This window comes from Scyliorhinus torazame, chromosome 5, assembly GCF_047496885.1.
Source record: "Scyliorhinus torazame isolate Kashiwa2021f chromosome 5, sScyTor2.1, whole genome shotgun sequence".
In the NCBI taxonomy this organism is placed as follows: domain Eukaryota; kingdom Metazoa; phylum Chordata; class Chondrichthyes; order Carcharhiniformes; family Scyliorhinidae; genus Scyliorhinus; species Scyliorhinus torazame.
Genome location: NC_092711.1, coordinates 119,540,225 through 119,601,172, shown reverse-complemented (window position 1 = coordinate 119,601,172; position 60,948 = coordinate 119,540,225). Strand labels below are relative to the sequence as shown.

Below are 60,948 nucleotides of genomic sequence, written 5' to 3'. Positions count from 1 at the left end.
TCAGACTTTTGTATCTCCTGCCCGATGGAAGAAGTTGGAAGAGTGAGTAAGCTGTGTGGGAGGGGTCTTTGATTATGCTGCCCAGTTTCCCAAGGCAGCAGGAGTTGTGGATTGAGTCAATGGATGGTGTTGTTGAAAACTCACCACTATTCTTAGAATTCCCCCTATACCAAAAAGGGTCGATATTCTAAATGGTGAACAGGGATTCTCACTCCCTGACTCCGATGCAGGCTTCAGTCGGTGCTATTCAGGTCAAACTATGTTTTCAAGTTATCCCCCGGTATAACCCATACCTCACAGAAGATTTCATCTACTTACTACTTAGTAGCATCGATCCTGGGTCCTGCATTGCTAAGTAAGTACAGTAGACTTTGGAATAACAACTGTTTCAGGTTAAAACCTTTAAGTTATTTTATTATTATATTTATTTATTTTAAAAGCTGAAATGACTGTCTTTACAGAAAGGTAAAAAGATCTTGCTTCTGGATCCTTCTGGTTGTTTGAAGGGACCTTCAGGCCCACCTTGACAATCAGTCTTTTAAAATTCTTTTGGTCTTCTTCAGATGTATTCGCTGTTCTGCTTGGTTGCTATGTCCTATCTTTCCCATGTACCGAGCTGTGAGAGCTGGCTCTGCTGGCTGTGTCTGAGCTGACTCTGCCTCCTCTTTAAATTCTGGTCTTCCTTAGATGTATTAGCTGTTTTAGCTCGGCTACTTTGCTTTGTCCCTTTCCCATGACCGAGCTGACTGTAAGCTGACTCTGAGCTGCTTGTTCCTTCTCTGCTTCTCTCCTGGACTTCCTAATCTCCTGTCCCCTTTCTCAGGGTTTATATACATTTCTAACAGTTATCAAGTTTTTATGACTTTATTGTAAAGTAACTTTTATTTCACTTGGATTGTAAAAGGTACCTTTAATCTGAATTTTTCTAACACGACTAAGTATTCATTTTGGGCATGACCTCAGCTCATAGATCTGATTACATTCTTCTTTTGTGATGTTCAAAATGCTTTGATTTCAGGAGGTGTTACTTTTAATTCCTGTCATTTCTATAGTTTTATTTTCCAATTGTGTCCCCAGCTCATAATTTTGACTTTGATTTTGGCTCTAAATTATGTTTCTCGTAGACTGATAGTCTCCAATTTTCTTTAATTTACCTGGTGTTAGCAGAATTTCATACCTATATATTTTTCTATCTGCTGATTTTACTTCAATGAAGGTGTGAATCATTGCTTTTAGCTCTATGCTAAAATCCACTTGGTTATGACTTGAAAGGTTTATATTTATCACCTAACTCAATTGAAACCCTCATCCATGCTTTTCCAGATGCTTACTAAGATGGTTAATTTCAATGAAGGTGTGAGCCATTGTTTTTAGCTTCATACAAAAATCTTGTTTGTTTGCTAAGTCTGTTTGGAAGAAGGAATCTGCATTTTATAATCCTGCTCTTTGCAGCTGTTGTTAACCCTTTGTGGGATCTTTCCCTGTATCCTCTCATGTTTCTCTCAGACCAGATATTGCCAGACTTCCATGTTTCAAATGACACATCTTTCCATATTTTCAATTACAATGCGAGGCAGGTTTGTGTGATGGACTGGGCTGTGTTCACTACTCTCTGACGTTTCCTGCGGTCTTGGGCCGAGCAGTTGCCATACCAGGCTGTGATGCAGCCAGATAGGATGCTTTCTATGGTACATCTGTAAAAGTTGTAAAGAGTCAGCGTGGACATGATAAATTTCCTTAGTTTCTTGAAGAGGTATAGGCATTGTTGTGCTTTCTTGGTGGTAGCGTCGATGTGCATGGACCAGGACAGATTTTTGGTGATGGAAACCCTGTGGCCCAGTGCAGGAGAGGCTGGTTGTTGGGCAGTGTGAGCTGAACATACAGGGCTGGATAAAAACTAAGGCAGATGTCAAGACCCTTGGAGTGAAAACAGGTCTGGAGGGAGTGGGTCACTGAACCTGGAGAGTTGCATTTTGCATGAATCGTGAGTGTGACCCAGTCACGATTATGAAAAGTAAACAAACCTATCACTGGTTTGATGAGATGATTTACCGTGTCCCAGGTGTTGTAAATACTGTACATACTGTAGATCAGCCTGCTTGCTGCCCATGTCGAAGTGATATCAGAATAATGTGCTTCTGTATTAAATAAAGTATCCAAACCTCTCATTGTGCTTCATGCCCAGCATCTTGCCTAACTGTGGATCTACTGTTTTGCTAACTGGGAAATAGAATCTTCCTGCTTACTAATTGCTGTATGGCGGCTGCATTACCCAGAAACCCCCACGCTGCAGAAAGTTCCCGATCAGTGAGTGTACGAGGCCAGTGCGCAGGTGCAGTGTGGGTGTGTGCTCTGAGCATGCTCAGTGTCAGTCATGGTGAGAGAGTGAGGAGGAGCTGGGTTGAACACAACAGTGAGCTGTAACCTTGTGAGAAGGGCATCTCCCAGTCTCTGACTCTCCTGCAGCTTCCTGTCATGGTTGAGTTGGACAAGGAACTCTCATCATTTGAGCTGGAAAAGGCCATTGATTGCTGAGCTAGCAGAAAGGTGCCCGGCAAGGATGGAATTCCAGCTGAACTGCTCACACACAGAAAGTCCCATCCACTGTCACACCTTCCTGCCCGCCCCTTTTGGGCTGTGAGACTGGTTCACGGAACATGTGTGATGCAATAAAAACAGCAGTGACAGAGGAGACAGCATCAACTACAGGGACATCTCACTCCTTAGAGTCAGGGGAAGACCTTCACTTGGGTGATGTTTAAAAGATTCATCTACTTGCAAACTGAGTGTATCCAGAAGCACAGTGCGGTCTCTGTGCTGACAGATCTACAGTGAACATGATCTTCTCCACACACCAGCTAACAGAGAAGTGAACAATTGGGATTTGATCTAAAGTGTCAGTGCTGAGAAAGTGAAATGTTCTAATGACTGAGTGAAAGTAAACCTTTCAGTGCGAATCACAATTTACTGGTACTATTGGAAAAGGCACCAAAATGTTTCAATCTGTGAAGATAAATTTCAGCCTTGAAGTTATGTTTCGGAGCTCACAAGCTGTGGGAAGCTTTGCGAATGTTTCCTCTTCCCTTTTGTAAACAAGCAGAGAAGTTAGCCCTTGCCCTGACAGCACGGCAACAATTTGAAATAAAGACTTTGACTTTTAAAGATTTGGCTTCATCCCATTTGTCGGGGTCATATTCCCGCGCAAATCATCGCGGGCGGGATGGAAATCTGCCGAAATATTGTTTTTTACAATCCTAATCTTTGTCACAGGTAGTCTTACATTAACGCTGCAATGAAGTTACCGTGAAAAGCCCCCAGTCAGCACATTCCGGAGCCTGTTCAGGTACACAGAGGGAGAATTCAGAATTGTTATGTGAGAGTACCTTTAAGAACTGGGTGTTTATCAAATAGCTGCAGTGAAGACAGACAGCCCAGCTCCACCCACACACTGATATCACTGCAGCTATTTGATAAACACTAATTTCTTAAAGGTCGAGCTGGTCTTCCAACCAATCGGAGTGAATGAGGGGCGGGGCTGATCCCGGATCTCCCTCATTGGCTGAGACTATGTATCATTTTGAGTTCTTCCCATTGGCCACATGGGCGCGGGTTCCAAAACCTCATTTCCTGCCTGAGCGATGTCGACCAATGGGAGGATTTGGAAGACCGGATGGACTCTGGTCCTCCAGCCAATCAGACTGCGGGCTTTGTGTAAGTGAAGATTGAGCTTCACACAGACTAAAAGTTCTTCCTGTGTCAAACCTCTGAGTAAAACACTTTCCACTTCAATGGACTTTAAATTAGAGTCCATTCACCCTTCTACAGAACTGTTACAACAAGGAACAACAAACGTTAACTCTGTTTCTCTCGCAACAGATGTGGCACAGTGGTTAGCACTGCTGCCTCATAGCGCCAGCGACCTGGGTTCAATTCCGGCCTTGGGTGACTGTGTGGAGTTTGCACATTTCCCCGTGTCTGTGTGGGTTCCCTCCGGGTGCTCCAGTTTTCTCACACTGTCCAAAGATGTGCAGGTTTGGTGGATTGGCTTTGCTAAATTGTTCCTTAAGAGTCTAATAGTGAAGTGGGGTTATGGGGAGGTTGGGGGAAGTGCGCCTGGGTGTGGAGCTCTTGTGTAGCGTTGGTGCAAACACGATAGGCCGAATGGCCTCCTTCTGCACTAGGGATTCTATGATGCTGCCAGACCTGTTGAGTTAATCTAGCATATTCTGTTTTTACTCTACATTGCACACCTTTTCAATCCACAAATTATATTTATTGAACCACTGTACCATTAACTACCAGGTGCAGTGTGTTGATGTTTCAGCTATCCCGGCCTTGGGTGACTGTGTGGAGTTTGCACATTCTCCCCGTGTCTGTGTGGGTTCCCTCCGGGTGCTCCAGTTTTCTCCCACTGTCCAGAGATGTGCAGGTTAGGTGGATTGGCCTCGCTAAATTGCCCCTTAGTGTCCAAAGAAAGGTTAGGTGACGTTACTGGGTTACGGGGATAAACAAAGAACAAAGAATAGCTAAACGTACAGCACAGGAAAAGGCCCTTCGGCCCTCCAAGCCTGCGTCGATCATGCTGCCCATCTAAACTAAAATATTCTATGCTTCCGGGGTCCGTATCCCTCTATTCCCATCCTATTCATGTATTTTGTCAAGATGCCCCTTAATAGGGTGGAGGAATGCGCTTAAGTAGGATTATCTTTCCAAGGGCCAGTGCAGGCTGGATGGGCCGAATAGCCTCCTTCTGCACTGTAAATTGAATGATTCTGCAGGATTTTCTCTCTCACGGTCTGATCCAATGGGTCTATCTGGTGGTATTTCCCTGATGGTGGCACAGTGGTTAGCACTGTGCTTCACAGTGCCAGGGTTCCGAGATCAATTCTCGCTTGGGTCACTGTGCGGAGTCTGCACTTTCTCCCAGTGTCTGCGTGGGTTTCCTCCGGGTGCTCCGGTTTCCTCCCACAAGTCCCGAAAGATGTGCTTGTTAGGTGAATTGGACATTGTGAATTCTCCCTCTGTGTATCCAAACAGGCGCCGGAGTATGTTGACTCGGGGCTTTTCACAGTAACTTCACGTAGTGTTAATATAAGCCTACTTGTGACAGTAATAAAAATTATTATTCTGTGTTTGGATATTTTAAGGAGCAGGTAGAACCTCCTTGGTCCTATCTGTTGTCCCCTCAGATATTCCCATCTGTTTTTGGTTAATGTGTCTGGAGTCTGAGTTCTTCCAGTCGGTCTCCAATTCTCCTTCCTGTCTCGGGTATATGGGTCTAGGTAGCTTGGTGTTGTGATTTGTGTTGTTTAGTTGCCTGTCTGTCTCCAGCAGGTATTGTTGTCTCTCGATAATGACTGTGCTGCTATCCTTGTCTTCTGGTTATGAACATATCCGTGTTGGAGCCAAGTTCCCGGACTGTCTGTCTTTCTCTCCGGGTGAGATTCTGATTGTCTCTTGTATTTCACGACTTTGACTGGGCAGAGACCAGATTGAAGGGATTCGGACATGGGAGTTCTGGGAAAGATAGGCAAGGACTTGGGAGGTGACAACATGTTCAAAGAGTTTGGAGAGAGGTTGAAGATGGGGCAGTAATTTGTAAGGATGGCAGGGTCAAGGGTTTGTTTTATTGAGGAGGGGGTGATGATGGCAGATTTGAAGACAGAGGAACAGTACCTGAAGAGAGGGAAATGTGGACAATATCCACGGACACAGGGTAATTGGCTGATCAGTAGTTCAATGGGAATAGGGTCGATGGAGCAGGAGCTGGGTCTCATGGACAAGATGAGCTCTGAGAGGGCATGAGGGGAGATGGGAGAGAAACTAGAGAAAGATGTGGGTTCAGGGCTCGGGAAAGGATGAAATTTAGAGACAGTTTGGTCCGGTGGGCTCGTGGAAGGGAGGGAAGCAGCAGAGGCAGCTGATCGGATTTACTCAATCTCAGTCACAAAGAAGCTCCACAAGCTCCTCACACTTCTTGTTGGAGGTGAGGATGGAAGAGACAGGGGAGAGCGAGAGTACTTCAAAAGGTACTAACCTGTGTCAGAGATATTAAAAAGTTTCAACACGCTGCGTATTTCACACAAATCCTATTTGACTTTTAGCCAGAATATTAGCCCCTGTAAATGGGCTGGAGTTTGTCATCAGCAGAAAGAGACCCAAATGAACATGGTTCAGTCCTGAATGTGACTAACAGCAAAATCCAATCACTGTGGTTACTTGTGGCCTCGTTGGTGTCTCAGCAGGTGGGATAACTGAGTGAATCCCTTCCCACACTTGGAGCAGGTGAATGGTCTCTCCCCAGTATGAATTCGATAATGGTTCTGCAGGGTGGATGGCTGAGTGAATCCCTTCCCACACTTGGAGCAGGCGAATGGTCTCTCCCCAGTGTGAAGTCGCTGTTGTGTGGAGAGAGCGGATGACTGAGTGAATCCCTTCCCACACTAGGCGCAGGTGAATGGCCTCTCCTCAGTGTGAATTTGCTGATGTGCAGTGAGGTGAAATGATCGTCTGAACCCAGTCCCGCAGTGAGAGCACCGAAACGGTCTCTCGTCAGTGTGAACACGTTGATGGCTTGTCAGATTCCCAGAACTTTTATAGCACTTCCCACAGTCTGGACATTGAAACGGTCTCTCATCAGTGTGAACTCGCTGGTGATTCAGCAGGTGGGCTGAAATAGTAAATCCCTTCCCACACTTGGAGCAGGTGAACGGTCTCTCCCCAGTGTGAACTCGCTGGTGTCCGGACAGAGTGGGTGACTGAGTGAATCCCTTCCTACACTCAGAGCAGGTGAACGGTCTCTCCCCAGTGTGACTTCGCTGATGTACAGTGAGGTCAGATGATCGTCTGAACCCAGTCCCGCAGTGAGAGCACCTGAACGGTCTCTCGTCAGTGTGAACACGTTGATGGCGCATCAGTTCCGCAGAACCTTTATAGCACTTCCCACAGTCTGAACATTGAAACGGTCTCTCATCCGTGTGAATTCGCTGGTGACTCAGCAGGTGGGATGACTTAGTAAATCCCCAACACTTGGAGCAGGCGAATGGTCTCTCCCCAGTGTGACCGCGTCGATGAATTTCCAGCTTGGATGGGACAGTGAATCCTTTCCCACAGTCCGCACATTTCCACGGTTTCTCTTCAGTGCGACTGCATTTGTTGCTTGTGAGGCCTGATGATCGACTGAATCCTCGTCCACACACACAACACGTGTACGGTTTCCCCGCACTGTGAACAATGCTTTTTCCTTCCATGTTCAATGATATTCCGATGATGTTCAGGGTATGATCAATTGAGAACTCTGTCAGATCTTGATGTGAGCTTGGTTTGATTCTCCAGACTTTGAAGCCTCCCCTTCGACCACCCTGAGAAATGGATTGAAAACAGAAAATAGGGAGTGAGAGGTTGGTGAGGTTGTGAAATTTAGCTGAATGAACCTGGTCATTTGTGGGGCCGACGCTAGGAAAAAGTGACCATGAAAACTGCTGAATTGACTCAAAAACCCAACTGACCTCTTTGGGAGGAGAGAGAAAGAGGTGAAGAGGGATTTTGTGTATCTACAAGACATATTAAGAGAGTAGTTGGCAAAGCAAATTCGATCTTGAGCTTCATAAACAGTAATATTGACACCAAAACTATGCTTCTGGTGGTGATTAGCACTATTGCCTCACAGCGCCAAAGACCAGGGTTCAAATCCTGCCTTGGCGACTGTCTGTGTGGAGTTTGCACTTTCTCCTCGTGTCTGCGTGGGTTTCCACCTGGTGCTCAGGTTTCCTCCCATAGTTCAAAGAAGGGCAAGTTAGGTGGAGTGGCCTTGATAAATTGCCCCTTAGTGTCCAGGGATGTGCAGGTTCGGTGGGGCAATGGGGTTACAGGGACAGGGTAGGAGTGTGGGCCTAGGCAGGGTGTCCTTTCAGAGAATAGGTGTAGCCCCGATGGGCCGAATGGCCCCTTCTGCACTGTAGGAATTCTATGGTTCTAATTCTATTCTATGAATCTTTATAAAGCTCAGGTCACCACTCTTCAGGAAGGATGTGAAGGTTCTTGGAGAAGGTGCAGAGGAGATTTACCAGAATGGTTCCAGCAAAGGAGGTTGAGGGGAGATTTTATTCAGGTACACAAGATTATGCCAGATTTCCATCGGGTGGACAAATAAACTGTTTTCATTCCCTGATCGTACAAGCAGTCGGGACACAGATTTAAAGTTTTGGGAAAAACCTGGATTGAACTATATAAGATCCTGAGGGGTCTTGACAGGGTGGATGTGGAGAGGATGTTTCCTCTTGTGGGAGAATCTGGAACAAGGGGGTCACTGTTGCAAAATAAGGGGTCACCCATTTCAGATGGGGATAAGGATTTGTTTTACTCTTGAGGGTTGCAAGACAGAGGGTGGCATAGTGCTTAGCACTGCTGCCTCACAGCACCAGGGACCCAGTTTCAATTCCCGCCCTGACTGTGTGGAGTTTGTACTTTCTCCCTGTGTCTGTGTGGGTTTCCTCCGGGTGTCCCGGTTTCCTCCCACAGTTCAAAGATGTGCAGGTTAGGTTGAATCGGTTAGGATTGTATTCGCTGGAGTTCAGAAGAATGAGAGGGGATCTCACAGAAACGTATAAAAAGTGGGTCGCGCAGTGGTTAGCGCCGAGGTCCCGGGTTCGATCCCGGCCCCGGGTCACTGTCTATGCGGAGTTTGCACATTCTCCCTGTGTTTGCATGGGTCTCACATCCACAAATCGAAAGATGTTCTATAGTGTAGGTTAGATGGCTTTTGTTTCGGTGCAACATCGTGGGCCGAAGGGCCTGTACTGCGCTGTATTGTTCTATGTTCTATGTTCTATGTGCAGTGTAGGTGGATTGGCCACGCTAAAATTGCCCCTTAATTGCAAAAAAAGAATTGGGCATTCTAAATTTATGTTAAAAAAAAACATGGCGAGACAGAGTAGATTCAGGAATTATGTTCCCTGCGGTCATCTCCCTGCAAAACAGATATACCGCTTTGGATACTGTTGAGGGAGATGGCTCACCAGGAGAAGGCGGCAGCAGCCAGGTTCATGGCACCGTGGCTGGCTCTGCTGCGCAGCTGGGCAGGAAGAAGAATGGCAGGACTATAGTGATAGGGGACTCAATTGTAAGGGGAATAGTCAGGCGGTTCTGCGGACGAAATCGAGACTCCAGGATGGTATGTTGCCTCCCTGGTGCAAGGGTCAAGGATGTCTCGGAGCGGCTGCAGGACATTCTGGCGGGGGGGGGGGGGGGTGAACAGCCAGCTGTCGTGGTGCACATAGGCACCAACGATATAGGTAAAAAAACGGGACGAGGTCCTACAAGCTGAATTTAGGGAGCTAGGAGTTAAACTAAAAAGTAGGACCTCAAAGGTAGTAATCTCAGGATTGCTACCAGTGCCACGAGCTAGTCAGAGTAGGAATGTCAGGATAGAGAGTATGAATACGTGGCTCGAGAGATGGTGCAAGAGGGAGGGATTCAAATTCCTGGGACATTGGAACCGATTCTGGGGGAGGTGGGACCAGTACAAACCGGACGGTCTCACCTGGGCAGGACTGGAACCAATGTCCTAGGGGGGGGTGTTTGCTAGAGCTGTTGGGGAGAGTTTAAACTAATGTGGCAGGGGGATGGGAACCGATGCAGGAAGTTGGAAGGTAGTAAAACAGGGACAGAAATAAAAGGCAGTAAGGGGAAAGTGTAAGGCAGAGAAGCCATAGTCAAAAATCAAAAAGGGCGACAGTACAAGGTACAGTGACTGAGGGGAGCTCAGTGAATAGGACCAGGAATACTAAAAGAAATAAAACGGGAAGTGAAAACATTAATGGTAAGCGATGCGGCAGGTTGTTACAGGAAGATGTGGGTTCGACGACAAGGAAAATTAGGAGAAAGGTTAAGAGGAAATATAACTTAGGAGAGGTTACTGATCGAGGTGTTAAGATTCAGAACAGAGGTAAAAAAGTCAACATAAGTGTACTTTACCTGAATGCTCGTAGTATTCGGAATAAGGTAAATGAGTTGATGGCGCAAATCATCGTGAATGACTATGATTTAGTGGCCATTACTGAAACATGGTTAAAGGATGGTCACGACTGGCAGTTAAATATCCGAGGGTATCAAACTTTTCGGAAGGACAGAGTGGATGGTAAGGGAGGTGGTGTAGCTCTGTTATTTAAGGATGACATCCGGGCAACAGTAAGGGATGACATCGGTGCTATGGAGGATAAGGTTGAATCCATTTGGGTGGAAATCAGGAATAGTAAGGCGAAAAAGTCACTGATAGGAGTAATCTATAGGCCACCAAATAGTAACATTATGGTGGGGCAGGCAATAAACAAAGAAATAACAGATGCATGTAGAAATGGTCCAGCAGTTATCATGGGGGATTTTAATCTACATGTTGATTGGTTTAACCAGGTCGGTCAAGGCAGCCTTGAGGAGGAGTTTATAGAATGTATCCGCGATAGTTTCCTCGAACAGTATGTAATGGAACCTACGAGGGAACAAGCGGTCCTAGATCTGGTCATGTGTAATGAGACAGGATTGATTCAGGATCTCATAGTTAGGGATCCTCTCGGAAGGAGCGATCACAATATGGTGGAATTTAAAATACAGATGGAGGGTGAGAAGGTAAAATCAAGCACTAGTGTTTTGTGCTTAAACAAAGGAGATTACAATGGGATGAGAGAAGAACTAGCTAAGGTAGACTGGGAGCAAAGACTTTATGGTGAAACAGTTGAGGAACAGTGGAGAACCTTCCAAGTGATTTTTCACAGTGCCCAGCAAAGGTTTATACCACCAAAAAGGAAGGACGGTAAAAAGAGGGAAAATCGACCGTGGATATCTAAGGAAATAAGGGAGAGTATCAAATTGAAGGAAAAAACATACAAAGTAGCAAAGATCAGTGGGAGACTAGAGGACTGGAAAATCTTTAGGGGGCAACAGAAAGCTACTAAAAAAGCTATAAAGAAGAGTAAGATAGATTATGAGAGTAAACTTGCTCAGAATATAAAAACAGATAGTAAAGGTTTCTACAAATACATAAAACAAAAAAGAGTGGCTAAGGTAAATATTGGTCCTTTAGAGGATGAGAAGGGAGAATTAATAATGGGAGATGAGGAAATGGCTGAGGAACTGAACAGGTTTTTTGGGTTGGTCTTCACAGTGGAAGACACAAATAACATGCCAGTGACTGATGGAAATGAGGCTATGACAGGTGAGGACCTTGAGAGGATTGTTATCACCAAGGAGGTAGTGATGGGCAAGCTAATGGGGCTAAAGGTAGACAAGTCTCCTGGCCCTGATGGAATGCATCCCAGAGTGCTAAAAGAGATGACTAGGGAAATTGCAAATGCACTAGTGATAATTTACCAAAATTCACTAGACTCTGGGGTGGTCCCGGCGAATTGGAAATTAGCAAACGTGACACCACTGTTTAAAAAAGGAGGTAGGCAGAAAGTGGGTAATTATAGGCCAGTGAGCTTAACTTCGGTAGTAGGGAAGATGCTGGAATCTATCATCAAGGAAGAAATAGCGAGGCATCTGGATGGAAATTGTCCCATTGGACAGACACAGCATGGGTTCATAAAGGGCAGGTCGTGCCTAACTAATTTAGTGGAATTTTTTGAGGACATTACCAGTGCGGTAGATAACGGGGAGCCAATGGATGTGGTATATCTGGATTTCCAGAAAGCCTTTGACAAGGTGCCACACAAAAGGTTGTTGCACAAGATAAAGATGCATGGCATTAAGGGGAAAGTAGGAGCATGGATAGAGGATTGGTTAATTAATAGGAAGCAAAGAGTGGGGATTAATGGGTGTTTCTCTGGTTGGCAATCAGTAGCTAGTGGTGTCCCTCAGGGATCAGTGTTGGGCCCACAACTGTTCACAATTTACATAGATGATTTGGAGTTGGGGACCAAGGGCAATGTGTCCAAGTTTGCAGACGACACTAAGATAAGTGGTAAAGCAAAAAGTGCAGAGGATACTGGAAGTCTGCAGAGGGATTTGGACAGGCTAAGTGAATGGGCTAGGGTCTGGCAGATGGAATACAATGTTGACAAATGTGAGGTTATCCATTTTGGTAAGAATAACGGCAAAAGGGATTATTATTTAAATGATAAAAAATTAAAACATGCTGCTGTGCAGAGAGATCTGGGTGTGCTAGTGCATGAGTCGCAGAAAGTTGGTTTTCAGGTGCAACAGGTGATTAAGAAGGCAAATGGAATTTGTACTTCATTGCTAGAGGGATGGAGTTTAAGACTAGGGAGGTTATGCTGCAATTGTATAAGGTGTTAGTGAGGCCACACCTGGAGTTGTGTGTTCAGTTTTGGTCTCCTTACTTGAGAAAGGACGTACTGGCACTGGAGGGTGTGCAGAGGAGATTCACTAGGTTAATCCCAGAGCTGAAGGGGTTGGATTACGAGGAGAGGTTGAGTAGACTGGGACTGTACTCGTTGGAATTTAGAAGGATGAGGGGGGATCTTATAGAAACATAAGATTATGAAGGGAATAGATAGGATAGATGCGGGCAAGTTGTTTCCACTGGCGGGTGAAAGCAGAACTAGGGGGCATAGCCTCAAAATAAGGGGAAGTAGATTTAGGACTGAGTTTAGGAGGAACTTCTTCACCCAAAGGGTTGTGAATCTATGGAATTCCTTGCCCAATGAAGCAGTAGAGGCTTCTTCATTAAATGTTTTTAAGATAAAGATAGATAGTTTTTTGAAGAATAAAGGGATTAAGGGTTATGGTGTTCAGGCCGGAAAGTGGAGCCGAGTCCACAAAAGATCAGCCATGATCTCATTGAATGGGGGAGCAGGCTCGAGGGGCCAGATGGCCTACTCCTGCTCCTAGTTCTTATGTTCTTATGTTCCCGATATTGGGTGTGTCCAGAAATAGGGGACACAGTCTGAGGGTACGAGGTAGACCATTTCGGACAGAGATGAGAAATTTCTTCACCCAGAGAGCCTGTGGAATTTGTCGCCACAGGAACTAATGAAGGCCAAAACATTGCATTTTTTCAAGAAGCAGTTAGATACAGCACTTAGGGTGAAGGTGATGAAAGGATATGGGGGGAAAGCGGGATTAGACGATTGAGCCTAATCAGCTCTGATCATAATGAATGGTGGAGCGGGCTCGAAGGACCAAATGGTCTCCTCCTGCTCCTATTTTCTATGTTGCTCCGTATCTATGCATGTAAATGGTCCAGGAGGTATGATGAAGAATGTTTTCACACAGCCAGTGGCAATGACCTAAAACTTGCTGCCTATGATGGAGTTTGGAAATAGACACAATAAATCTTTTTTTTAAATTGGATAGAAACCTGAGAGAAATAAAACTGTGAGGATACAGAGACAGAGCAGGAGAATGACTCCGACTGGATTGCTCCAGATAATAATAATCCTTATTAGTGTCACAAGTAGATTTACATTAACACTGCAATGAAGTTACTGTGAAAATCCCCAAGTCACCACACTCCGGCGCCTGTTCGGGTGCACTGAGCGAGAATTCAGAATGTCCAATTCACCTAACAAGCACATCTTTCGGGACTTGTGGGAGGAAACCGCAGCACCCGGAGGAAACCCACAGCAGACACGGTGAGAACGTGCAGACTCCGCACAGACAGTGACCCAAGCCGGGTATCGAACCCGGGTCCCTGGCGCTGTGAAGCAACAGTGCTAACCTCCGTGCCGATTAGAGAGCTGGCATGAACTCAATGGACCGAATGCCCTTCTCTGCCCATAATGTTTTTTTAAATTTTTTTAAAAATAAATTTATAGTACCCAATTCATTTTTTCCAATTAAGGGGCAATTTAGCGTGGTCAATCCATCTAACCTGCACATCTTTGGGTTTGGGAGCGAAACCCATGCAAACACAGGGAGAACTTGCAAACTCCACATGGACAGTGATCTAGAGCCGGGATCGAACCTGGGACCTCGGCGCTGTGAGGCAGCAGTGCTAACCCACTGCGCCACCGTGCTGCCAGCTGACTCTGACATTTTTGTCCAATCTCGCCTTGTAATTTAACCCCTGGGGGTTCAGATATCACTCGGGTAAATCTGTGCTACACTCGCTCCAAGGCCATTCTCTCCTTCCTCAGGTTTGTTGTCCAGAACTGAACACAGTTCTCCAGGTTTGGTCTAACCAGGGTTTGTGAATCTCTGGGCTTTTCCAGTCACACTGAGACCTGAAATCTTTCCTCACAGACAGAACAGACAAACCTTTTACCTTCCACACCCAGATGCTGCTGATATTTAGTTTCTAATTAATCGAGTGACTTTGTCAGATCGCGATGTGACGTTTGGTTTGCATTCCCGTGTGTTAAACCTCCACTTCCAGTATCCTGTAAATTTACAGAAATCTCACTGTCAGTTTAGGATCGAAATTCACAACATTCTCTCCTCACCAACTTTGATTAAATGTATTCCTGGAGGTTTGGTCACATGACCTGCCCCCATCCTCCAGCCATTAATCGGTCAACACATCCATCCTTGTGACACACTGCCTTCCTCGGCCAATTGGGAAGCAAAAGGACTCATTACCTTACAGGACAGTGATTGACTGTCAGCCAAACAATCTTTATCCCATTTTCAATATTTTTATATCCACTGAAGAGAAATGTTCAAAAATCTTTACTGTCCCAATGATTTCCCAGACACCCAGACATGAATCTCACCAAGGCAGAAGGTAAAATTTGAATTCACTGAATTCATAACTATGAAACGATTGTCGATTGTTGAAAAGACCCATCAGGTTCACTCATGTCCTTCAGTGAAGGAAATCTTCTATCCTTACCTGGTCTGGCCTACACGTGATTCCAGATCCACAGTCAGTTGGTTGACCCTTAAAATTCCCTGAGATTCACTCAGTTCAAGGGCAATTAGGGTTGGGCAGTGAATGCTGGCCCAGCCAGCGACACCCACATCCCGTTAATGAAAAAAAAACATCCTTACCTGGTCTGGCCGACACGATTCCAAACCACAGCAATATGGTTGACTCTTTAAATGCCCTCCGAGATGGCCGAGCAAGCCACTCGGTTTGAGGGAAATTAGGGATGGGCAATAAATGTTGGCCCTGCCAGTGACTCCCGCAAATGATTCAAATAAAATCCTGGAGACTCCAGCCAGTCAATCCGGGAGAGTTGGCATCCGGTCCAGGCTCGCAGCGCACAATAATAATAATCACTTTCTGTCACAAGTTGGCTTCAATGAAGTTCCTGTGAAAAGCCCCTAGTCGCCACTTTCCGGCGCCTGTTCGGGGAGGCTGGAACAGGAATTGAACCCGCGCTGCTGGTCTTGTTCTGCATTACAAGCCAGCTGTCTTAGCCCACTGTGCTAAACCAGCCCCTTCCCTGCGGCACATTGTCCTCTGTAAAGATGGCGGCCGGTAACCCGGGCCTGTCACCGCTCAGCTCTCACTCTGTTCGGTGCTGTTTAAGACGGGACCGTTAACATTTTACTCGGGAGTTGAAGCCTCCACGGGGTATTTCTGAAGCCTCCCGGCTCACTCCACAGCTTCTATTGCTCCCCGGCCACCCACCGGCTCCAATCCTGAAAGTCGCTTGATTGTTTCTTTCCCGCTCCTCGCACCGTCAGCCTCAACCTGAACTGTACATGCGCCGGTCACAGCCCGAACGCCGCATGCTCCAGTCACAGCCGGACTCTGCGCTTGTGCGAGGAGCTTCTGTCATGTGGATAGAGCACATTCTCAGCTGCTACACATGTTGGGTAATAAACCTGCCATTGAAATTGATATTTTTGATATAAATTATGCTTTGCGAACTGATTATGTAGCCACCTGGGTTGGCCACTTCCCTACTTAAAATGGAGATCCGCAAAGAATGCAGGGAAATTCAGTCAAGCCAGGAAACAAACTAGCAGGTGCAAAGTTTCCTGTGTAATAGAACTTGCAGAAACCAACAGCCATCTGCATATTAATGAGCGATCCCCGGGAACAATTGGAAACATTTAAGGGAAATAAGGCCAAGCCAGACTCCTCGGCGCCAGCAGGAGCCAAGACAAAGGAAGGCCAACGGACACTCAGGAACCACCCAGCGATCAGGGTACAGCTCCAGTATGGAGAAATCGATCCAAATGATCGGAACGTAGTCCAATCACTTGTAACCAGGTACGGGATCCGCCCCGAATGGCGCGAAGCCCCTGGGGACTAAAAAGTAGGGTCCCCAAGTTCAATTTGTCCTTCTTGGCAGGGTCACTCAGCAGCTCAAAACAACCCTTGACAGTAACCTATAGGAATCTTATAATTTATGGGATCTTAACCTGTCGAACTACGCCAAGTTTGGGGGAAGCTTAGTTGATGAATCAAAGTCCTGGCGCAATACGACAAGTTGTAAGATTTGTAATATTTCTGCACTATGCCAAGTTGTTGGATTCCTAGTATTATTCGACTGCGTAAAGTTGAAGGAATTTATATCATTTCTGCTATTCGGTTATCAGTAGCACTTTGCGAATACTGGAACTCAGCAGAAATTTCAGTTAAAACTTCTCAGGTGCCAAAAAGAATTGTTTTATTTGTAGTCGCTTGATTACAATTTGAAAGTCATTTAAAAGGCAATTCGTAGACAATTCGAAGCTTTCAGAGAATTACAGACATTATCTTTTTTGCTTAGGCAGACAGCTCGAAAGTAACTTTTAAAAGGTCAAAGTCTGGCAATGAAACATGAAAAGAGAGAGAGGGCTAATCTTCAGCTAAACTCAAACTCAAAGTCAAAAGTGGACTAACATCACTGACACAGACTAACAGACTGACAGAACCCCCAAAAGACATCTCAAAAGACAAAAACCTTAACAGACAGACTAAGAGAATTAAAGACAGCAATTAAGGACAGACAACACAAAAGACAACACAGCACAACACCCCCAAAGACAACACAGCTAAAATGGCGGGCGGAAACTTTTCAGTTATACACTTTCATATCTGTCTTAAGTCATCTAATCACACCCCAATATAATTCTAATTGGTTTGGGTTCGACTCAAACACATTTGATTTGATGGCAAGCCGTCCATCTTCAATGTGCAACATCAGCTTTTTAATTGTTTCATGTCTACATGTTATGGAATGTGATATTCTGCTAATCTTTACCAGCAATAGACTGGTTGTAAGCTGGCTTGGCTAATGTAACAATTGAGACTTCATATCGAGAAAGATTGAGTAAAATATATATGATTCAATGCTCTTACAAACTGCATTGGACTCTTGCCACCTCGTTGCCATGGAACTCAGTCCTTGTCCTTGACAATTAGCACAAGCAGTGTCAAATTGTCTTGCAACTGTGCTGTTATAATCTTATAATGGAATTTTATGCTGTTTCATGTATCATATTGAAGTCCTGAATTCATGTGTGCTGAAATTCTCATTTTTAAAATGAGTACTTAAACAGCTATACTAGTTGTATTCGAAATACCTGGCTTCTACACCTGCCTAGCTGCCGCATCAACCAAGTAAGTCTCCAGTCAACGCACGCTACGAGATAGGCGCTCCTAGCTACCAGTCTATACCAGCTTTGAATCCTGCAGACTCAGAAACGAACGAAAGGCCATTTGTTCCCCTGACCTGGTGGGCCAGTTCCAAAGCTAAGTATAGGCCTGTTAGTGTTAGAGATAGTCTAGAAAGTAGAGTTTATGCATGAGTAGTGATTGACTGTGTGTAATAAATGTGTTTTGATTTGACACTTACCAACTGGTGTATTGATTTATTGATCAGCACTTGAACTTGAACCTCGTGGCGGTATCAGAAAGATACCTGGCAACTCTAGAGCAAAGGTTATAGAAACAGAGCAAATTAAGTAAAGACACAACGGGCAACAAATTAAGAGCCAACCAAAGTTAACAACATGATTACGATTCGCAACATTGGGCCAAGGCAACACCCACACCCTAAGAACAAATAAAGGAAAGTTGGTAGTTAGAAAGGCAAATGCAATGTTCGCATTCATTTCAAGAGAGCTACAACACAAGATGAATGGGGATGAGAAACATATCAGCCATGATCGAATGGCAGAGCAAACTCGAAAACACGATGGGCTGAATGGCCTAATTCTGCTTCTCTATCTTTTTTTTTTAATGAGGGGATCTCATAGAAACATTTGTAAATATATTGTTGGAATCCAACCCAGACCTGGATACAGATTAATTGATTCTTGGAGGAGACTTCAATTGTGTTCTGGATCCTAAATGGACTGGTCCAAGCTGATTCAACCACAACAAAAACATGAAAAAGGAATGAAACCGGACGGACCACCCGGCATCGACCCAGGCACCAGAAACGACAATGGCAAACCCAGCAAAAGATTTTTATAAACTGTTCCCATCAGTAGATTGTAAAAGGATTACGGGACACAGATTTAAGATTGTGAACAAGATCTACAGGGGAGATAGGAGGTAGACATTTTATCCAGTGAGTGACAATGATATGGAACTCAATGCTTACACACAAAGGTCGATAATCTCCAGGTCCTGGTAACTTGAACAGTGCTGTTAGAATTTGATGTGAAGACTGGTTGTGAGTTTCATGTCTGCGAATCTCTTTCTAAGTCCCTGTGAAAGAACAGTAAGAAGTCTTACAACACCAGGTTGAAGTCCAACCGGTTTGTTTCAAACACTGGCTTTCGGAGCACTGCTCGTTCCTCAGATGAATTAAGAGGTATGTTCCAGAAACATATATGTAGACAAATTCAAAGATGCAAGACAATGCTTAGAATGCGAGCATTTGCAGGTAATTAAGTCTTTACAGATCCAGAGATAGGTGAAAGAGGTTTACAGAGGCATCACTGTCAGTCCAGAAATAAAATTCAGGAAAGATAAACATTTCTCCCGGTTTGAATATGCTGTGTGTAAATCCTCCTCTACTAACCCCCTGTAAAAGGAGTTTCCAAAATTAATCTCCGTCAGTCCAGGATAGAAATTCACTACATTCTCACCTCCTGCTACCTGGTCCAGGATGACCGCTCATGTCCCCCGCTGCACACTGACCCTCTTGTCATCAGCAGTCCCTCGATTTTGTGAATTTCTGCCCTGGGTCTTCATGTGGCTGAACAGAGCCGCAGAGCTTTGGACACATGGGACAGAATGTCTAATAAGACAGTGAAATCCGGAGAGCAGGATTTGCTTCCTTTTCTTTCCATCTCTGCCACCGCTTTGCATCATCAATAAGACAGTGAGATTCAGTTTGATGGACAAGTTGTCTCCATTCTGAACAATGGGGAACAAGCTCCTCCCACTCATTGAAACATCGCCCCGACAAAGATGACAAACGCGCATGCGCCCTGATGCACATCCAATAAAGATGGCGGCCGTTAACCTGAGCCGAACATGAGGACCTGCAGCCCCGCTCGGTACAAACTGGGTCCGGAAACTCTTTTCCGAGGTTTGCAGCTTACAACAACTTTACACAATGTTTCCGCCCACCCCCGAGATCTCTCGCTCCCTCCATATTGTTAAACGCCTCTCACCAATTTCGGATCTGAAGGAGACGCTCTTCTCCTTTGCTATTACCCACACTGCGCATGCTTCAATCACAGCGGGCCCCGCCCCTCATTCACACCGATTGGTTGGAGGACCAGCCGCTCCCAGTCAGTCCTCCAGTCCCACCCCTCCTCTTCCTATTGGTCCGGAGCTGCCGTCAATCATCCGGGCATTGTGACGGTTACAGATGATGAGAGCGGCCACAGGCTCAGGCTGACTCGCTGATTGTCCAACAATAACAGCGAGAATCTCAGTGGGACAATCAGACAATAATAGTGGAGATGGGGCCCAGAGGAGAAACAGCAAAGGATTCACTCACTTTGAGTGTGAGAAACACAGTATCTGTTCCAATAAGTCAGGCTGCAGTGTGTGTGTGAACACATCTTTGGATCCAGTGTAGAATCATAGAATCCCTACAGTGCTGAAGGAGGCCATTCGGCCCAGTGAATCTACACCGACCCTCTGAAAGATCACCCTACCTTGGCCAAACCCCCACCCTAACCCCGTAATCCCACCCAGGGACAATTTAGCACTGACAATCCACCTAACCTGCACATTTTTGGACTGTGGGAGGAAATCTTCGCAGCCACGGGGAGAATGTGCAAACTCCACACAGACAGTGACCCAAGGTCGGCATCAAACCCAGGTACCTGGTGCTTGAGGCAACAGTGCTAACTACCGAGTCACCCCCCGTAACTCTGTCATGATGAGACAATAACCTGCCTGTTATTCCAATTCTAGTGTATGTTACTCTGTCACTATTATTATTGTACAGTACGAAGTCTTACAACACCAGGTTAAAGTCCAACAGGTTTGTTTCGATGTCACTAGCTTTCGGAGCGCTGCTCCTTCCTCAGGTGAATGAAGAGGTCTGTTCCAGAAACACATATATAGACAAATTCAAAGATGCCAAACAATGCTAGGAATGCGAGCATTAGCAGGTGATTAAATCTTTACAGATCCAGAGATGGGGTAACCCCAGGTTAAAGAGGTGTGAATTGTCTCAAGCCAGGACAGTTGGTAGGATTTCGCAGGCCAGATGGTGGGGGATGAATGTAATGTGACATGAATCCCAGGTCCCGGTTGAGGCCACACTCATGTGTGCGGAACTTGGCTATAAGTTTCTGCTCGGCGATTCTGCGTTGTCGCGGGTCCTGAAGGCCGCCTTGGAGAACGCTTACCCGGAGATCAGAGGCTGAATGCCCTTGACTGCTGAAGTGTTCCCCGACTGGAAGGGAACATTCCTGCCTGGTGATTGTTGCGCGATGTCCGTTCATTCGTTGTCGCAGCGTCTGCATGGTCTCGCCAATGTACCACGCTTCGGGACATCCTTTCCTGCAGCGTATGAGGTAGACAACGTTGGCCGAGTCGCACGAGTATGTACCGCGTATCTGGTGGGTGGTGTTCTCACGTGTAATAGTGGTATCCATGTCGATGATCTGGCACGTCTTGCAGAGATTGCCATGACAGGGTTGTGTGGTGTCGTGGTCACTGTTCTGAAGACTGGGTAATTTGCTGCACCTGTTCGTTTGAGGTTGCGCGGTTGTTTGAAGGCAAGTAGTGGGGCTGTGGGGATGACCTTGGCAAGGTGTTCATCGTCATCAATGACGTGTTGAAGGCTGTGAAGAAGATGACGTAGTTTCTCCGCTCCGGGGAAGTACTGGACGACGAAGGGTATTCTGTCGGTTGTGTCCCATGTTTGTCTTCTGAGGATGTCGGTCCGGCTTTTCGCTGTGGCGCGTTGGAACTGTCGATCGATGAGTCGAGTGCCATATCCCGTTCGTACGAGGGCATCTTTCAACGTCTGTAGATGTCTGTTACGCTCCTCGTCTGAGCAGATCCTGTGTATACGGAGCGCTTGTCCATAGGGGATGGCTTCTTTAATGTGTTTAGGGTGGAAGCTGGAGAAGTGGAGCATCATGAGGTTATCCGTGGGTTTGCGGTAAAGCGAAGTGCTGAGGTGACCGTCCTTGATGGAGACGAGTGTGTCCAAGAATGCAACTGATTTTGGAGAGTAGTCCATGGTGAGTCTGATGGTTGGATGGAACTTATTAATGTCATCGTGTAGTCGTTTCAGTGATTCTTCGCCGTGGGTCCAAAGGAAAAAATGTCATCGATGTATCTGGTGTATAACATCGGTTGAAGGTCCTGTGCGGTGAGTAGGTCCTGTTCAAACTTGTGCATGAAGATGTTGGCGTATTGGGGTGCGAATTTGGTCCCCATGGCTGTTCCGTGCGTCTGGATGAAGAACTTGTTGTCGAAGGTGAAGACGTTGTGATCCAGAATGAAGCGGATGAGTTGCAGAATTGCGTCTGGAGATTGGCAGTTGTCGGTGTTGAGTACTGAGGCTGTTGCAGCAATGCCGTCGTCATGGGGGATGCTGGTGTAGAGTGCCGAGACGTCCATTGTGACGAGGAATGTTCCTGGTTCAACTGGTCCATGGGTGCTGAGTTTCTGTAGGAAGTCCGTCGTGTCGCGACAGAAGCTGGGTGTACCTTCTACGATGGGTCTCAAGATGCCCTCGATGTAGCCAGAGAGGTTCTCACACAGGGTCCCATTGCCTGAAACGATAGGGCGGCCTGGTGTGTTGGCCTTATGTATTTTTGGGAGGCAGTAGAGATCTCCAATGCAGGGAGTACCTGGGATGAGAGCACGTAGGGTGCTCTTAAGATCTGGATCCAAGGTCTTGATCAGTCTGTTAAGTTGGCGGATGTGTTCCTTGGTCGGATCTGCGGGTAACTGTCTGTAGTGTTCTTGGTTGTTCAGTTGTCGGTATACTTCTTTGCAGTAGTCCGTTCTGTTCAGTACGACAGTGGCCCCCCCTTTGTCTCCGAACGGGTAGAGGGAATCCTCAAGGGGGAGGGCAAACAGGCAGAGGTCGCTGTACATATTGGTACTAACGACATAGGCAGGAAGGGGCATTAGGTCCTGCAGCAGGAGTTCAGGGAGCTGGGCAGAAAGTTAAAAGACAGGACCTTGAGGGTTGTAATCTCGGGATTACTCCCTGTGCCACGTGCCAGTGAGGCTAGAAATAGGAAGATAGAGCAGATAAACACGTGGCTAAACAGCTGGTGTAGGAGGGAGGGTTTCCATTATCTGGACCACTGGGAGCTCTTCCGGGGCAGGTGTGACCTGTATAAGAAGGACGGGTTGCATCTAAACCGGAGAGGCATAAATATCCTGGCCGCGAGGTTTGCTAGTGTCACACGGGAGGGTTTAAACTAGTATGGCAGGGGGGTGGGCACGGGAGCAATAGGTCAGAAGGTGAGAGCATTGAGGGAGAACTAGGGAATAGGGACAGTGTGGCTCTGAGGCAGAGCAGACGGGGAGAAGTTGCTGAACACAGCGGGTCTGGTGGCCTGAAGTGCATATGTTTTAATGCAAGGAGCATTACGGGTAAGGCAGATGAACTTAGAGCTTGGATTACTACTTGGAACTATGATGTTGTTGCCATTACAGAGACATGGTTAAGGGAAGGGCAGGATTGGCAGCTAAATGTTCCAGGATTTAGATGTTTCAGGCGGGATAGAGGGGGATGTAAAAGGGGAGGTGGAGTTGCGCTACTTGTTCGGGAGAATATCACAGCTATACTGCGAGAGGACACCTCAGAGGGCAGTGAGGCTATATGGGTAGAGATCAGGAATAAGAAGGGTGCAGTCACAATGTTGGGGGTATACTACAGGCCTCCCAACAGCCAGCGGGAGATAGAGGAGCAGATAGGTAGACAGATTTTGGAAAAGAGTAAAAACAACAGGGTTGTGGTGATGGGAGACTTCAACTTCCCCAATATTGACTGGGACTCACTTAGTGCCAGGGGCTTAGACGGGGCGGAGTTTGTAAGGAGCATCCAGGAGGGCTTCTTAAAACAATATGTAAACAGTCCAACGAGGGAAGGGGCGGTACTGGACCTGGTATTGGGGAATGAGCCCGGCCAGGTGGTAGATGTTTCAGTAGGGGAGCATTTCGGTAACAGTGACCACAATTCAGTAAGTTTTAAAGTACTGGTGGACAAGGATAAGAGTGGTCCGAGGATGAATGTGCTAAATTGGGGGAAGGCTAATTATAACGATATTAGGCGGGAACTGAAGAACATAGATTGGGGGCGGATGTTTGAGGGCAAATCAACATCTGACATGTGGGAGGCTTTCAAGTGTCAGTTGAAAGGAATACAGGACCGGCATGTTCCTGTCAGGAAGATAGATAAATACGGCAATTTTCGGGAACCTTGGATGACGAGTGATATTGTAGGCCTCGTCAAAAAGAAAAAGGAGGCATTTGTCAGGGCTAAAAGGCTGGGAACAGACGAAGCCTGTGTGGCATATAAGGAAAGTAGGAAGGAACTTAAGCAAGGAGTCAGGAGGGCTAGAAGGGGTCACGAAAAGTCATTAGCAAATAGGGTTAAGGAAAATCCCAAGGCTTTTTACACGTACATAAAAAGCAAGAGGGTAGCCAGGGAAAGGGTTGGCCCACTGAAGGATAGGCAAGGGAATCTATGTGTGGAGCCAGAGGAAATGGGCGAGGTACTAAATGAATACTTTGCATCAGTATTCACCAAAGAGAAGGAATTGGTAGATGTTGAGTCTGGAGAAGGGGGTGTAGATAGCCTGGGTCACATTGTGATCCAAAAAGACGAGGTGTTGGGTGTCTTAAAAAATATTAAGGTAGATAAGTCCCCAGGGCCTGATGGGATCTACCCCAGAATACTGAAGGAGGCTGGAGAGGAAATTGCTGAGGCCTTGACAGAAATCTTTGGATCCTCGCTGTCTTCAGGGGATGTCCCGGAGGACTGGAGAATAGCCAATGTTGTTCCTCTGTTTAAGAAGGGTAGCAAGGATAATCCCGGGAACTACAGGCCGGTGAGCCTTACGTCAGTGGTAGAGAAATTACTGGAGAGAATTCTTAGAGACAGGATCTACTCCCATTTGGAAGCAAATGGACGTATTAGTGAGAGGCAGCACGGTTTTGTGAAGGGAAGGTCGTGTCTCACTAACTTGATAGAGTTTTTCGAGGAGGTCACTAAGATGATTGATGCAGGTAGGGCAGTAGATGTTGTCTATATGGACTTCAGTAAGGCCTTTGACAAGGTCCCTCATGGTAGACTAGTACAAAAGGTGAAGTCACACGGGATCAGGGGTGAACTGGCAAGGTGGATACAGAACTGGCTCGGCCATAGAAGGCAGAGGGTAGCAATGGAGGGATGCTTTTCTAATTGGAGGGCTGTGACCAGTGGTGTTCCACAGGGATCAGTGCTGGGACCTTTGCTCTTTGTAGTATATATAAATGATTTGGAGGAAAATGTAACTGGTCTGATTAGTAAGTTTGCAGACGACACAAAGGTTGGTGGAATTGCGGATAGCGATGAGGACTGTCTGAGGATACAGCAGGATTTAGATTGTCTGGAGACTTGGGCGGAGAGATGGCAGATGGAGTTTAATCCGGACAAATGTGAGGTAATGCATTTTGGAAGGTCTAATGCAGGTAGGGAATATACAGTGAATGGTAGAACCCTCAAGAGTATTGAAAGTCAAAGAGATCTAGGAGTACAGGTCCACAGGTCATTGAAAGGGGCAACACAGGTGGAGAAGGTAGTCAAGAAGGCATACGGCATGCTTGCCTTCATTGGCCGGGGCATTGAGTATAAGAATTGGCAAGTCATGTTGCAGCTGTACAGAACCTTAGTTAGGCCACACTTGTAGTATAGTGTTCAATTCTGGTCGCCACACTACCAGAAGGATGTGGAGGCTTTAGAGAGGGTGCAGAAGAGATTTACCAGAATGTTGCCTGGTATGGAGGGCATAAGCTATGAGGAGCGGTTGAATAAACTCGGTTTGTTCTCACTGGAACGAAGGAGGTTGAGGGGCGACCTGATAGAGGTATACAAAATTATGAGGGGCATAGACAGAGTGGATAGTCAGAGGCTTTTCCCCAGGGTAGAGGGGTCAATTACTAGGGGGCATAGGTTTAAGGTGAGAGGGGCAAGGTTTAGAGTAGATGTACGAGGCAAGTTTTTTACGCAGAGGGTAGTGGGTACCTGGAACTCGCTACCGGAGGAGGTAGTGGAAGCAGGGACGATAGGGACATTTAAGGGACATCTTGACAAATATATGAATAGGATGGGAATAGAAGGATACGGACCCAGGAAGTGTAGAAGATTGTAGTTTAGTCGGGCAGTATGGTCGGCACGGGCTTGGAGGGCCGAAGGGCCTGTTCCTGTGCTGTACATTTCTTTGTTCTTTGTCTGCTGGTTTGATGACGATGCTGTGGTTGGTCTTGAGAGCGCGGATGGCATTGCGTTGTGCTTGGGTGACGTTCGGGGTTGTCTTGTGAATGCGACTGATGAATCTGGCATTGACCCGACTCCTGACGGCTTGAGCATACATGTCGAGTCTAAGGCAGCGGCCTTCTGGAGGGGTCCAATTCGACTCCTTCCTCTTCGATTGCCGCACCGCAGATCTCTCGGTCTGCTGTTCCGGTTCATTGGTAGTCTGCTTGGGTTCGCTGTTGGCCTCTTGGGGTCTGTGGAAGAATTCCCGGAGCCTCATTCGCCTGATGAATTCCTCCGTGTCTGCCGCCAGACTGATGGGGTCCATTTTGGTGGTGGTGCAGAAATTGAGCCCTCTGCTGAGGACTTCGATTTCGTCTGGTTGAAGGGTGTAGTCTGACAAGTTGACCATAGATTTCCCTGTATTGTTTTCTGCTGTGACACCGGGGGTGGCTTGGTTGCTGCCGGTGGGACTTGGCATCACCACTGTCAGCAACCAAGCCACCCCCGGTGTCACAGTAGAAAACAATACAGGGAAATCTATTGTCAACTTGTCAGACTACACCCTTCAACCAGACAAAATCGAAGTCCTCAGCAGAGGGCTTAATTTCTGCACCACCACCAAAATGGACCCCATCAGTCTCACGGCAGACACGGAGGAATTCATCAGGCGAATGAGGCTCCGGGAATTCTTCCACAGACCCCAAGAGGCCAACAGCGAACCCAAGCAGAGTACCAATGAACCGGAACAGCAGACCGAGAGATCTGCGGTGCGGCAACCGAAGAGGAAAGAGTCGAATTGGACCCCTCCGGAAGGCCGCTGCCTTAGACTCGACATGTATGCTCAAGCCGCCAGGAGTCTCGTCAATGCCAGATTCATCAGTCGCATTCACAAGACAACCCCGAACGTCACCCAAGCACAACGCAATGCCATCCGCGCTCTCAAGACCAACCACAGCATCGTCATCAAACCAGCAGACAAAGGGGGGGCCACTGTCGTACTGAACAGAACGGACTACTGCAAAGAAGTATACTGACAACTGAACAACCAAGAACACTACAGACAGTTACCCGCAGATCCGACCAAGGAACACATCCGCCAACTTAACAGACTGATCAAGACCTTGGATCCAGATCTTCAGAGCACCCTATGTGCTCTCATCCCACGTACTCCCCGCATTGGAGATCTCTACTGCCTCCCAAAAATACATAAGGCCAACACACCAGGCCGCCCTATCGTTTCAGGCAATGGGACCCTATGTGAGAACCTCTCTGGCTACATCGAGGGCATCTTGAAACCCATCGTACAAGGTACACCCAGCTTCTGTCGCGACACGACGGACTTCCTACAGAAACTCAGCACCCATGGACCAGTTGAACCAGGAACATTCCTCGTCACAATGGACGTCTCGGCACTCTACACCAGCATCCCCCATGACGACGGCATTGCTGCAACAGCCTCAGTACTCAACACCAACAACTGCCAATCTCCAGACGCAATTCTGCAACTCATCCGCTTCATTCTGGATCACAACGTCTTCACCTTCGACAACAAGTTCTTCATCCAGACGCACGGAACAGCCATGGGGACCAAATTCGCACCCCAATATGCCAACATCTTCATGCACAAGTTTGAACAGGACCTACTCACCGCACAGGACCTTCAACCGATGTTATACACCAGATACATCGATGACATTTTTTTCCTTTGGACCCACGGCGAAGAATCACTGAAACGACTACATGATGACATTAATAAGTTCCATCCAACCATCAGACTCACCATGGACTACTCTCCAAAATCAGTTGCATTCTTGGACACACTCGTCTCCATCAAGGACGGTCACCTCAGCACTTCGCTTTACTGCAAACCCACGGATAACCTCATGATGCTCCACTTCTCCAGCTTCCACCCTAAACACATTAAAGAAGCCATCCCCTATGGACAAGCGCTCCGTATACACAGGATCTGCTCAGACGAGGAGGAGCGTAACAGACATCTACAGACGTCGAAAGATGCCCTCGTACGAACGGGATATGGCACTCGACTCATCGATCGACAGTTCCAACGCGCCACAGCGAAAAGCCGGACCGACCTCCTCAGAAGACAAACATGGGACACAACCGACAGAATACCCTTCGTCGTCCAGTACTTCCCCGGAGCGGAGAAACTACGTCATCTTCTTCACAGCCTTCAACACGTCATTGATGACGATGAACACCTTGCCAAGGTCATCCCCACACCCCCACTACTTGCCTTCAAACAACCGCGCAACCTCAAACGAACCATTGTGTGCAGCAAATTACCCAGTCTTCAGAACAGTGACCACGACACCACACAACGCTGTCATGGCAATCTCTGCAAGACGTGCCAGATCATCGACATGGATACCACTATTACACGCGAGAACACCACCCACCAGGTACGCGGTACATACTCGTGCGACTCGGCCAACGTTGTCTACCTCATACGCTGCAGGAAAGGATGTCCCGAAGCGTGGTACATTGGCGAGACCATGCAGACGCTGCGACAACGAATGAACGGACATCGCGCAACAATCACCAGGCAGGAATGTTCCCTTCCAGTCGGGGAACACTTCAGCAGTCAAGGGCATTCAGCCTCTGATCTCCGGGTAAGCGTTCTCCAAGGCGGCCTTCAGGACCCGCGACAACGCAGAATCGCCGAGCAGAAACTTATAGCCAAGTTCCGCACACATGAGTGCGGCCTCAACCGGGACCTGGGATTCATGTCGCATTACATTCATCCCCCACCATCTGGCCTGCGAAATCCTACCAACTGTCCTGGCTTGAGACAATTCACACCTCTTTTACCTGGGGTTACCCCATCTCTGGATCTGTAAAGATTTAATCACCTGCTAATGCTCGCATTCCTAGCATTGTTTGGCATCTTTGAATTTGTGTATATATGTGTTTCTGGAACAGACCTCTTCATTCATCTGAGGAAGGAGCAGTGCTCCGAAAGCTAGTGACATCGAAACAAACCTGTTGGACTTTAACCTGGTGTTGTAAGACTTCGTACTGTGCTCACCCCAGTCCAACGCCGACATCTCCACATCATTATTATTGTTTTAGAACACCAGGTTAAAGTCCAACAGGTTTGTTTCGATGTCACTAGCTTTCAGAGCGCTGCTTCCTCAGGTGAATGAAGAGGTCTGTTCCAGAAACATATATACAGACAGATTCAAAGATGCCAAACAATGCTTGGAATTCGAGCATTAGCAGGTGATTAAATCTTTACAGATCCAGAGATGGGGTAACCCCAGGTTAAAGAGGTGTGAATTGTCTCAAGCCAGGACAGTTGGTAGGTTCTCCTTCAGTTGGGAGAACTGGGCAGAGCCGGGCCCTCATCCCGGGAGGGGCCCAGCAAACAAGCAGTCCAAAGGGCTTTACTCCCATCTTGTTTTTGAATTTGCCTCCTTGTTGTTCTCCTTCTCTCCCCTCGCCTTCCTTCTCTCACCTCTCCTTCCTCCAGGCAGCTCAGCAGCATTAAGCACTGGAAACAGGCAGCAAACTGAGCAACGGCAGCAGCAACAGAGAGAGAGAGCAGCAGCCACTTTTCACCACAGCAACAACCTCACAACACCAAAGTTTGCACTGGGAGTGCCAGCTTCAGATTGTCCATGCTAAATTGCCCCTTAATTGGAAACAAATAATTGGGTCCTCTAAATTTATAATAAATAATTATAAATTTGTGACCTCTGTCACAATTTCAGTGTTTTCAAGTTTACAATCACCTGCTGCAACCTTCGGCTGGAAAGATATCAGAAGCTTTGGAAGCAGCTGTAAAAGGAAATTACAATGGTCAGAAATGTTAGTCGAGGTTAGAAATTAAGATCAGACAAACATTTATCTTAGTTTGAGTTTACTGGGTGTAAATCCTCCCCTAACCCCCGGTAAAAGGAGTTTCCAAAATCCATCACTCTTCGAATCTAGGATAGAAGTTCCAAACATTCTCTCCCCCTGTTGCCAGTCCCAGGATTATGTAATGTGGGTTATACTTGCTTTGGAGGCGGTTCAGTGAAGTTTCACTAGTCTGATTCCTGGGAGAGTTTTGTTTAATGGAGCAAGATTGAGCCTGTTTGGTCTGTACCCGGTGGAGTTTAGAAGAATGAGAGGTGATCTTATTGAAACATCTAAGATTCTGAGTGCTTTTGATGAATGAATATTTTCCCACATGGGGATTGAAGAACTAAGGGGGGCAGTTTAAAGATAAGTTATCTTTGGCAGCACGGTAGCATAGTGGTTAGCAAAATTGCTTCACAGCTCCAGGGTCCCAGGTTTGATTCCCAGCTTGGGTCACTGTCTGTGCGGAGTCTGCATGTTCTCCCCGTGTGTACGTGGGTTTCCTCCGGGTGCTCCGGTTTCCTCCCACCGTCCAAAGATGTGTAGGTTAGGTGGATTAGCCATGCTAAATTGCGCTTAGTGTCCAAAATTGCCCTTAGTGTTGGGTGGGGTTACTGGGTTACGGGGATAGGGTGGGGATGTGGGCTTGGGTAGGGTGCTCTTTCCAAGAGCAGGTGCAGACTCGATGGGCCGAATGGCCTCCTTCTGCACTGTAAATTGTATATAATTTGACACTGAGATAAGGAGAAAGGGGCTGGTTTCGCACACTGGGCTAAATCACTGGCTTTTAAAGCAGACCAAGGCAGGCCAGCAGCACAGTTCAATTCCTGCACCAGCCTCCCAGAACAGGTGCCAGAAATGTGGCGACTAGGGGCTTTTCACAATAACTTCATTTGAAGCCTACTTGTGATTTTCATTTCATTTCTCAAATGTCTTCTTTCAGAGGGTCATCAGTCTGTGGACAAAAGCAATTTACTGCGGATGCTGGAATCCTAAACAAAACCAGAAAATACTGGACAATCTCAGCAGGTCTGACAGTATCTGTGGAGAGAAAAGGGAGTAAAAAAACATTTTGAGTCTGGATGACTCTTTGTCAAAGCTGAGTTTGTGGAATTTCTTTCCCAGAGAGCAGTGGCACTGGGTCACTGAATAAACTCAAAGTTAAGTTAGTCCTTTTTTATACACTGGGTTGACAAGGTATTTTGGGGGAAGGCAGGAAAATGTAATTAAGGGTACATTCGAATCAGCCAAGCCTTTATTGAAGGGCAGAGCAGGGTCAATAGGCTGAATTGCCTAATTCTGCTGCTAATTCTGATGTTATTATTCTTCTGTTCTTCAGATTGCCACACATGGTCCTCTGGAGGGGCCTGTCAATCATCGAGACAATGATTTTCTCTCCTGGTCACCGGGATCCTGAAGCACCGCCTCTGTTACGTCATCAAGGTGGCCCCTCAGCCGCTCCGCTAAACAAAGATGGCGGCCGTGTAACTGGGCCTAATACCGGATAAAAGCTCCGCAGCTGCAAACGCGGGATTTGCAGGAGGTGTTTATGAAGCCTTCACTCCCTCCCCACCCCGACTCCCGGCTCCATTCCTCCCTCCGCCTCACCAACTCTCACCGCCCGAAACGGCCGCTCCCTCACTCGCGGACCTCCGAGCAAAGTGACATTGCGCATGCTCCAGATACGCCCAGCGTTGGACTGCGCACTGGGCTCCTGTGGCGTGAATAGGGCACATTCACAGACGCTGGGTAAGAGCCGTACCATTAACAACGCAAGCAGTTAATACAAAATAACGTGATTACCAATAAAATAATCAAACAAATTATCAATGCATATTCTGCTATTCTTCATTTCTCAAAAGAATTAAATGCTGCTCTCCTGTGGAACAGTGCAGAACTCAAGGTTTTTTTCCCAATGGGTCCTTCCTCTCCTCCCCAGAAGATGCAAATTCTTGTTGGGTTCAATCCCAGAATCAGTATTTCCTCCATATTCTTCCCTCTTGCTCGTGATACTGAATGTTCAGTGTTATCTAAAATGATCCTGCACTGATGGAAGTCACCCGCACACCATGTCTGTACTGACTGTACAAGAGCTACCACTTTTCCTGGTTAAATTCAATCTGCCGCTGTTCTGCCCATATAACCAGCCCATCTGTATCATCCCATAATTTAAGGCTTTTGCCTCGCTAGTTTCCACACCAACAATTTTCCATCTGCAAACTGATCGATTGTACCTTCACATATTTCAAATCCTCGATTTTATATATAATTACGATTGATGGCTGAGGATGCACCAGGATCTCCATCAGTACCCGAACCTGTGTTTCCTTCCTGTGAGACAATCAAAAGCTTTAATAACTCTGGAGAAACAATGCTGAAAAAGCTGATGTTCTGGCCAAGTCTAATAACTGGGTGCTGCCTTGCCTGTCTCTGAATGTACTCCACTCCTGCCTGTTCACTCCCCACTTATGTAATAAACATTGACCGTAATGACTGGCAAGAGTTTGCTGCCAATCAGTCACTATCATGACAGCGTGCCCATCAAACTGCATCACTAGAACGGAACAATAGGACAGTGGTTAGCACTGTTGCTTCACAGCACCAGGGTCCCAGGTTCGATTCACGCTTGGGATACTGTCTGTGCAGAGTCTGCACATTCTCCCCGAAAGACTTGCTTGTTAGGTGAATTGGTCAATCTGATTTCACCCAAACAGGCGCCGGAGTCTGGCGACTAGGGGATATTCACAGTAACTTCATTGCAGTGATAATGTAAGCCTACTTGTGACAATAATAAATATTATTATTATTACTTTTGAATTCCAATGCCTCAATGAAGAGGCAGAGGGGGATCTCTGCCAAAGATTTGCGGGTCGCGAAACGCCTTCTCCAATGTCAGAAAGACCACACAAGAAAACACATGACCCTGAGTAGATGTCATCCTCGAAATGAGGTACAGTTGACAACCTAACAACAGAGGAGGAGCAGGTCATGAAGGTGTCTTTCAACAAGCAAGTCTTTCAGGGAGAATGTGCAGACTCTGCAGACTGTAACCCAAGCGGGAATCAAACCTGGGACCCTGGTGCTGTGAAACAACAGTGCTAACCACTGTGCTACCGTGCCATCCTAATGGCAATGCTTATTACATAAGTGGGGAGTGAACAGGAGTGGAGTAAATTCAGAGACAGAGAAGGCAGCACCCAGTTATTAAATACATTTTAAAAAATAATCCATAATCAAAGGCAGTTCTTGATAAAAGCAAATTACTGCGGATGCTGGAATCTGAAACCAAAAGAAACATGAAACCATCTTTTGTTTCAGATTCCTTGATGTGGGCTGCTCCAGTGTTCATTTGCGCAGCATCTCCATCTTTTACACAATGGTCTTGGCAATGTTCAAGTCCCAAGTGATGCACTGTTCTAGCTCTTGGGTTTATGATGGCATCGGGTCGGCTTTGCTTTCTGCTTCAACGACAGATGTCATCTCTGCTGAGTGGGTCTCAAACCAGTCTTTGTTGTGGGTTCCACTTTTACCAAATGTTGCTGCTGCTGTGTCAGAAATGATTCAACTCAGTGACTTCCAAACTTCATCAGTAACAATGTTGATTGATTAAATTTCTATTGATTAGCCTGTAAAATATTTTACGGTTTTATTTGAAAATGAAATGAAAATGAAAATGAAAATCGCTTATTGTCACAAGTAGGCTTCAAATGAAGTTACTGTGAAAAGCCTGTGAAAAATCAACATCTGACATGTGGGAGGAAAGGAATTCAGGACCGGCATATTCCTGTGAGGAAGAAGGATAAATACGGCAAATTTCAGGAACCTTGGATAACGAGAAATATTGTAGGCCTCGTCAAAAAGAAAAGGGAGGCATTTGTCAGGGCTAGAAGGCTGGGAACAGACGAAGCCTGTGTGGAATATAAGGAAAGTAGGAAGGAACTTAAGCAAGAATTCAGGAGGGTTAGAAGGGGTCACGAAAAGTCATTGGCCAAGAGGGTTAAGGAAAATTCCAAGGCTTTTTACACGTACATAAAAAGCAAGAGGGTGGCCAGGAAAAGGGTTGGCCCACTGAAGGATCGGCAAGGGAATCTATGTGTGGAGCCGGAGGAAATGGGCAAGGTACTAAATGAATACTTTGCATCAGTATTCACCAAAGAGAAGGAATTGGTGGATGTTGAGTCTGGAGAAGGGTGTGGGGTGTGTAGATAGCCTGGGTCACATTGAGATCCAAAAAGACGTTGGGCGTCTTGAAAAATATTAAGGTAGATAAGTCCCTAGGGCCGGATGGGATCTCCCGCAGAATACAGAAGGAGGCTAGAGAGGGAATTGCTGAGGCCTTGACAGAAATGTTTGGATCCTCACTGTCTTCAAGTGATGTCCCGGAGGACTGGAGAATAGCCAATGCTGTTCCTTTGTTTAAGAAGGATAGCAATGATAATCCAGGGAGCTATAGGCCGGTGAGCCTTATGTCAGTGGTAAGGAAATTACTGGAGACAATTCTTCAAGACAGGATCTACTCCCATTTGGAAGCAAATGGACATATTAGTGAGAGGCAGCATGGTTTTGTGAAGGGAAGGTCGTGTCTCACTAACTTGATAAGAGTTTTTCGAAGAGGTCACAAAGATGACTGATGCAGGTAGGGCAGTGGATGTCCTCTATGGACTTCCCTCATGGTAGACTGGTACAAAAGATGAAGTCACACGGGATCAGGGGTGAGCTGGCAAGGTGGATACAGAACTGGCATAGAAGGCAGAGAGTAGCAATGGAAGGGTGCTTTTCTAATTGGAGGGCTGTGACGAGTGGTGGTCCACAGGGATCAGTGCTGGGACCTTTGCTGTTCGTCGTATATATAAATGATTTGGAGGAAAATGGAACTGGCCTGATTAGTAAGTTTGCAGACGACACAAAGGTTGGTGGAATTGCGGATAGCGATGAGCACTGTCAGTGGATACAGCAGGATTTAGATCGTTTGGAGACTTTGGTGGAGAGATGGCAGATGGATTATAATCCGGACAAATGTGAGGTAATGCATTTTGGAAGGTCTAATGCAGGTAGAGAATATATACAGTCAATGGTAGAACCCTCAAGAGTATTGAAAGTCAGAGAGATCTAGGTGTACAGGTCCACAGGTCACTGAAAGGGGCAACACAGGTGGAGAAGGTAGTCAAGAAGGCATACGGCATGCTTGCCTTCATTGGCCGGGGCACTGAGTACAAGAATTTGCAAGTCATGTTGCAGCTGTATAGAACCTTAGTTAGGCTTGGAGTATAGTGTTTAATTCTGGTTGCCACACTACCAGAAGGGTGTGGAGGCTTTAGAGAGGGTGCAGAAGTGATTTACCAGGATGTTGCCTGGTATGGAGGGCATTAGCTATGAGGAGCGGTTGAATAAACATGGTTTGTTCTCACTGGAATGACGGAGGTTGAGGGGTGACCTGATATAGGTCTACAAAACTATGAGGGGCATAGACAGGGTGGATAGTCAGAGGCTTTACCCCAGGGTAGAGGGGTCAATTACTAGGGGGCATAGGTTTAAGGTGCGAGGGGCAAGGTATAGAGTAGATGTACGATGCAAGTTTTTTACACAGAGGGTAGTGGGTGCCTGGAACTCGCTACCAGAGGAGGTGGTGGAAGCAGGGACGACAGTGACATTTAAGGGGCATCTTGACAAATACATGAATAGAGGCATACGGACCCAGGAAGTGTAGGAGATTGTAGTTTAGTCGGGCAGCATGGTCGGCACGGGCTTGGAGGGCCGAAGGGCCTGTTCCTGTGCTGTACTTTTCTTTGCTCTTTGTTCAGTCTCGTCAGTCACCGATGAAGCTGTTGATGTGTCAAGAGGTTAAATGACTGAGAGTATTTCTTCCCACATACAGAGCAGATGAACGGTGTCTCCCCTGGGTGCGTACATGTGTGTAACAAACAGCAGGTTGCCAGACTGAGTATCTCTTCCCACATACAGAGCAGATGAATGGTGTCTCCCCTGTGTGAGTACATGTGTGTAACAAACAGCAGGTTGCCAGACTGAGTATCTCTTCCCACATACAGAGCAGATGAACAGTCTTTCCCCAGTATGATTATGTTGGTGTGCAATGAGAATGGATGACTGTCTGAAATTCTCCCCACACTGAGTACAAGTAAGTGGATTCTCCTCGGTGTGTATTTGCTTGTGTATCAGAAGGCTGGATGAATGAATGAATCTCTTCCCACACACGGAGCAAGTGAAGTCTTTCCCCAGTATGAACATGTTGGTGTACATTGAGGTTAGATGACGCCTGAACCTCTTTTCACAGTGAGTGCAGCTGAATGGGCTTTCCTCAGTGTGAATTTGCTGGTGTGACATGAGGCTGGCTGACCTACTGAATCCCTTCCCACACACAGAGCAGATGATTGGCTTCTCCCCAGTGTGACTGCGTCAATGATTTTCCAGCTGAGCTGAACATTTGAACCGTTTCCCACAGTCCCCACATTTCCACACTTTCTCCATGGTGCCGGTGTCCTTGTGTCTCTCCAGGTTGGATGATCAGTTGAAGCCTTGTCCACACACAGAACAAGTGCACGGTGTCTCCCTGCTGTGAATGGTATGATTCTTTGTTAGGCTGTATAACTGGTTAAAGTTATTTCCACAGTCTGTTCACTGGATCAGACAGATGGGTGACTGCTAGAAAGGGCAGGCAGGCAGTGCAGGAATCCCCTATGACTGCCCCCCTCTCTAACAGGTATACCGTTTTGGATACTGTTGGGGAGGGATAGCCCAGTGGGGAAAACAACAACAGCAGCCTGAACAGTGGCTCTGCTGCTCAGCAGGGGAGGGCAAAGTGCAGGAGATCGATAGTTATAGGGGACTCTAGAGGAAGGGGCACAGACAGGCAGGAAAGAGACTCCAGGATGGTATGTTGCCTCCCTGGTGCCAGGGTCCAGGATGTCTCTGAGCGAACACAGGACATCCTGAAGGGGGTGAACAGCCACTGGGATCTCCTCCGGGGCAGGTGTGACCTGTACAAGAAGGACGTGTTGCATCTAAACTGGAGGGGCACCAATATCCTGGTTCGGAGGTTTGCTAGAGTCACTTGGGAGGATTTAAACTCGTGTGGCAGGGGGGTGGGAACCAGAGCGCTAGCGTAGAAGGTGTAATAACTGAAGGGGAATTGGAGAACAAAAATAAGAAAACTACATCACCCTGTCTGCTCAAACACAGTGGTTTGAAGTGTATTTGTTTCAATGCCAGATGTATAGTGGGGAGGCAGATGAACTTAGAGCACTTATTAGTACTTTGAATTACGATGTTGTGGCTATCACAGAAACATTTTTAAAGGAAGGGCAGGATTGGCAGCTGAACGTTGGAGGATATAGATGCTTCAGGAGTGATAGAGGGGGATGTAAAAGGGGTGGGGGAGTAGCATTTCTGGTTAAGGGGAGTATTATTACATTGAGGGGAAATATACCGTAAATGGCAAAACCCCTAGGAATATAGAAAGTCAGAGCGATCTGTGTGTGCATGTGCACAGATCTTTGACGTTGGCAGCACAAATGGACAAGGTACTCAAGAAAGCATATGGAATGCTTGCCTTCATTGGACGGGGCATCAAGTATAAAAACTGGCAAGTCATGCTACAGTTGTATAGAACCTTGTTAAGGCCACACTTGGAATATTGTCCACAATTCTAGTCGCCACAGTACCAGAAGGATGTGGCAGCTTTGGAGAGGGTGCAGAGGAAGGTTTACCAGGATGTTGCCTAGTCTGGAGGGTGTTAGCTATGTGGAGAGGCTGAATAGACTCGGACTGTTTTCATTAGAACGGCGGAGGTTGAGGGGTGACCTGAAAGAGGTCGACAAGATTATGAGGGGCATGGATAGAGTGGATGGGCAGGCACTCTTTCCCAGGGTGGAGGGGTCAGTAACCAGGGGTCATAGGTTTAAGGTCCCTGGGGCAAAGTTTAGAGGAGATGTGCGAGGCAGGTTTTTTTACGCAGAGGATGGTGAGTGCCTGAAACGCATTGCCAGGGGAGGTTGTGGAAGCAGATACATTAACGGCGTTCAAAAGGCATCTTGACAAACACATGGATAGGATGGATATAGAGGGATATGGCACAAGGAAGTGCTGAGGGTTTTGGAAAAGGTTGGTATCATGACCGGTACAGGTTTGGAGGGCCGAAGGGCCTGTTCCTGTGCTGTATTGTTCTTTGTTCAAAGACCCTGTTCAATGTGGGAGAAATAGTTCACGTGTTCGGAATGACGATGCCGTTTTAGCCGATGGTCTGACCTTTCGAACGATATGTAGTCACACTGGAAGAAACCTTGGAAATCTGGGGACTGTGGAATAGATTTAATCAGACCTGGAGATTCATCGACCTGTTCACACTGAGGAGTGACCGTTAATGTTCTCCGTGTGTGGGAGCGGAGTCACTCAGTTCACCAGCCTTACTTCTTCATGGTCAATCTGTACTGGACAGTTACCAAGTGCAATGTATCTTTCCTGAGATTTGGTGCCCAGTACGGAACACAGTTCATGCAGCAAGTGAGGAAAAGACAGCAGGAATTTCTCTAATCTGTGATTTACAAGGACACATTCTTGGTTCCCAGCAGTTACGTTTCTTCAGTAATTTCCTCATTTTCCCTAAACTACCCTGCCTGTTAATTCTATTATTTCTGATAATTCCATTACTGTAGCTATAAACATCACACATTAGAATTTAATCTGTTCCATTGTGCACTCTGGTTTAAGTTTATGTTGAGGTTAATAACAGACAAACTCTGTCCTCTCCCCGATCCGATTAGAGTTTCCAATGAGTCGATTCTGTGGATGGAATGTCTTATCAGCGTTTCCACAGTGACCTGTCTGCAGTGAAGCACCTGCTTGAGTTTCTAATTCAAACTAAACTTCTCTGTCCCATAACACACATGATATCAGACATTGGATGTCAATGTATTTCAGCCATGCTTTGTTAATATCTCCAAAACCCTAAAAGGAGTTTCAGATACACAAACTTTTAAATGTGGGAGGACAAGTTGATAAAGTGTTTCAAAAACACACGGGATCCAAGGTTTTATAATTCTGGGTGTGGGGTTCAAAAGGACAGATGTCATGTAAACCTGCACAAATCATTGGTTAGGCTGCAGTTGGAATATCAGATCAGGTATTGGGGATCTTACACCAGGAAGGATGTCAAGGCCATGGAGAGGATGTAGAAGAGATTCACTGAGATGATCCCAGGGAAGAGAGGCTTCAGTTACCAGGAGAGATTAGAGAAACTGGGGCTCTTTTCATTCGAACAGAGGCTGACTGGAGATCAGAAGGAGGGGGGTTCGATTCCGCCCTTGGGTGACTGTGTAGAGTTTGCACTTCCTCCGCATGTCTAAGTGGGTTCCTTCCGGGTGCTCCGGTTTCCTCCCACAGTCCCACGATGCACAGGTTAGGTGGATTGGCCATTCTAAAAGATTTCCCGTGAGTGGCCAAAGGTTAGGTGGGGTTACGGGGATAGGGTGGAGGAGTGGTCCTGAGTGGGGTGCCGTTTTGGAGGGTCTGTGCAGACTCGATGGGTCGAATGGCCTCCTTCTGCACTGAAGGGATTCTATGGAACAGAAAAAGGCTCATATGAAATATCAAGCAGACGGTGCAACAATGTTCAGGACTCTCACTGTCCCTCTGGGCCTGCGGGGTGGGGGGTTGGGGGGGACCGGTGATGGTTTCTCTGATCTCTGAATGAAATGTTATTTTTAAAGTGAAGGGTGTCTGTACTGGAAAATCTGAGTACCAAGTGCCAGCTTGAACCATTCTCCAATCAGTTCCAGCACAGCTCCCTCTACATTGACTCATGAAACGCTCCCAAGGCTGATACAAAATGGTGTTAGATACAGAGTAAATCTCCCTCGATGCTGTCCCCATCAAACACTCCCACGATAGGTATAGCACAAGATTAGATACAACATATATCCTCCTCTGCACTGTCCCCATCAAACACTCCCACGACAGGTACAACACGGGGGTTAGATACAGAGTAAAGCTCCAGTTACACTCTATCATCAAACACTGCCAGGGCAGATACACAGGCAGGTTCGCAAAACCATCCCTGGATGCCAAGGCTAGGAGAGACAGTATGGAAGGTATGGCGAGCTGGGACTGTTAAAATTTGGTTTGGGGATTGCAGATTACCCACAAAGTGGAGTGGGGGAATGGGGTTAGATAAAGCTTAAAGCACATCCAGTTAGATAAATCCCCGGGACCTGATAAAATGTATTCTGGGACATTGTAGGAGGCGAGGGGGGAAATTGTGGGTCCCCTGGCAGAGGTATTTGAATCATCGACAGCCATAGGTGAGGTGCCTGAAGATTGGAGGGTAGCAAATGTTGTGTCTTTGTTTAAGAAAGGCCAGAGGGAAAAGCATGGGAACTACAGACCTGTGAGCCTAGCGTCTGTGGTGGATAAGTTGTTAGAAGGTATTCTGAGAGACAGGATCTACAGTCATTTAGAGAGGCAAGGACTGATTAGGGACAGTCAGCATGGCTTTGTGAGTGGAAAATCATGGGCGGGATTCTCCCATATGGTGGCAGAGTGTTCACGCCGTCGGGTTTCACAATGGCGTGAACTGGCCGCAGAGACTACCGATTCTGGCCCCCACATGCGCAGTGGCACCACGCCAACCCGCACATGCGCAGTGGCCTTACTGAACGCGCCGGCCCACTACATAACATGGTGCAGGGGTTCAGGGGCCGGTGCGCAACAAAGTAGGCCCGGTGAGGGAGAGGCCAGCCCGCCGATCTGTGGGCCCCGACCGTGGGCCAGACCCTATCGGAGGCCCTCCCCGTGAACGGAGCCCCCCCCCAACCATGCGAGCAGAGTTCCCGCTGGCTGTGAGCAGCACCGGTGGAATTCTGTCATTGCCGCTCGGCCTATCCGGGCCACAGAATCGGCTGCCCAAGCGTGGACAGCGGCCCGCGATCAGCGGCCCGCGACCAGCGGCGTGCCAAACGCGCCGGCGCAAATGCCGCCGATTCTCCGCTCCTCGGAGAATCAAGTGCCGGCGTCGGGGTGGCGTGGCGCAGTTGCGGCGATTCTCCACCCCGGGGCGCGGAGAATTCCGCCCCATGTCTCACGAATTTGATTGAATTTTTTGATGGTAGATTAGGGCAGTGCAGTTGACGTTGTCGACATGGACTTTAGCAAGTCCTTTGGTAAGGTACAGCATGGTAGTTTTTTGCACAAGGTTAAATCTCACGGAATCCAGGGTGAGGTAGCCAATTGGATACAAAATTGGCTTGATGACAGAAGACATAGGATGGTTGTAGAGGTTTTTTTTTTCAAACTGGAGGCCTGGGACCAGCAGTGTGCCTCAGGGATCGGTGCTGGGTCTACTGTTATTTGTTGTTTATATTAATGATTTGGATGAGAATGTAGGAGGCATGGTTAGTAAGTTTGCAGATGACACCAAGATTTGTGGCATAGTGGACAGTGAAGAAGGTTATCTAGGATTGCAACGGGATCTTGATCATTTGTGCCAGTGGGCCAATGAATGGCAGATGGAGTTTAATTTAGATAAATGTCAGGTGATACATTTTAGGAGATCGAATCGGGGCAGGACCTCCTCAGTTAGTGGGAGGGACTTGGGGAGAGTTATAGAACAAAGAGATCAAGGAGTACAGGTTCATAGCTCCTTGAAAGTGGAGTCACAGGTGGACAGGGTGGTGAAGAAGGCATTCGGCATATTTGGTTTCATTGGTCAGAACATTGAATACAGGAGTTGGGACGTCTTGCTGAAGTTGTATAAGACATTAGTAAGGGCACACTTGGAGTACTGTGTACAGTTCTGGTCAACCTATTATAGAAAGGATATTATTAAACTAGAAATACTGCAGGAAATATTTATTCGGATGCTACCGGGACTTGATGGTTTGATTTATAAGGAGAAGCTGGGACTTTTTCCCTGGAGTGCAGGAGGCTTAGAAGTGATCTTATATAAGTCTGTAGCTTTACGGTAAGAGGGGAGATACAAAAGGGCCCAAAGGGGCAATTGTTTCACACAGAGGGTGGCGTGTATCTGGAACGAGCTGCCAGAGGCAGTAGTAGAGACAGGTATAATTTTGTCTTTTAAAAAGCATTCAGACAGTTATATGGGAAAGCTGGGTATAGAGGGTTATAAGAACATAAGAACTAGGAGCAGGAGTAGGCCACCTGTCCCCTCGAGCCTGCTCCACCATTCAATGAGATCATGGTTGATCTTTTGTGGACTCAGATCCACTTTCCGGCCCGAACACCATAACACTTAATCTCTTTATTCTTCAAAAAACTATCTATCTTTATCTTAAAAACATTTACTGAAGGAGCCTCTACTGCTTCACTGGGCAAGGAATTCCATAGATTCACAACCCTTTGGGTGAAGAAGTTCCTCCTAAACTCAGTCCTAAATGTACTTCCCCTTATTTTGAGGCTATGCCCCCTAGTTCTGCTTTCACCCGCCAGTGGAAACAACCTGCCCGCATCTATCCTATCTATTCCCTTCATAATCTTATATGTTTCTATAAGATCCCCCCCTCATCCTTCTAAATTCCAACGAGTACAGTCCCAGTCTACTCAACCTCTCCTCGTAATCCAACCCCTTCAGCTCTGGGATTTACCTAGTGAATCTCCTCTGCACACCCTCCAGTGCCAGTACGTCCTTTCTCAAGTAAGGAGACCAAAACTGAACACAATACTCCAGGTGTGGCCTCACTGACACTTTATACAATTGCAGCATAACCTCCCTAGTCTTAAACTCCATCCCTTAGCAATGAAGGACAAATTTCCATTTGCCTTCTTAATCAAATGTGGGCAATTGGGACTAGCTCAGTGGTAAAAACTGGGCGGCATGGACAAGTTGGGCCGAAGGACCTGTTTTCATGCTGTAAACCTCTCTGACTCTATCCAACTGCAGCAAAACATCCCTACATTTATATTAGATTTCCTTTGCAATAAACAATAATATTCCATTGACCTTCCTAATCACTTGCTGTACCTGCAGACTAACTTGGGATCAGGCACCCCGATCCCTCTGTACCTCAGAGTTCTGCAATCTCTCTCCATTTAATAATATTGTTTTATTTAATACTTCCTGACATAGTGGACAATTCACATTTTCCCAAATTATGCTCCATCTGTCCGGTTTTTGCCCACACACTTAACCTATGTGGTCCTTTGCAGACTCCTTAAATCCACTTCACAAATTACTTTCCTACCTATCGTTGAGGCATCAGAAAATTTAGCCGCCAGACATTCAATCCCGTCATCCAACACATTCATACAGATTGTAAATGGTTGAGAGCCCAGCACTGATCCTGGTGACATTCCACTTGTCACATCTTACCCACCCAGAAATGACCCATTTATACCTACTGGCTGCTTCCTGCTCGCTAACCAATCCTCTATCCATGCTGATATGTTGACTCCACACCATGAGCTCTTATTTTGTGTAATAACCTTTGATGTGGCACCTTGGGAAATACCTTCTGGAAATCTAGATAAAGCACATCTACAGGTTCCCCATTATTGACATCCCGTGTTACTTCCTCAGAGAACCTTGATAAATTAGTCAATCAGACTGATTTCCTGAACCCATTTTCAAACACTGTCAAAAGAAAATTCAAATCTCCTCTACCCCTCTGGCTCCTTTACCAATTACCTTAGAGGGACTCACTTTCTGTTAAACAGCCTGTCAACCCCTCTCACCCACTTTTCCGAAAGTGAACAAATTTAATCAGGAAAAGTCCAACAAATTCAAATAGTTTCCTGTTAAAAGTTTATTGACGAAACAGGACATCGTTAAAAAAACTAACAGAAAATTACTTGAGGATCAAAGACAACCAGAGTAACAGGATGTTCACAATGTTCTGGTCCCAAATGGTTTCCCTTCGGCTCCTCTGTACCCTGTTCCCGTGACTCCCCGCTTTGGACACAGGGGCACTGAACCCTGGAGGTCACATCATCATCAGCCCTGGTCACCCCCCCCTGAACCCTGTTTGGTTGGAGGTGCAGTTCCCAGTCAGTCCTCCAGCACCTTCCTGTCTCTATTAGCGACGCCCATGGCAGTTTCCCAGCTGGGGAACAAGCCCCGTTATTCTCAGCTAAATTCAGCCCTCAGCTCCATCACGTGGCTGTCAGTGACACGAGCAATAGAGACAGAAAGCTGCCCGAGGCTCAAATAGGAAGACAAAACTTCTTTATGGACCCCCATAAAGGTCAGCAACTTCTTAGAAAAAATCAAATTCCCAGTCCACAAATTAAAGGATCACATGACGGGACTTCAAGTTTCATAAGAACATAAGAACTAGGAACAGGAGTAGGCCATCTGGCCCCTTGAGCCTGCTCCGCCATTTAATGAGATCATGGCTGATCTTTGTGGACTCAGCTCCACTCTCCGGCCCGTACACCATATCCCCGAATCCCTTTATTCTTTAGAAAGGTATCTATCTTTTTCTTAAAAACGTTTAAAGAAGGAGCCTCAATTGCTTCACTGGGCAAGGAATTCCAGAGATTCACAACCCTTTGGGTGAAGAAGTTCCTCCTAAACTCCGTCCTAAATCTACTTCCCCTTATTTTGAGGCTATGCCCCCCAGTTCTGCTTTCCCTGACCAGTGGAAACAACCTGGCCGCATCTATCCTATCTATTCCCTTCATAATTTTATGTTTCAATAAGATCCTCCCGCATCCTTCTAAACTCCAATGAGTAGAGTCCCAGTCTACTCAACCTCTCGTCATAATCTAATCCCCTCAACTCTGGGATCAACCTAGTGAATCTCCTCTGCAATCCCTCCAGTGCCAATATGTCCTTTCTCAGGTAAGGAAAACAAAACTGAAAACAAAACTCCAGATGCGGCCTCACCAACACCCTATACAATTGCAGCATAACCTCCCTAGTCTTCACCTCCATCCCTCTAGCAATGAAAGACAAAACTCGATTAGCCTTCTTAATCACCTGTTGCACCTGCACACCAACCTTTTGCGACTCGTGCACCAGCACACCCAGGTCCCTCTGCACAGCAGCATGTTTTAACATCTTACCGTTTAAATAATAATCCATTCTGCTGTTATTCCTCCCAAAATGGATAGCCTCACACTTGGCAACATTGAATTCCATCTGCCAGACCTTAGCCCATTCACCTACATCCAAATCCTTCTACAGACTTCCGGTATCCTCTGCACTTTTTGCTTTACCACTCATCTTAGTGTCGTCTGCAAACTTTGACACATTGCACTTGGTCCCCAACTCCAAATCATCTATGTAAATTGTAAACAACTGCGGGCCCAACACTGATCCTTGAGGGACCCAACTAGTTACAGGTTGCCAACCTGAGAAACACCCATTTATCCCCACTCTCTGCTTTCTGTTAGTTAACCAATCCTCTACCCATGCTACCACTTTACCCTCAATGCCATGCATCTTTAGTTTATGCAGCAACCTTTTGTGTGGCACCTTGTCAAAAGCTTTCTGGAAATCCAGGTATACCACATCCATTGGCTCCCCGTTATCTACTGCACTGGTAATGTCCTCAAAAAATTCTACCAAATTAGTCAGACACGACCTACCCTTTGTGAACCCATGCTGCGTCTCCCCAATGGGACAATTTCCCTCCAGGTGCCCCGCTATTTCATCCTTAATGATAGATTCCAGCATTTTCCCAACAACCGAATATAAGCTTACCGGCCTAGAATTACACGCTTTCTGCTGACCTCCTTTTTTAAACAGTGGTGTCACGTTTGCTACTTTCCAATCCTCTGGGACCACCCCAGAGTCTAGTGAATTTTGATAAATTATCACTAGTGCGTTTACAATTTCCCTAGCCATCTCTTTTAACACTCTGGGATGCATCCCATCAGGGCCAGAGGACTTGTCTACCTTTAGCCCCATTAGCTTGCCCAATACTGCCTCCTTAGTGATTACAATCATCTCAAGGTCCTCACCTATCATATCTTTATTTCCATCAGTCACTGGCATGTTATTTGAGTCCTCCACTGTGAAGACTGACCCAAAAATCCTGTTCAGCTCCTCGGCCATTTCCCCGTCTCCTATTATTAAAACTCCCTTCTCATCTTCCAAAGGACCAATATTTACCTTAGCCACTCTTTTTTGTCTTATATATTTGTAGAAGCTTTTACTATCTGCTTTTATGTTCTGAGCCAGTTTACTTTCATAGTCTACCTTACTCTTCTTTATAGCTTTTTTAGTAGCTTTCTGTTGTCCCCTAAAGACTTCCCAGTCCTCTAGTCTCCCACTAATTTTTGCCACTTTGTATGTTTTTTCCTTCAATTTGATACTCTCCCTCACCTCCTTAGATATCCACGGTCGATTTTTCCCCTTTCTACCGTCTTTCTTTTTTGTCGGTATGAACCTTTCCTGAACACTGTGAAAGATCGCTCGGAAGGTTCTCCACTGTTCCTCAACTGCTTCAGCATGAAGTCTTTACTCCCAGTCTACCTTCAGGGGATGTCCCGGAGGACTGGAGAATAGCCAATGTTGTTCCTCTGTTTAAGAAGGGTGGCAGGGATAATCCCGGGAACTACAGGCCGGTGAGCCTTACTTCAGTGGTAGGGAAATTACTGGAGAGAATTCTTCGAGACAGGATCTACTCCCATTTGGAAGCAAATGGACGTATTAGTGAGAGGCAGCACGGTTTTGTGAAGGGGAGGTCGTGTCTCACTAACTTGATAGAGTTTTTCGAGGAGGTCACTAAGATGATTGATGCAGGTAGGGCAGTAGATGTTGTCTATATGGACTTCAGTAAGGCCTTTGACAAGGTCCCTCATGGTAGACTAGTACAAAAGGTGAAGTCACACGGGATCAGGGGTGAACTGGCAAGGTGGATACAGAACTGGCTAGGCCATAGAAGGCAGAGGGTAGCAATGGAGGGATGCTTTTCTAATTGGAGGGCTGTGACCAGTGGTGTTCCACAGGGATCAGTGCTGGGACCTTTGCTCTTTGTAGTATATATAAATGATTTGGAGGAAAATGTAACTGGTCTGATTAGTAAGTTTGCAGACGACACAAAGGTTGGTGGAATTGCGGATAGCGATGAGGACTGTCTGAGGATACAGCAGGATTTAGATTGTCTGGAGACTTGGGCGGAGAGATGGCAGATGGAGTTTAACCTGGACAAATGTGAGGTAATGCATTTTGGAAGGGCTAATGCAGGTAGGGAATATACAGTGAATGGTAGAACCCTCAAGAGTATTGAAAGTCAAAGAGATCTAGGAGTACAGGTCCACAGATCACTGAAAGGGGCTACACAGGTGGAGAAGGTAGTCAAGAAGGCATACGGCATGCTTGCCTTCATTGGCCGGGGCATTGAGTATAAGAATTGGCAAGTCATGTTGCAGCTGTATAGAACCTTAGTTAGGCCACACTTGGAGTATAGTGTTCAATTCTGGTCGCCACACTACCAGAAGGATGTGGAGGCTTTAGAGAGGGTGCAGAAGAGATTTACCAGAATGTTGCCTGGTATGGAGGGCATAAGCTATGAGGAGCGATTGAATAAACTCGGTTTGTTCTCACTGGAACGAAGGAGGTTGAGGGGCGACCTGATAGAGGTATACAAAATTATGAGGGGCATAGACAGAGTGGATAGTCAGAGGCTTTTCCCCAGGGTAGAGGGGTCAATTACTAGGGGGCATAGGTTTAAGGTGAGAGGGGCAAAGTTTAGAGTAGATGTACGAGGCAAGTTTTTTACGCAGAGGGTAGTGGGTGCCTGGAACTCACTACCGGAGGAGGTAGTGGAGGCAGGGACGATAGGGACATTTAAGGGGCATCTTGACAAATATATGAATAGGATGGGAATAGAAGGATACGGAACCAGGAAGTGTAGAAGATTGTAGTTTAGTCGGGCAGTATGGTCGGCACGGGCTTGGAGGGCCGAAGGGCCTGTTCCTGTGCTGTACATTTCTTTGTTCTTTGTTCTTTGTTCTTTGTTCTTAGCTAGTTCTTCTCTCATCCCATTGTAATCGCCTTTGTTTAAGCACAAAACACTAGTGTTTGATTTTACCTTGTCATCCTCCAACTGTATTTTAAATTCCACCATGTTGTGGTCGCTCCTTCCAAGAGGATCCCGATCTATGAGATCATTAATCAATCCTGACTTTTAATGCAACAAACAAACTAGAAGCTACTTTAGCTCGGAAACCTACACAGTAAACTATAAACTAGAACTTTGCCTTTTTGCACAATCTAAAATCACACTCCACGATTTTAGTAACTCTGTCCTGGAAGTCGAAACTTAATTGTCTCAGAACCTGTCCAAAGTGATGATTGATTCCCGAGGATTTACTTCCGTTCTTCGACCAAGGCACCGAAGAAAAAAAGGGAGAATAGAATAGAATGTGAACTCGCAAAATACATAAAAATAGACTGTAAAAGCTTCTATGGCTACGTAAAAAGGAAACGTTTGGCTCAGACAAAGGTTTGTGCATTCCAGATAGAGTCAGGAGAATTTAGAATGAGGAATAGAGATCTCTACAGGCTCCTCGTTCAACACTCTGGGATGTAGATCATCAGCTTTTGGGGTTTTATTGACTTTCAACCCCATTAATTTCTCCAGTGCTACTTTTTCACCAATTCTAATCTCTGCCAGTCCCCTGGTTCTCTGGTGTTTTGGGGACAATTTCTGTATCTTCCTCTGTGAAGTCAGACACACATTGTTCAGTTTCTCTGCCATTTCCTCATTCCCCATTATAAACTCTCCTGTCTCTGCCTGGAATGGACCCACATTGGTCTTTGCTAATCTTTTCCTTTTCACATTCCTGTGGATGTTTTTCCAGTCAGTTTTTATGTTTCTCACCAGTTTGCTCTCATCAGTTCCTTGGTTCTCCTTTGCTGAATTCCAATGGAGCTCATGGGATCTTTAACTTTTCTTGTTCGCTATAGTTGCATCACGTTTCCTATTGGATTTTTGTTCCTTAAAGGAACCTATATTTGTTGTATATATGCAAAATAAAAGTCACAAAAATCCCAGAGGACCATAGGCTGCTCTCCCCTTTGACAGAGAGAGAGCTGACTGGAGGTGATTTAACCTGAGGGTCAGCACACCTCAGGCGAGGGGCCTGTTTGAGAAGGCGGGGCCTTCATGAATAAACTCAGCCAGTATGGGAGTTGAATCCTCACTGTTGGCCTTGCTCTGCATCACGAACCAGTCGTCCAGCCAACTGAGCTAAACGACCCCCTGATAAATATGTAATAATTCCTTAAATATTAGGTATTCCCTGTACCAATCAGTTTCCCAGTCCACCTCCGACAACATGCCCCATATACCCTGATAGTTTTCTTCTGTGAGGAACGCCCAGATAAATTAAACAAAAGAATCATGTAACCACCAGGGCCCATCTCCATGGCAACGTGGCATGCTTTGGGGGTTCCAAACAGAAATAGCAACTAAATATCTTCACACTTCCTAACACCCTTTCACTCTGTGATTCTTGTGCAATTTGAAGCCAGGTATTAGCTACAAAGCTCAAAGGATATCAGCCACTGGAGGCAAAGTGGTGAGACCGGTCAGTCCAGCAGAAAGAAACCCTCCAACCATCCCCATTGACTACCTGTCAGAATGAACAAAATGCAGTCCTGGATGTAGAGCAGAAACAGTAACTGCAGAATCCAACCACTGTAATCAATTGTGAAATTGTTGGTGTCACAGCAGGTGCAATGAAGTATGCAATCCCATCGCACATTGAGAAGTGAAGGGCCTCTCCCCAGTGTGAACTCGCTGGTGTGTCCGCAAGTGAGATAACCGAGTGAATCCCTTCCCACACTGAGAGCAGGTGAATGGCCTCTCCCCGGTGTGAACTCGCTGGTGTGAATGCAGGTTGGATAACTGAGCAAATCCTTTCCCACACTGAGAGCAGGTGAATGGCCTCTCCCCGGTGTGAACTCGCTGGTGTGAATGCAGGTTGGATAACTGAGCAAATCCTTTCCCACACTGAGAGCAGGTGAACGGTCTCTCCCCAGTGTGAACTCTCTGGTGTTTCTGCAGGGTGGATAACTGAGTGAATCCCTTCCCACACTGAGAGCAGGTGAATGGCCTCTCCCCAGTGTGAATTCGCTGGTGTAACTGCAGGCCAGATGACTGAGTGAATCCCTTCCCACACTGAGAGCAGGTGAATGGCCTCTCCCCAGTGTGAAATTGCTGATGTTTCTGCAGGGTGGATGAATCACGGAATCCCTTCCCACACTGAGAGCAGGTGAATGGCCTCTCCCCAGTGTGAATTCGCTGATGGATCCGCAGGGTGGATGAATCAATGAATCCCTTCCCACACTGGGAGCAGGTGAATGGCCTCGCCCCAGTGTGAATTCGCTGGTGTCTCCGCAGGGCGGATAACTCAGTAAATCCTTTCCCACACTGAGAGCAGATGAATGGCCTCTCTCCAGTGTGAACTCGCTGGTGAGTGCGCAGGTGGGATAAGTGAGTGAATCTCTGCCCACACTGAGAGCAGGCGAATGGCCTCTCCCCAGTGTGAACTCGCTGGTGTGCCTGAAGGTTAGATAATTGACTGAATCCCTTCCCACACTGAGAGCAGGTGAACGGCCTCTCCCCAGTGTGAACTCGCTGATGTTTCCGCAGGGTGGATGAATCAATGAATCCCTTCCCACACTGAGAGCAGGTGAATGGCCTCTCCCCAGTGTGAACTCGCTGGTGTCTCAGCAGGGTGGATAACTGAGCGAATCCCTTCTCACACTGAGAGCAGGTGAACGGCCTCTCCCCAGTGTGAACTCGCTGATGTTTCCGCAGGGTGGATGAATCAATGAATCCCTTCCCACATTGAGAGCAGGTGAACGGCCTCTTCCCAGTGTGAATTCGCTGGTGTGTCTGCAGGGTGGATAACTGAGCGAATCCCTCCTCACACTGAGAGCAGGTGAACGGCCTCTTCCCAGTGTGAATTCGCTGGTGTGCCTGCAGGGTGGATAACTGAGCGAATCCCTTCTCACACTGAGAGCAGGTGAACGGCCTCTCCCCAGTGTGACTGCGTCGATGAATCTCCAGCTGAGATGGGGCTTGGAATCCCTTCCCACAGTCCCCACATTTCCACGGATTCCCCATGATTTGGGTCGCCTCGTGTCTCTCCAGGTTGGATGATCAATTGAAGCCTCTTCCACAGACACAACACGTGTATGGTCTCTCCCTGCTGTGAATGTTATGTTTATTCAGGCTGTGTAACTGGTTTCCTCAGACAGTTCACTGGAACTGTCTGTGCGGAGTCTGCACGTTCTCCCCGTGTCTGCGTGGGTTTGCTCCGTTTCCTCCCACAGTCCAAAGATGTGCGGGTTAGGTGGATTGGCCATCTAAATTGCCCTTAAGTGTTGAAAAAGGTTGGATGGGGTTATTCGGTTACGGTGATAGGATGGAGGTGTGGGCTTCGGCAGGGTGATCTTTCCAAGGGATGGTGCAGACTTGATGGGCCAAACGGTCTCCTTCTGCACTGAAAATTCTGGGAGTCTATGAACTCTCTCACTCGGGTGTGTGTTGTGTGGGTCTCGGTGCTTTTCCAGTCACACTGATGTTTCCACAGTCAGTTCACTGGAACACTCTCACTCGAGTGTGTGTTGTGTGGGTCTCGGTGCTTTTCCAGTGACACTGATGTTTGAAATCTTTAGCTGACAGTTCGGGCAAACATTTCTCCTTCTAGATTCAAAGGCCGATGATATTCAGGTTCCAGGGAATCGAGTGATTGTCAGATCGAGACGTAATGTTTGAGATTTCTGTCTGTAATTCCTCCTCGTCTAATATCCTGTAAAAACAATTTACAAAATTCATCACTGACAGTACAGGACAGAAACGTAAAACAACAATTCTCATTTCTATGGAACATTTTTTCCTCTCTTATTCCCCGAAAGCTGTAAATCTCCCTCCTATACACTCTCCCTCCATCCTCACTCTGCTGTATCCAATATTGACCCTCCTAATTCTCCTGATTGTGCTAATTCAGGCTGATTGACAGATCCAAGCTCAGCTCACAGCTTCCTATCCAGGAGATCAAAACTTCCTATCCAGGAGATCACAACAAATATGAACTGCAATCGGCCATTCGGACCATCGAACCTGAACCAATCAATGGGATCATTGGCTGACCAAGTTCAGCACTGTTTTCCCACACTATCCCCCATATCACAGTGGTTAGCACTGTAGCTTCACAGCTCCAGGGTCGCAGGATTGATTCCCCGCAGGTTCTGGCACCACTCACCTATAATCTGTCACTTACCTGATTACCCGGCACCCATCTACCTAATCCTTGAATTAATATTGTGATCGTGTCCCTGGAAGACGCCAGGGTTCAGTTTGGTGGGATTATGCCAAAAAGAGTCAAGAAATGCGTCGATAAAACAGCGCAGGTGGATTCAGCGGAAAAGGAGCCGCCTTTTCAACATGGCGGCCTGACACTCAGGAGGTGTCTCGTCCCCGCCCTCTCTGGGGCTCTGGGAGGCGGTGAAAATGATGACTGCCGACATTATCCGTGTTATTGACCAGAGGCGGAGTGTGCTGACTCAATATCTGTGAGCTCATGAGGCCCAGCTACAAAACGCAATGAGAGGCTCGATGATCCGGAGGAGAGAATCCTGAACATTCAGCAAGATGCCTCCTTGACAGAGACAAGGGGCGCGATTCTCCACTCCCACGCCGGTTGGGAGAATCGCCTGGGCCGCCAAAATTTCTGGGGACGCTGGTCCGACGCCCTCCCGCGATTCTCCCAAGCGGCAGGAACAGCTCGGTCGAGCTTCGCGGGCCGCAGGCCGGAGACACCCAAAATGGCGATTCTCCGGCACCCCCGCTATTCTGAGGCCCGGATGGGCCGAGCGGCCAGGCCAAAACGGCGGGTTCCCCCCGGCACCGTCCACACCTGGTCGCTGCAGTCGTGGGCGGTGCGTGAACGCTGGGGGGGGGGGGGGGGGGGGGGGGGGGGGGGGCGCGGCCTGCGGGGGGGCGAGGGGGGATCCTGCACCGGGGCGTACCTCAGATGTGGGGTGGCCCGCGATCGGTGCCCACCGATCTTCGGGCCGTCCTCTCTGAAGGAGGACCTCCTTCCTTCCGCGGCCCCGCAAAATCCGTCCGCCATCTTCTTGCGGGGCGGGTTTGGACAGGACGGCAACCACGCATGCGGGGATGACGTCCGTTATGCGGCTCCGGCCGCGTCATCTATGCGGCGCCGCTTTTACGCGGGCGACAAGGCCTGGCGCGGGTAGATGACGCGGCCCCGATACTGGCCCATTGTCAGGGCCTGAATCGGTCGGGACCGGGGCCGTTCCGCACCGTTGTGAACCTCAACGGCGTTCATGACGGCGCAGCCACGTCGGCGTGGGAGTGGAGAATCCCACCTAAGAATTCAATCCTTTGAAAACCAGCCGAGTGGCTGGCGGAGGTCCTGGAGGATTTGGAGAACTGAGGGTCACAGAAAGAACATCCGAGTCATTGGTCTGTCCGATGGTCATCATAGAATTTACAGTGCAGAAAGAGGCCACTCGGCCCATCAAGTCTGTGCCTTGGAAACAGCACCCCAGCCAAGCCCATACCTCCACCCCATCCCCAGAACCCAGTAACCCCACCTAACCTTTTATTTGGACACTAAGGGCAATTTATCGTGGCCAATCCACCTAACCTGCACATCTTTGGACTGTGGGAGGAAACCGGAGCACCCGGAGGAAACCCACGCAGACAGGATAGAACGTGCAGACTCTGCACAGATAGTGACCCAAGCCGGGAATCGAATCTGGGACCCTGGTACTGTGAAGCAACTGTGCTAACCACTATGCTACCATGCCGCCCAAAAATTGTTGTTTTTTTGTCCATTTAGTGTGGAGGGTAAGGCTCCCGTTAGGTTCTTCGGGGACCGACTGCCACGTTTTCTCAGCTGGATTTGAAGCCTGGGCATTTCAAATTAGAAAGGGTGCATCGTATCCTGTCTCTGAGGCTGAGGGATAGTTTTCATCCCAGGCCTGTAATCATTCGCTTCCACAACTTGAAAGATGGTCCTGGAGACGGGTAGGGTGAGGTGGCACCTGGCCCCAGGAGGGAGTGACGATTCAGGACTTTTCGGCAGCAACACAAACGAAGCTTCGAGACTTCGATGAAGTTCAAAGGCAGCTCAAGGCTGTGGGGAGTGGATTCCGTCAGGCTTTATCCTGCAACCCGTAAAATGGTATCCAACAACTCCGTCAAGTCTTTCAATAATCCAACTATTGCCTTGGTCTTCATTAAATCCATGAAGGGCAAGGATCTGGAGGAATGGTTTGCAGCTTGGACATCCACTGGACTGAACCTCTTTCCATTTAGAAAGTGCTCTGTTCTATTCTTTTTTGGTCCAAAATGTATAACCTCACACTTGTTTACTTTGAATTCCATTTGCCACAAATTTGCCTATTCACCGAGTCTGTCAATATCTTCTTGCAATTTTATGCCATTATCTAGTCTGTCTGCGATGCCACCGAACTTTGTATTATCAGCAACAGTGAAGAGGCCCTTCGGCCCATTGAGTCTGCACCAACACATGAAAAGCACCTGACCTACCTAATCCCATTTGCCGGCACTTGGCCCATAGCCTTGAATGTTATGACGTGCCAAGTGTTTAAAGGATGTGAGGCAACCCGCTTCTACCACCCTCCCAGGCAGTGGGTTCCAAACCATCACCACCCTCTGGGTAACAAGGTTTTTCCTCAAAACCCCCCTAAACCTTCTCCCTCACCTTGAACATGTGTCCCTCGTGACTGATCTTAACTGAGGGGAACAGCTGCTCCCTATCCACCCTGTCCAAGCCGCTAATAATCTTGTACACCTCGATCAGGTCACCCCCCGCCCCCCACCCCCCACCCACCCACACACACACAAGCACCGGCCCCCTTCTCGGCTCCAATGAAAACAACCCAAACCTAAGGATAACCCAGAAAATTTAAAGGAAAATGCAGGATAATCCAGAAAATTACAAGCCGGTGAACTTTACGTCAGTGGTAGGGAAATTATTGGAGAGGATTCTTCGAGACAGGATTTGCTGCCATTTCGAAGCAAGTGGACGTATTAGTGATAGGCAGCATGGTTTTGTGAAGAGGAGATAGTGGCTCACTAACTTAATAGAGTTTTTTGAGGGAGTGACGAAGATGATTGATGAAGGTAGTAAGCCCCTTGGCAGACTGGTACAGAAGGTGAAGTCACACAGGATCAGAGCTGAACTGGTAAGATAGATACAGAATTGGCTCGGTCATAGAAGACTGAGGGTAGCAGTGGAAGGCTGTGACTAGTGGTGTTTCGTGGGGATCACTGCTGTGACCTGTGCTGTTTGTAGTATATATAAGTGATTTGGAGGAAAATGTAACTGGTTTGATTGGTAAGTTTGCAGGCAACACAAAGGTTAATGGAATTGCGGATAGTGATGTGGACCGTCAGAGGATGCTGCAAGATAGAAATCGGTCGGAGACTTGGGCAGAGAGATGGCAGATGGAGTTTAATCCAGCCAAATGTGAGGTAACGCATTCTGGAAGGTCTAATACAGTGGGGAAATATACAGCAAATGGCAGAACCATTAAGAGTATGGCATCGCAAGTGGAGAAGGTAGTCAAGAAGTCATACGGCATGCTTGCCTTCATCAGCCGGGGCATTGAGTTTAAAAATTGAAAAGTCATGTTGCAGCTTTACAGAACCTTAGTTAGGCCACACTTGGAATATAGTGTTCAATTCTGGTCGCCACACTACCAGAAGGATGGGGAGGCTTTGGAGAGAGTACAGAAAAGATTTACCAGGATGTTGCCTTGTATGGAGGGCATTAGCTGTGAGGAGAGGTTGGAGAAACTTGGTTTGATCTCACTGGAACGACGGAGGTTGAGGGGTGACCTGACAGAAGTCGACAAAATTATGAGGGGCATGGACAGAGAGGATGGTCAGAAACATTTTTCCAGGGTGGAAGAGTCAATTACTAGGAGACACAGGTTTCAGGTGAGAGGGGCAAAGTTTAGAGGAGATGTACGAGGGAAATTCTTTTACACAGAGGGTAGTGCGTGCCTGGAACTCACTGCCAGAGGTGGTGGTGGAAGCAGATATAATAGTGGCATTTAAGGGACGCCTTCACAAATAGATGAATAGGATGGGGACCCCAGAAGAGTAGAAAGTTTTAGATTAGACGGGCAGCATGGTCAGTGCAGGTTTGAGAAGGATGAAGGGCCTGTTCCTGTGCTGTAACTTTCTTTGTTCTTTGTTTGTTCTATCCAACCTCTCTTCATAAATGTTCCATCCCGTGCAACATCCTGGTGAATCTCCTCTGCACCGTCTCCAATCATATCCTTCCTATAATTGTCCCATTTGGCAGACGCAGCATGGGTTCATAAAGGGCAGGTCGTGCCTAACTAATTTAGTGGAATTTTTTGAGGACATTAACAGTGCGGTAGATAACGGGGAGCCAATGGATGTGGTATATCTGGATTTCCAGAAAGCCTTTGACAAGGTGCCACACAAATGTTTGCTGCATAAGATAAAGATGCATGGCATTAAAGGGAAAGTAGTAGCATGGATAGAGGATTGGTTAATTAATAGAAAGCAAAGAGTGGGGATTAATGGGTGTTTCTCTGGTTGGCAATCAGTAGCTAGTGGTGTCCCTCAGGGATCAGTGTTGGGCCCACAACTGTTCACAATTTACATAGATGATTTGGAGTTGGGGACCAAGGGCAATGTGTCCAAGTTTGCAGACGACACTAAGATAAGTGGGAAAGCAAAAAGTGCAGAGGATACTGGAAGTCTGTATAGGGATTTGGATAGGCTAAGTGAATGGGCCAGGGTCTGGCAGATGGAATACAATGTTGACAAATGTGAGGTTATCCATTTTGGTAGGAATAACAGCAAAAGGGATTATTATTTAAATGATAAAATATTAAAACATGCTGCTGTGCAGAGAGACCTGGGTGTGCTAGTGCATGAGTCGCAAAAAGTTGGTTTACAGGTGCAACAGGTGATTAAGAAGGCAAATGGAATTTTGTCCTTCATTGCTAGAGGAATGGAGTTTAAGACTAGGGAGGTTCTGCTGCAATTGTATAAGGTGTTAGTGAGGTCACACCTGGTGTATTGTGTTCGGTTTTGCTCTCCTTACTTGAGAAAGGACGCACTGGCACTGGAGGGTGTGCAGAGGAGATTCACTAGGTTAATCCCAGAGCTGAAGGTGTTGGATTACGAGGAGAGGTTGAGTAGACTGGGACTGTACTCGTTGGAATTTAGAAGGATGAGGGGGGCTCTTATAGAAACATATAAAATTATGAAGGGAATAGATAGGATAGATGCGGGCAGGTTGTTTCCACTGGCGGGTGAAAGCAGAACTCGGGGGCATAGCCTCAAAATAAGGGGAAGTAGATTTAGGACTGAGTTTAGGAGGAACTTCTTCACCCAAAGGGTTGTGAGTCTATGGAATTCCTTACCGAGTGAAGCAGTAGAGGCTCCTTCATTAAATGCTGTTAAGATAAAGATAGATAGTTTTTTGAAGAATAAAGGGATTAAGGGTTATGGTGTTCGGGCCGGAAAGTGGAGCGGAGTCCACAAAAGATCAGCCGTGATCTCATTGAATGGTGGAGCAGGCTCGAGGGGCCAGATGGCCTACTCCTGCTTCTAGTTCTAGTTCTTATAATGTAGCAACCAGAAATGCGAACAGTAATGTCCCATATGTCTTTTTCACCACCCTATTAACCTGTCCTTTCCCTTCAGAGATCTCTGGACAAACACGCCAAGGTCCCTTTGGTGCTCAGAACTTCTCAGTGTCACACTGTTCATTGAATACTTCCTTGTCACATTACCCCTTCCAAAGTGTGTCACCTCACTTTTTAGGGTTCAATTCCATTTGCCACTTTTCTGCCCATTTGACCATTCCGTCTATATCTTTCTGTAACCCAAGACACTCAACCTCACCGTTAACCATCTGGCCAATCTTTGAGTTATCCGCAAGTCTTCCATGTGGGATCTTGTCAAAAGCTTTATTGAAATCCATGTATACTACATCAAATGCACAACCCCCATCTACACACCTGGTCACATGCTCAAAAAATGCAATCAAATTTGTTAGGCATGACCTCCCTCTGACAAAGTCATGCTGACTATTCCTGATCAAACCTCTCCAAGTGGAAATAGAGTCCATCAGAACTTTCTCCAATAGTTTCCCTACCACTGATGTAAGACTCACTGGACTGCAGTTCCCTGGCTTATCTCTACAACCTTTCTTAAATAATAGGACCACATTAGCTGTTCTCAAGTCACCTGGCAACTCCCCTCGTGGCCAGAAATTAAAAGTTTGGGTCAGAGCCCCTCTAATCTCCTCCCTTGCCTCCCACAGCATCCTGGGACACAATTCATGCAGACCTAGTAATCTAATAATCTTATGGGCGGCACAGTAGTATCGTGGTTAGCACTGCTGCTTCACAGCGCCAGGGACCTGGGTTTGATTCCTGGCTTGGGTCACTGTCTGTGCGGAGTCTGCACATTCTGCCCGTGTCTGCGTGGGTTTCCTCCCACAGGTACCTAAAGACGAGCTTCTTAGGTGAATTGGACATTCTGAATTATTCCTCAGTGCATCCGAACTGGTGTCGGAATGTGGCAACTCAGGGATTTTGATAGTAACTTCATTGCAGTGTTAATGTAAGCCTTCTTGTGACAATAATAAAGATTATTGTGAATGGGCCGAAGGGCCTCTTTCCGTGCTGTAAAATTCTATGACTTTAAAGATAGAGGGAGGAAGGGAATGAATTTATAGAGAAAGTGCCAAAGCCCCAACATTCACCAGCTCTGAGGACACACCTTAGCTCCCTTTCCAATCTGAAAGCAGCCGGAGCTGGATTTACATTCCCCTTAATTGATCATTGCTGGGTGATAATCCTGTACTTCCTCACCTCACACCACTGTGACAGCACCTTCACTACACAGACTGCAGCAACTGACCAAACATCACCTTCCCAGTTATTCCTGAAGGCACCGCCTTCCCAACCTGGCCCCTTGCCTGAGGTGCGGTGATCCTCAGGTCACATCACCGCCGGTCTGCTCTCTCCCGATACCAGGCCCTGGTTCACAGCCGCCATCTTGGGGAAGCAGAGCGCATGCGCTGGCGTATCGGTGATGCAACAGCGAGTGGGCGGGACATGAAGGTTTCGGTTCCCAGCCGGGTCCTAGTGCCCGGTGATCTGTTAAAGGGCAAGAGGTTTTTTAAATGTTTCACCCACGCCCAGGCTGAAGCTGATGTTTGGAGCCTGGAGGTGCCTCTGGATCACGTAGACATTCAGTGTGAGAGGCTGCAGCCTCTGTATAGCTACCTGAAGGGGGTTATACAGCGTTTGATTACATTTAGTGGTCCTTTCCAGTTCATTATCAGGATGTTTGTGTGATATTTTCTTACCCTCTGGGTGATCTTTCTTTATTTAAAATACATTTCAGCAGCAGGCTGACTGGTGATTTTTAAAGGAATAAAGTTTATTTATTATCACACTATTTCCCTGGATGTTTGAACATCTCAGTCTCTCGTCTCTTTCCCACTCACTGACACATACACAGAAATTAGGTACAGATCAAGTTGAAGCTGTAATGATGGAAATGGAATGTAGACTGCAATCTTTATATTGCTGCAGGTCAGTTGTCTTCTTGTTGAACTAATCCTTTAGTTGGAGTGAAGCGTTTTTAGAAACGAATAATTCTCACAAGGCTCTGAAGCTTTCTGTAGATGAATCACCAGGAGGTTGGTTCTCAGGTGGACTTGGAAGCTGGAATAAGTTCAGTACTGTGGCTGCACTGGAAAACATTCAGCTCTGCTGGTCCAGCTGGTTCCTGGTGCTTCAGCTGCTTCTCACACACACATTTGCTTTGTTCAGGGTTTATTATACTGCATCCCTGACAATTAACTGCAGGGTTAAAACTCAGACCCAGAACACCCCGATACAATAGCAGTTTACGATGCTCACTCACGCTTATCTCTGCCCCAATTCGAGCTCATTCTCCTGTGTTCAATACGGCACTTGGAGACCAACAGTCCAGAGATTTTATATTCCTCAAATGCTGGTTCATCCTGACACAACGAGACATTTAAACTTCACAGGTGGCTGCAAAGTTTCCTTATTTAGGTCCGTGTTTAACTAAATATTGGTCACAGAATCGAATGTTGCCCACAGTTTAATGTCACAATAACATGTTAAGTTGCAGCCATCTTGGCAGAGTTTGTGGATCTTACAGTCTGTAATATCTAGTATCCTTGTGCCGAACGTGACATCTTGAATCTACTCTTGGGTCTGGATAAAACAGTGCATTGTTGCTGGGTCGGATGGTGTAGAAGCCAGGTATTTCAAATACAACTAGTATAGGTAAAAGATAGCTGTTTTAGTACTCATTTTTTAAAATGAGAATTTCAGCACACATAAATTCAGGACTTCAATATGATACATGAAACAGCATAAAATTCCATTATAAGATTATAGCAGCACAGTTGCAAGACAATTTGACACTGCTTGTGCTAATTGTCAAGGCCAAGGACCGAGTTCCATGGCAACCAGGTGGCAAGAGTCCAATGCAGTTTGTAAGAGCATTGAATCATATATATATTCTCGATATGAAGTCTCAATTGTTACATTAGCCAAGCCAGCTACAAGATTAGCAAAATATCACATTCCATAACATGTAGACATGAAACAATTAAAAAGCTGATGTTGCACATTGAAGATGGACAGCTTGCCATCAAATCAAATGTGTTTGAGTCTAACCCAAACCAATTAGGATTATATTGAGGTGTAATTAGATGACTTAAGACAGATATGAAAGTGTATAACTGAAAAGTTTCCGCCCGCCATTTTAGTGTTGTCTGTGGTGTTTATGTCTTTTGGGGGTTCTGTCAGTCTACCAGTCTGTGTCAGTGATGTTAGTCCACTTTTGACTTTGAGTTTAGCTGAAGATTAGCTTTCTCTCTCTCTTCATGTTTCATTGCCAAACTTTGATCTTTTAAAAGTTACTTTCGAGCTGTCTGCCTAAGCAAAGAAAGATAATGTCTGTAATTCTCTGAAAGCTTCGAATTGTCTACGAATTGCCTTTTAAATGACTTTCAAATTGTAATCAAGCGACTACAAATAAAACAATTATTTTTGGCACCTGAGAAGTTTATACTGCAAATTTCTGCTGAGTTCCAGTATTCGCAAAGTGCTACTGATAACCGAATAGCAGAGATAATATAAATTCCTTCAACTATACACAGTTGAATAATACAAGGAATCGAACAACTTGACATAGTCCAGAAATAGTACAAATCTTACAACTTGTCGTAATGCGCCAGGACTTGATTCCTCAACTAAGCTTCCCCCAAACTTGGCGTAGTTCGACAGGTTAAGATTCAATAAATTAAAGATTCCTTTAGC

The 60,948-nt window shown here is 46.8% G+C and overlaps 1 protein-coding gene and 2 long non-coding RNA genes across 5 annotated transcripts in view; 1 reads left to right on the top strand and 2 right to left on the bottom strand.

Moving 5' to 3' along the window:
• Nucleotides 1–393: 393 nt before the first annotated feature.
• On the bottom strand, nt 394–19,512 carry LOC140419635 (uncharacterized). Of its 2 annotated transcripts, none has more exons than XR_011945934.1 (5): nt 19,465–19,512; nt 18,444–18,550; nt 17,691–17,765; nt 14,222–14,336; nt 394–7,361 (listed from the first exon to the last, which is right to left on the bottom strand). It is a non-coding gene; the product is annotated as an uncharacterized lncRNA (long non-coding RNA). The 2 variants fall into 2 exon arrangements; XR_011945933.1 differs by having other exon boundaries at nt 18,934–19,501.
• LOC140419637 (uncharacterized) lies at nt 19,291–31,433 on the top strand. The gene is made up of 2 exons (XR_011945936.1): nt 19,291–19,379; nt 30,943–31,433. It is a non-coding gene; the product is annotated as an uncharacterized lncRNA (long non-coding RNA).
• Nucleotides 31,434–59,005: 27,572 nt separating this feature from the next.
• LOC140419633 (uncharacterized) overlaps nt 59,006–60,948 on the bottom strand; it is a 20,761-nt gene continuing 18,818 nt past the window's right edge. For both annotated transcript variants that reach the window (XR_011945932.1, XR_011945931.1), the window contains exon 3: nt 59,006–59,898. The gene's annotated coding sequence lies outside the window, so the exon portion shown is untranslated. The remainder of the gene's footprint in view (nt 59,899–60,948) is intronic.